The sequence below is a fragment of the Theobroma cacao genome, chromosome 10 (assembly GCF_053813885.1).
Source record: "Theobroma cacao isolate CCN51 chromosome 10, ASM5381388v1, whole genome shotgun sequence".
Taxonomy (NCBI): Eukaryota; Viridiplantae; Streptophyta; class Magnoliopsida; order Malvales; family Malvaceae; genus Theobroma; species Theobroma cacao.
Genome location: NC_142648.1, coordinates 28,345,526 through 28,406,473, shown reverse-complemented (window position 1 = coordinate 28,406,473; position 60,948 = coordinate 28,345,526). Strand labels below are relative to the sequence as shown.

The 60,948-nt window shown below is 34.6% G+C and overlaps 9 protein-coding genes across 9 annotated transcripts; 3 read left to right on the top strand and 6 right to left on the bottom strand.

Moving 5' to 3' along the window:
• Positions 1–2,718: 2,718 nt before the first annotated feature.
• LOC148760590 (phenylalanine N-monooxygenase-like) lies at positions 2,719–4,515 on the bottom strand. Its single transcript, XM_088802567.1, has 2 exons — positions 3,487–4,515; positions 2,719–3,351 (listed from the first exon to the last, which is right to left on the bottom strand). The coding sequence occupies exons 1-2, from the start codon at positions 4,513–4,515 to the stop codon at positions 2,719–2,721; spliced, it is 1,662 nt and encodes a 553-aa protein (XP_088658693.1).
• Positions 4,516–12,630: 8,115 nt separating this feature from the next.
• On the bottom strand, positions 12,631–14,427 carry LOC108663677 (phenylalanine N-monooxygenase-like). The gene is made up of 2 exons (XM_018128937.2): positions 13,399–14,427; positions 12,631–13,263 (listed from the first exon to the last, which is right to left on the bottom strand). Exons 1-2 carry the CDS (start codon positions 14,425–14,427, stop codon positions 12,631–12,633), a joined length of 1,662 nt encoding a protein of 553 aa, XP_017984426.2.
• Positions 14,428–19,432: 5,005 nt separating this feature from the next.
• Positions 19,433–24,331, bottom strand: LOC18587453 (U-box domain-containing protein 62). The gene is made up of 8 exons (XM_007011229.3): positions 23,636–24,331; positions 23,238–23,547; positions 22,659–22,740; positions 21,344–21,401; positions 20,767–20,855; positions 20,468–20,563; positions 20,296–20,366; positions 19,433–19,785 (listed from the first exon to the last, which is right to left on the bottom strand). The coding sequence occupies exons 1-8, from the start codon at positions 24,174–24,176 to the stop codon at positions 19,662–19,664; spliced, it is 1,371 nt and encodes a 456-aa protein (XP_007011291.3). The 5' UTR covers positions 24,177–24,331; the 3' UTR covers positions 19,433–19,661.
• Positions 24,332–24,384: 53 nt separating this feature from the next.
• LOC18587452 (uncharacterized) lies at positions 24,385–26,831 on the top strand. The gene is made up of 4 exons (XM_007011228.3): positions 24,385–24,908; positions 24,990–25,119; positions 25,727–25,851; positions 26,222–26,831. Exons 1-4 carry the CDS (start codon positions 24,804–24,806, stop codon positions 26,672–26,674), a joined length of 813 nt encoding a protein of 270 aa, XP_007011290.3. The 5' UTR covers positions 24,385–24,803; the 3' UTR covers positions 26,675–26,831.
• A 118-nt stretch (positions 26,832–26,949) lies between these two features.
• Positions 26,950–29,976, bottom strand: EMB2217 (Pentatricopeptide repeat (PPR) superfamily protein). The gene has a single exon (XM_018129278.2). The coding sequence runs from the start codon at positions 29,627–29,629 to the stop codon at positions 27,167–27,169; it is 2,463 nt and encodes an 820-aa protein (XP_017984767.2). The 5' UTR covers positions 29,630–29,976; the 3' UTR covers positions 26,950–27,166.
• Positions 29,977–32,643: 2,667 nt separating this feature from the next.
• LOC18587450 (Leucine-rich repeat protein kinase family protein) lies at positions 32,644–36,704 on the bottom strand. Its single transcript, XM_007011226.3, has 2 exons — positions 35,033–36,704; positions 32,644–34,314 (listed from the first exon to the last, which is right to left on the bottom strand). Exons 1-2 carry the CDS (start codon positions 36,529–36,531, stop codon positions 32,865–32,867), a joined length of 2,949 nt encoding a protein of 982 aa, XP_007011288.3. The 5' UTR covers positions 36,532–36,704; the 3' UTR covers positions 32,644–32,864.
• Positions 36,705–42,904: 6,200 nt separating this feature from the next.
• Positions 42,905–49,468, top strand: LOC18587449 (Nucleic acid-binding, OB-fold-like protein). Its single transcript, XM_007011220.3, has 12 exons — positions 42,905–43,055; positions 43,463–43,561; positions 43,831–44,001; positions 44,567–44,632; positions 45,851–45,916; positions 46,219–46,335; positions 46,766–46,917; positions 47,053–47,143; positions 47,279–47,347; positions 48,164–48,255; positions 48,704–48,767; positions 49,032–49,468. Exons 1-12 carry the CDS (start codon positions 42,975–42,977, stop codon positions 49,134–49,136), a joined length of 1,173 nt encoding a protein of 390 aa, XP_007011282.3. The 5' UTR covers positions 42,905–42,974; the 3' UTR covers positions 49,137–49,468.
• Positions 49,469–52,627: 3,159 nt separating this feature from the next.
• LOC18587448 (two-component response regulator ARR17-like) lies at positions 52,628–53,780 on the top strand. The gene is made up of 5 exons (XM_018128543.2): positions 52,628–52,965; positions 53,055–53,134; positions 53,217–53,294; positions 53,380–53,450; positions 53,599–53,780. The coding sequence occupies exons 1-5, from the start codon at positions 52,836–52,838 to the stop codon at positions 53,693–53,695; spliced, it is 456 nt and encodes a 151-aa protein (XP_017984032.1). The 5' UTR covers positions 52,628–52,835; the 3' UTR covers positions 53,696–53,780.
• Positions 53,781–58,241: 4,461 nt separating this feature from the next.
• On the bottom strand, positions 58,242–60,620 carry LOC148760589 (F-box/LRR-repeat protein At3g26922-like). The gene is made up of 3 exons (XM_088810560.1): positions 59,658–60,620; positions 58,381–58,540; positions 58,242–58,270 (listed from the first exon to the last, which is right to left on the bottom strand). The coding sequence occupies exons 1-3, from the start codon at positions 60,618–60,620 to the stop codon at positions 58,242–58,244; spliced, it is 1,152 nt and encodes a 383-aa protein (XP_088666686.1).
• Positions 60,621–60,948: the final 328 nt, after the last annotated feature.

The window sequence follows — 60,948 nt, the reverse complement described above, 5'->3', positions numbered from 1 at the left end:
ATGATTTTGTATGTAATATTAGGTTGCTGTCAAGTTATTAACTACAGGGGATATGGAATCTGTTTGATGTTATGATCTTCTTTAAATAAGGGAAACTCTGTGGGTGATTAACTCTTTTGTACCATTCTAGGTAATTGGAATGTGTGAGCTCTATTAACTCTTATTTAATGAAATCATATATTGTTTGAGCAAAATTGAAAAGTCTTAAATGATAAATAATGTTAGAACTTTAATAATTTATTATTAAATCAAAAGGAATTCATTTTTCTTGAAATTTGTCTCAATAGTTTTAGTCTCTATTTTCTCGAAAGGAAACAACTATAAAAAAATCATACCGACCACCAAGTAATTAGTCTTATATGGCATTTAATGGTGGAACTTTGACATCAACACACACACATACATATACATATATACATACATACATCCATACATATATACATATGTATGGCATAAATCTAATAAAAAATAATAGAAAAACTATTACAAAAAAATCATATATAACGGGTATTAAGTCTTAGCAATCAAGGTTAGAACTTTGAAAACTTATTTTTATATTAAAAGGAATTTCTTTTTCTCAAAATTTGTCTCAATAGTAGGTCACTTATTCCAATCCCCATTTTCTCAAAAGGAAACAGTGACAAAAAAATGTTACAAAGTAGTTAATTAGTTTTGTATTTCAATTAATGGAAGAACTCTCTTAACTTATTGTAATACTAAAAAGAATTCCATTTTCTCAGAATTTGTCTTAATAGTAGGTATTTTATTTGTCTCCAATTTCTCAGAAGGAAACAATTACAAAAAATCATCCATACCGAGTAATTAGTCTTATATGACAATTAATTGTAGAACTTTGATAACTTACTGTTATAGTAAAAGGAATTTCATTTTCTCGGAATTTGTCTCAATCATAGGTCATTAATTTAAGTTCTCATTGTCTCGGAAGGAAATAGTTACAAAAAATCAAGCAGACGACTAGGGAATAAGTCTTTTTTGGCAATTTATCGTATCACTTTCATATTCAAAACTTGTATCTCAATAGTAGGTCATTTATTCAAGTCCCCATTTCTTCGGAAAAAAAATTGTAGAAAATCACACAGACCAAATAATTAGTCTTATATAAGATTTTTTTTCAAGGCAATTCAAATGATTACTCCACACTCATTGTCCCTTTACATCTTGTCTTTTTTTTCCATTCTTTGAAATTGACTACTCTTGGGTTTCCTTTGCTCTTCTTACTCTTGAGAGTAGGATCGGCTTTGTCCTCCTCTTCGCTCATCAGAAGTTTGTTCCTCGGTTTGATCGTTGGCTCCTTCCATTTGGGGTATTCTTCCCATCATCATTGGTTGTCTTCTCCTCCAATAGGTATCTCTGTCACCAGCTTGGGTTAAATTGACTCTTAGTTTTTGGCTGATAATCCTAACTTCGTTCATCGTCAAGCAGGCCCTCCTGCACTCGAACATTTAGCTCATCTGTTACTATATGATCCCTTACCTAAAGAGTAGGATTCGAATCCCCTTCCCCCAATTAAAAAAAAAAAAAAAAACAAACCCTCCTAGCATCAACTCGATTATTAAACCTAACAAAGCTAGTGAACTTTCTCTAGTATATTGTTCCCTAAGATTGAAAATGTTTTTTTTTATTATTTTCTTGAAATAGAGAATTGCTAAAACCGCTTTAATACACTTCTTTTATTTTCTCATTATTACATTAAAGAAATTTTATTTTCTCGAAATTTGTCTCAATAGTAAGTCTTTTATTAAAATTCTCCTTATTTCTAAGGAAATAACTATAAAAAATTATAAAGACCAAGTTATTAGTTTTATATGACAATTAATGGTAAAACTTTGATAACTTATTTTTATATTAAAAGAAACACCCTTTTTTTCCAATATTTGTTTCAATAGAAGATCATTTATTTAATTGTCTATTTCTTCGAAATAAAACTATTACAAAAAATCATAGAGATTGGATCATTAATCTTATGTGCAAACTATTGAAATTTTTTTCTTTCCTATACCACTAATAGGAGGTTTGAATTTGCGATGTAAGAGAGAGTTTCTCACCTACCTATGATCCAAATCCATTCCTAATGAATTTTTATTTGTATTATATCATATTTTATATGAAAATCTATCGTGGAAGATGATCAAATTATCTTATGATAATATTTTTTATATATATTTTAAACATTTAACCCATCTTTTACATCAAATTTATTATTTTAATTATATATATATATATATATATTTCTAATTTGAATAATGATAAAATAACTATGTTTGTTTAAAGTCAAAACTCAAACTTACCAGACTATCAACAACCCAAGAAAACAAAAACAAAACAAGAGTCATTCTGCAAATCAAATAAAACCCATCCTTAAATCCCATGAATCTCTCCCCTTAAATCAAATTTCCATCCTCAAACCCAATAACCTAAAACTACATACTATTCAATATAAATTAATTACAGTACAAATTTATTTGAATTATCAAAAATAAAAAATAAAATCATTAGTAAAAAATGAAAGGGCATTTTCCAAATACTTCAGCAGCAAGTAATGGAATTCAAAAGTCACAAAGCACACATTGAGAAATTGAAATCAACATTCATAAAAAGAGCATCATAACAAGAAATATTCAAATTAATTATAGGTTTATTCATTTTCTAAAAAAGCAATGACAACTTTATTCATAATTGAAGCTTTTCCATGACTGATTAATTAGCTGGATAAAGATGAGCAGGCAATCGAGGTTGACCAAGTGCATGCAAAGGTTTGGCCATGAAGAGATCATCTTTTGCCTCAGAGAGATCGATGTTTGCCTCATTCGGCGGAACCCTCCAATTGAAACCTTGGAGAAGCCTTGCCAACAGCATCACGGTCATTGCAGTCCCAAGAGCCACGCCCATGCACCCGCGCCTCCCCGTGCTGAAAGAAATGAACCTCAGGTCTGTCTCCGTCAGACCAACGCACATGGAACCATCCTTCAAATGGCGCTCAGGGTTGAACTTCAGTGGGTCATCCCAAACCTTGGGGTTCCGGCCTAGGCCGTAACGACTGAGCAAGACGTGACTACCTTTGGGGATGAAGTAGCCAGCCACAGTGGCGTCGGCGGTTGAGACATGCGGTAGGTTAAAGGGTGCAATGGGGTGAAGACGAAAGCCTTCCCTTGCACAAGCTTTGACGTAGTTGAGTTTGGGAATGTCAGCTTCTTGAACCAGCCTCTCTTTTCCTACCACAGCATCTATTTCCTCGACAGCTTTCAGGAGAATTTCAGGCTGGTTGATCATTTCCGCCATTGCCCATTCCACAGCATTTGAAGGATTGTCTACGGTTGCAAGCATTAACTCCTACATAAACAAAATAACATTCATAGAATTATACCAAACGCAAATTTGATGATAAATAACTAATCAAATTAATTTTTGTTATAACTAGACCAAAAACACATGGCGAAAAAGCCACGTATGGTTAGATTATCTCACCGCGCATTGGGCTTTAATCTCTTCGATTGAAAGAGCCCGCTTCCCATTCGAATCCTTGGCTAAAATGAAGGCATCAAGGAGGTCTTCAGACTCCGTCCTCTTGCCTTCCCTCCACTCTTGGACCCTCTCGTCAATCAAGGGATCCTGGTAGTCATTCACAATTTTCATGGCCTTCCTTACAGTCTTCTCATGGCCCTCCAAATCAAATGATCTCAACCAGGGTATATAGTCTGATAAGATGAAAGAGTAAAGGTGCTTGAGCACTGTGAAGAGTGATTCCACATGCTCTTCTTCTTCATATCCAGGCCCTCCATCTTTTCTACCTTCCCCAAAGTATCTTCGGTTGAATATCATCTTCCTGATGACATTCCCGCTGTATTGCCTCATTGCAAGTCTTAGATTAACGACTGCTGAGGCAGTGGAATTATCACCGCCATTGCTCTTGCATTGGTTGTAGATGAACCTAACAAGGTTATCAGCTTCTTCGGTTCTGTTCTCAAGTAAAGAGTGAAGTTTGGATGCGCTGACAATCTCACAGGTTACAACCCTTCTCATTTTCTTCCATTGATCTCCCCACGGAACCACAGCTATTGTCAAGAACCTTCGGCTGGAGTACTCGGTTGCCATCGTAACAGTCCTTGATGCAAAAACTGAATCATTTTTCTTCAAGAACTCCCGAGCAATGGCAGGCGAAGTGACAGCGACGACATGAGTGCTTGCAAGGCGGACACAAAGAATATCGGTGTGGAGTTCTTTCATAAGGCCATGAATCCACCGAAAGGCTGGCCTCTTTCTCCATATCTCCGGAAGGTTTCCAATGATTGGCCAGGGGGTTGGGCCTGGAGGGAGAGGTGCTTGGTCGCTCTTTCTCTTGCTGGCTTTGCCCTTTGCTTTGACAACAGAAAGGGATATAATGAGAAGCACGAAGAGAAACGTTGAATGAAAAGAAACAAGTCTAGATGTAGCAAAATCAAGCAAGCCCCATGACAACAATGAAAAGGTAACATTTTCTGAGGAAGTATTTTCCATGGCTGAGAGCAAGGCTTCCTTCGGGTTTAAAGAAAGTTGATAGTATCTGGGGAAAGAATAGCTCTAACTGGGTGACAATGGAAGATTTTTCTCAACTTCTCCTTAGAATGTGATGTCTGGAATGAATAGAAAGCGAGGGGAACCAGGTTTATATAATCGAAAACGTCTCTTGTCCTTAATTTCTCTTTTAGGTAATCAATCATGTATAACTTTTTAGACATTAGATACTTTGAATTTGGAGTAGTATGACAAACTTTCCAACATAAGTATTTACCATTTCAAGATTTTCTTCATAAGAAGAATTGTTTCTTGCATATTTCGCATCTGTCAAAGTGGATTTTATGGGATCCTGGATTGATGAAAACAGATGCAAAATTTTCCTTAAGTATCCATTTTCACATCTCTACACACACTTAAAGTGGGTCAATTATTTATGTTTCATTTTCTTCAAAAAAAAACTATTATAAAAAAAATCACATATAAATATAATTGACATAAATCTAATAAAAAAGGAATAAAAAATCACGCAGGTTGAATTATAATTATGCACTAATGGTAATTCACGATAAAACTTTAATAATTTATTGTTTTTTTTCTCAGCAATAACTTATTGTTATACTAAAAGGAATCTCTTTTTCTTGAAATTTGTCTTAATATTAGGTCATTTGTCTAAGTTTCATTTTCTTCTTAAAAAAACTAGCACAAAAAATCATATATACCAATTATTTAGTCTTTGTAATAAATGTTAAAAATTTAATAACTTGTTGTTTTAATAAAACGAATTCGTTTTTGTCGAAATTGTCTCAATAGTAGTTCATTTATTCAAGTTCCCGTTTTCTTGAAAGAAAACGGTTAGAGAAAATCATACAGACCGGTTTATTAGTTTTGCATTGCAATCAATGGTAAAACTGTCAAACTTACTATAGTTCAAGAAAGAATTCCTTTTTCTTGAAATTCGTTTTAATAGGTCACTTATTCAAGTCCTCACATTTTAGAAAGGAAACAGTTGCAGAAAATCGTATATACCAAGTAATTAGTCTTATATGACAATGAATTGTAGAACTTTGATAACTTATTGTTATATTAAAAGAAACAGGAACTAGGTTTATATAATCAAAAAGGTCTCTTTTCATTAATTGCTCTTCTAGGTAATCAATCTTGTATACCTTATTTAGGCACTAGATACTCTGAATTTGGAGTAGTAGGACAAACTTTTCAACATAAGTATTTACCTTTTTAGGATTTTCATCATAAGGAGAATTGTTTCTTACATAATTAGCATCTATCAAAGTGGATTTTATGGGATCCTGCATTGATGAAAACAGATGCAGAATTTTTCTTAAGTATCCACTTTTGCATTACAATGAGCAAACAATGTAGACATATACAACTCAAGTCAAAGCAACTTACATTGGATGCACCAAATGTCAGTGTAATGACTAGATTCACAATACATTTGCACAAAATTAGAAAAAAATTGACATCTCTACACACACACACACTTAATAGTAGGTCAATTATTTATGTTTCATTTCTTCAAAAAAAAAAACTATTACAAAAAATTATATATTTATGTAAGGTACTTATTGACATCTCTACATGCACGTATCTATATATACATACACATATATATAATTGACCTAAATGTAATAAAAAAGGAATAAAAAATCATGTAGGCTGAATTATAATTAGTCATTAATGGTAATTGACAATAAAACTTTAATAATTTATTGTGTTTTTTCTCAAAGATAACTCATAGTTATACTGAAAGGAATCTCTTTTTATTGAAATTTGTCTTAATAGTAGGTCATTTGTCTAAGTTTCATTTTCTTCTGAAAAATACTATTACAAAAAGTCATATATACCAATTATTTAGTCTTTGTAATAAATGTTAGAACTTTAATAACTTATTGTTTTATTAAAACAAATTCTTTTTGCTTGAAATTTGTCTCAATAGTAGATCATTTACTCAAGTCCCTGTTTTCTTGGAAGGAAACAGTTACAAAAAATTCTACAAACCGGTTTTTTAGTTTTGTATTGCAATTAATGGTAAAAACTCTCAAACTTTTTGTAATATTAAAAAGAATTCTTTTTTTTCTCAAAATTCGTCTTACCAATATGTCACTTATTCAAGTCATCACTTTTTCGGGAGGAAACAGTTATAGAAAATCATATAGACTAGGTAATTAGTCTTATATGACAATGAATTGTAGAGCTTTGATAACTTATTGTTTATTAAAAGGAATTCCTTTGTCTAAAAATTTGTCTCACTCGGAAGTTGTTTATTCAAGTTTCAATTGTCTTAGAAAAATAGTTACAAAAAATCATGCAGACGAATAAAGATTAGTCTTATATGGCAATTAACCATATTGCATTGATATTCGAAATTTTTATCAACAATGGGTCATTTATTCAAGTCTCCATTTCTTCGGGAAAAAAAATAGTTGCAGAAAATTATATCTACCTAGCAATTAGTCGTATATAATATTAATAGAACTTTGACAATTCATTGTTGTATTGAAAGAAATTCCATTTTCTCAAAATTTGTCTCAGTAGCAGGTCATTTATTTAAGTCCTTAGTTTTAAAAAAAAAACAATTATAGGAAATCATTAGACCAAGTAATTAGTATTAGATTAAGAGAGATGAAACCACTTGAAAAGAAGAAGGAAAAAGAGGATCAAAGACTAAACCAAAAGTTTTTCTGAGTGATGTTTTAACTAAAATAATAATAATTTTTAAAAAAAATTTCTCAATTTAGGAATTGCCGAGAGAGTACTTAGATCAAATTCAACATGACTTGCTTAGAAGATTGTTGAGTACCATCATTAGTAGAATTATTTTGTTGTTGCCCAAAACTTGAGTTTGTGAGAAAATTTTTTGTATTTTAATATATTTTTTCATTACTTTTTTATCCAAAAATCTGTTAAAAATTACTACTCATTTCTCATTAGCAAATTATCAAGTTCAATAACAAACAATTTGAAAATTTTCTATTCATTGATCAGAAGCATCCATAAACCACATAAAATTAAATACAAAAATCAAATAATCAAACAATATATCTATAAAATAAATAAAAAAACTTATAATTTTAAAATATTATTTGACATGTAATACTATTTTTTATTAGCTAGATTCTGTTTAGGTCCCAAACTATCAAATTAAACAAAACATATTTAAAAATGAAGTATTTTTTAAAAACTTAATTTGAATTGAAAATTACTTACAATTAAAGCCTAGATGAGTTATTTTGAGAAGTAAAAAATGCAACCAAAGACCAAGAAGAAGAAGCGACACTACAAGATTTAAAAGTAAGATTTGAATTTTTAGACAAGTAGAGTAATTTGGGTTTAGCTAAATATGCAAATAAGCCCCCGAACTATACCAAGAAAGTCAATTTAACCCTTATCTTTTTATTGCATTCAAATAAACACCTAAACTTTTATTTTGAATCAAATAATCCCTTCACACTAATCATTGACTAACTTCCGTTAGTCAACAGCATAATCAGCAATTTTTTTTGCCACGTCATCTTTCATGTGGCATGTTGACATATCATCTTGATATGTGTGGAGCAAGATAAAATTCGAATCCTTCGACTGTATAATGTTGGCTCCGAACGTTGAAGAGACATCCAATCCTCAAGATAATGGGGGCAAAGCTTGTGGTTCTACAATTAAGGATCCAAACAACAAAGGATGGATTTTAGTTACTCATCGAATGAGAAGAAAGAAAAATCCTCCCAAGGACAAGCAAGCACCAATAAGATCCAAAATTGTGAAACAGCCATCTAGGAAAATGATGCCAAAGGTAATGCCCAGAAAAATAAGAACGAGCAGACGTGAAAATTTGGTGAAGCAAAGGCCTAAACGACCAAGCACCTTGAATGACTTCATGCCAATCAAATTCAGAAATCAAAATCCAATTCCCACATCATGTTTCAAAATTGATGAAGATGTTGGGAATGAAGAAAAAATTAAGTTTGATTATAATTTATCTTATGGTGTAGAAATTACATTTTTTAATGAAACCTTATCGTTAGGGTATACCCCTCACAATCGAGCTCTTTTTGTTCAAGGATACAGTCGTGAACAAAAGATCAATCGAATCCAAATAGATGATGGATCTACTGTCAACTTACTCCCACTAAAAACAATGAAAGAGCTTGGGATGCCTCTCGACGAATTATCGAAGAGTCGCTTGATGATCCAAAGTTTCAATCTTAAAGGGCAAAGAGTTGTAGGAAAAGTTAAACTTCAACTTTTCATTGATGATATGGAATCTAATCCATTGTTTCATGTAATTGATACTAACACAACATACAACATGTTATTAAGGCGACCTTAGATACGTCAAAATGATGTATTATCATCAACACATCATCAATGCTTCAAATATTGTAGAAATGGTCAAGTGAAGGCAGTCATAACGGATGCTAAACCATTTACTACAGTAGAAGCCCATTTGGCTAATGCTAAGTTCTATTTGAAAAGTACTTTTATGAAAATGGTATAACCCAAAGGTGATCAGGGAAATGATGAAGAAAAATCATCAAAGGAAAAGGGAAAGAAACCATCTTCATCTATAAAGGAAAATGGTGGTCTTATCAAAGGCTTAAAAAAATTGACTTTCCCACTTACTAGCCTAGAAGAGTCAAAACTCATTAAGTCTCCATTGAAGGAATTTGTAAGGCCAACAAAAGGACCATTGGTTGAACATGATGATCTTCTCTTTCAAAGAGTTAATGGTTTCGACCTTAATGCTTATAAGCTCCTAATAAGGGCTGGCCATAAGTAAGAATAAATTTCAAAGTTGGTACACGAGCTTAGTGAACCAACCAAAAAAACTCCACAAGATCCGTCCAAGAATCATAGAGTTTGGCAAAAAAAGATAAATGTTGTCAAAGCTACAAATCAAGGTTTGGATTTACACCCCTAAAGTTGAAGATTCACAAAAAAGCTTCAAGATATACAATGACTAAAGAAATCGATAACAAGGAAGGAACCTCAGCGGAGTCATCTACACTTTCAATTTTCAATCGCTTGGGCACAGCCACAACTCGAACTTCACTTTTTGATTGATTAAGCATGTCTTCAAATCGAGGTTCTATGTTTAATCATATCAAGGAAGATTCTACAAAAAGGACCTCAAGAAATTCTATCAGTCCAGGGCTAAAACGAAAACTTTCACAAAAGAGGAATAAAAAAAGCCTCATGATACATGAACTAAAGGATTTCCATAGAATCATCCCTTCACGAATGAAAAGAAAAAGTGAATGGATTGTAACAAATGATGAAACATTCAAGGCTAGAAAGTGCACTGTGGTTGTGACTAAACAAGCCTCATCTTTAGAAGAAGAAAAGCAAGAAAAAATGGAGATCTTCACATTTAATCACGTGTCTATAGTAGAAAGTGATGAAAAATCTGAAGAAAAAGATATCCAAGAGACTCCCCCATCATTGGAGGAGGGAAATCGACCTACAATTGATGAATTAAAAGAAGTTCACATAGGCACTACCGAAGAACCTCATCTAATCTTCATAAGTGCTAATTTAACTTCTAAAGTAGAAAAATCTTATCTTGATCTTTTGACAAGATATCGAGACGTCTTTGCAGGGACTTACAAAGAAATGCTAGGATTGGACCTTAAAGTTGTTGTGCATCATCTAGTAGTAAAGAAAGGTGTTCGACCCATTAAGCAAGCTCAACGACATCTTCACCCTAACTTGACTCCTTCACCCCAGAAGGAGAAGTATTACCTTACGCATTTACTTTCAACGAAAATTGTTTCAATAATATGGCAGAATACCAAGCCTTGATCATAGGTTTGGAGATTGCTGTAGACATGCAAATCACCAAATTTAAAGTGTTTGGAGATTCTAAACTGGTAATTACATAATAATTTATTTATTTTTAAAGATTAACATCATAGAAAATAAATTCTATATAACAGAAAAAAGAAGAACATGATAAGTAGAAAATAGAATCTACATATGACATAATAATAAAAAAAAGAAAAAGAATATGATCGATGGTTCCTAGAAATTTGAGAAAGAAAATCTATAGAGATTTAGAACATATGAGTAAATAGAATAAAAATAAATAAATAAATATAAATTAAAAGAAAAAATCAAAAAACTTTAAAAATGAGTCAAGTATATAAAATTATTTTATTATTCTTTATTTGTATTAATTATTAAATAAAAAATTATTGTGGGGGGCAATTAAGAAAATTTATAAAAAAAATTAAAAAAATTATATAGCATGTAAAAATTTTTTTAAATTTTGCATCCCATAAGGAGGCTCCGCCCCTGGTGTAGGGCGAGGAAAAAAAAGGGAGTCTAGTGTGGGAGGAAATCCTTGGTGGTAGAGTATGTTTCGGTGGTAGTAGTATCACAGGTTACCAACAAGGAGGATATTTTTTCTATAATATGGTAAGAGAAGCAATGGCTAGTGGGAGCGAGAGATGAAGGTTTACGTTGTTGGGTTAATAAAACTTACGAAGTGTATGATTTTTATTTGTTTCTAATTCTGATAGTATTTCTATTATGATTTTGTATGTAATATTAGGTTGCTGTCAAGTTATTAACTACAGGGGATATGGAATCTGTTGGATGTTGTGATCCTCTTTAACTGAGGGAAACTCTGTGGGTGATTAACTCTTTGGTACCATTCCAGGTAGTTGGAATGTGTGAGCTGAATTAACTCTTATTGAATCAAATCATATATTGGTTGAGCAAAATAAAAAAGCCTTAGATGATAACTAATGTTAGAACTTTAACAATTTATTGTTAAATCAAAAGGAATTCATTTTTCTTGAAATTTGTCTCAATAGTTTTAGTCTCTATTTTCTCGAAAGGAAACAACTATAAAAAAATCATACCGACCACCAAGTAATTAGTCTTATATGGCATTTAATGGTGGAACTTTGACATCAACACACACACATACATATACATATATACATACATACATCCATACATATATACATATGTATGGCATAAATCTAATAAAAAATAATAGAAAAACTATTACAAAAAAATCATATATAACGGGTATTAAGTCTTAGCAATCAAGGTTAGAACTTTGAAAACTTATTTTTATATTAAAAGGAATTTCTTTTTCTCAAAATTTGTCTCAATAGTAGGTCACTTATTCCAATCCCCATTTTCTCAAAAGGAAACAGTGACAAAAAAATGTTACAAAGTAGTTAATTAGTTTTATATGACAATTAATGGTAAAACTTTGATAACTTATTTTTATATTAAAAGAAACACCCTTTTTTTTCAAAATTTGTTTCAATAGAAGATCATTTATTTAATTGTCTATTTCTTCGAAATAAAACTATTACAAAAAATCATAGAGATTGGATCATTAATCTTATGTGCAAACTATTGAAATTTTTTTCTTTCATATACCACTAATAGGAGGTTTGAATTTGCGATGTAAGAGAGAGTTTCTAACCTTCATATGATCCAAATCCATGCCTAATGAATTTTTATTTGTATTATATCATATTTTATATGAAAATCTGTCGTGGAGGATGATCAAATTATCTTATGATAATATTTTTTATATATATTTTAAACATTTAACCCATCTTTTACATCAAATTTATTATTTTAATTATATATATATATATATATTTCTAATTTGAATAATGATAAAATAACTATGTTTGTTTAAAGTCAAAACTCAAAATTACCAGACTATCAACAACCCAAGAAAACAAAAACAAAACAAGAGTCATTCTGCAAATCAAATAAAACCCATCCTTAAATCCCATGAATCTCTCCCCTTAAATCAAATTTCCATCCTCAGACCCAATAACCTAAAACTACATACCATTCAATATAAATTAATTACAGTACAAATTGATTTGAATTATCAAAAATAAAAAATAAAATCATTAGTAAAAAATGAAAGGGCATTTTCCAAATACTTCAGCAGCAAGTAATGGAATTCAAAAGTCACAAAGCACACATTGAGAAATTGAAATCAACATTCATAAAAAGAGCATCATAACAAGAAATATTCAAATTAATTATAGGTTTATTCATTTTCTAAAAAAGCAATGACAACTTTATTCATGATTGAAGCTTTTCCATGACTGATTAATTAGCTGGATAAAGATGAGCAGGCAATCGAAGTTGACCAAGTGCATGCAAAGGTTTGGCCATGAAGAGATAATCTTTTGCCTCAGAGAGATCGATGTTTGCCTCATTCGGCGGAACCCTCCAATTGAAACCTTGGAGAAGCCTTGCCAACAGCATCACGGTCATTGCAGTCCCAAGAGCCACGCCCATGCACCCGCGCCTTCCCGTGCTGAAAGAAATGAACCTCAGGTCTGTCTCCGTCAGACCAACGCACATGGAACCATCCTTCAAATGGCGCTCAGGGTTGAACTTCAGTGGGTCATCCCAAACCTTGGGGTTCCGGCCTAGGCCGTAACGACTGAGCAAGACGTGACTACCTTTGGGGATGAAGTAGCCAGCGACAGTGGCGTCGGCTGTTGAGACATGCGGTAGGTTAAAGGGTGCAATGGGGTGAAGACGAAAGCCTTCCCTTGCACAAGCTTTGACGTAGTTGAGTTTGGGAATGTCAGCTTCCTGAACCAGCCTCTCTTTTCCTACCACAGCATCTATTTCCTCGACAGCTTTCAGGAGAATTTCAGGCTGGTTGATCATTTCCGCCATTGCCCATTCCACAGCATTTGAAGGATTGTCTACGGTTGCAAGCATTAACTCCTACATAAACAAAATAATATTCATAGAATTATACCAAACGCAAATTTGATGATAAATAACTAATCAAATTAATTTTTGTTATAACTAGACCAAAAACACATGGCGAAAAAGGCACGTATGGTTAGATTATCTCACCGTGCATTGGGCTTTAATCTCTTCGATTGAAAGAACCGGCTTCCCATTCGAATCCTTGGCTAAAATGAAGGCATCAAGGAGGTCTTCAGACTCCGTCCTCTTGCCTTCCCTCCACTCTTGGACCCTCTCGTCAATCAAGGGATCCTGGTACTCATTCACAATTTTCATGGCCTTCCTTACAGTCTTCTCATGGCCCTCCAAATCAAATGATCTCAACCAGGGTATATAGTCTGATAAGATGAAAGAGTAAAGGTGCTTGAGCACTGTGAAGAGTGATTCCACATGCTCTTCTTCTTCATATCCAGGCCCTCCATCTTTTCTACCTTCCCCAAAGTATCTTCGGTTTAATATCATCTTCCTGATGACATTCCCGCTGTATTGCCTCATTGCAAGTCTTAGATTAACGACTGCTGAGGCAGTGGAATTATCACCGCCATTGCTCTTGCATTGGTTGTGGATGAACCTAACAAGGTTATCAGCTTCTTCGGTTCTGTTCTCAAGTAAAGAGTGAAGTTTGGATGCGCTGACAATCTCACAGGTTACAACCCTTCTCATTTTCTTCCATTGATCTCCCCACGGAACCACAGCTATTGTCAAGAACCTTCGGCTGGAGTACTCAGTTGCCATCGTAACAGGCCTTGATGCAAAAACTGAATCATTTTTCTTCAAGAACTCCCGAGCAATGGCAGGCGAAGTGACAGCGACGACATGAGTGCTTGCAAGGCGGACACAAAGAATATCGGTGTGGAGTTCTTTCATAAGGCCATGAATCCACCGAAAGGCTGGCCTCTTTCTCCATATCTCCCGAAGGTTTCCAATGATTGGCCAGGGGGTTGGGCCTGGAGGGAGAGGTGCTTGGTCGCTCTTTCTCTTGCTGGCTTTGCCCTTTGCTTTGACAACAGAAAGGGATATAATGAGAAGCACGAAGAGAAACGTTGATTGAAAAGAAACAAGTCTAGATGTAGCAAAATCAAGCAAGCCCCATGACAACAATGAAAAGGTAACATTTTCTGAGGAAGTATTTTCCATGGCTGAGAGCAAGGCTTCCTTCGGGTTTAAAGAAAGCTGATAGTATCTGGGGAAAGAATAGCTCTAACTGGGTGACAATGGTAGATTTTTCTCAACTTCTCCTTAGAATGTGATGTCTGGAATGAATAGAAAGCGAGGGGAACCAGGTTTATATAATCGAAAACGTCTCTTGTCCTTAATTTCTCTTTTAGGTAATCAATCATGTATAACTTTTTAGACATTAGATACTTTGAATTTGGAGTAGTATGACAAACTTTCCAACATAAGTATTTACCATTTCAAGATTTTCTTCATAAGAAGAATTGTCTGTCAAAGTGGATTTTATGGGATCTTGGATTGATGAAAACAGATGTAAAATTTTCCTTAAGTATCCATTTTCACATCTCTACACACACACACTTAATAGTGGGTCAATTATTTATGTTTCATTTTCTTCAAAATAAAGTTATTACAAAAAAAACCACATATATATATAATTGACATAAATCTAATAAAAAAAGAATAAAAAATCACGCAGGTTGAATTATAATTAGGCACTAATGGTAATTCACGATAAAACTTTAATAATTTATTGTTTTTTTTCTCAGCAATAACTTATTGTTATACTAAAAGGAATCTCTTTTTCTTGAAATTTGTCTTAATATTAGGTCATTTGTCTAAGTTTCATTTTCTTCTTAAAAAAACTAGCACAAAAAATCATATATACCAATTATTTAGTCTTTGTAATAAATGTTAGAAATTTAATAACTTGTTGTTTTAATAAAACGAATTCGTTTTTGTCGAAATTGTCTCAATAGTAGTTCATTTATTCAAGTTCCCGTTTTCTTGAAAGAAAACGGTTACAGAAAATCATACAGACCGGTTTATTAGTTTTGCATTGCAATCAATGGTAAAACTGTCAAACTTACTATAGTTCAAGAAAGAATTCCTTTTTCTCGAAATTCGTTTTAATAGGTCACTTATTCAAGTCCTCACATTTTAGAAAGGAAACAGTTGCAGAAAATCGTATATACCAAGTAATTAGTCTTATATGACAATGAATTGTAGAACTTTGATAACTTATTGTTATATTAAAAGAAACAGGAACTAGGTTTATATAATCAAAAAGGTCTCTTTTCATTAATTGCTCTTCTAGGTAATCAATCTTGTATACCTTATTTAGGCACTAGATACTCTGAATTTGGAGTAGTAGGACAAACTTTTCAACATAAGTATTTACCTTTTTAGGATTTTCATCATAAGGAGAATTGTTTCTTACATAATTAGCATCTATCAAAGTGGATTTTATGGGATCCTGCATTGATGAAAACAGATGCAGAATTTTTCTTAAGTATCCATTTTTGCATTACAATGAGCAAACAATGTAGACATATACAACTCAAGTCAAAGCAACTTACATTGGATGCACCAAATGTCAGTGTAATGACTAGATTCACAATACATTTGTACAAAATTAGAAAAGAATTGACATCTCTACATATATATAATTGACCTAAATCTAATAAAAAAGGAACAAAAAATCATGTAGGCTGAATTATAATTAGTCATTAATGGTAATTGACAATAAAAGTTTAATAATTTATTGTGTTTTTTCTCAAGGATAACTCATTGTTATACTGAAAGGAATCTCTTTTTATTGAAATTTGTCTTAATAGTAGGTCATTTGTCTAAGTTTCATTTTCTTCTGAAAAATACTATTACAAAAAGTCATATATACCAATTATTTAGTCTTTGTAATAAATGTTAGAACTTTAATAACTTATTGTTTTATTAAAACGAATTCTTTTTGCTTGAAATTTGTCTCAATAGTAGATCATTTACTCAAGTCCCTGTTTTCTTGGAAGGAAACAGTTACGAAAAATTCTACAAACCGGTTTTTTAGTTTTGTATTGCAATTAATGGTAAAAACTCTCAAACTTATTGTAATATTAAAAAGAATTCCTTTTTTCTCAAAATTCGTCTTACCAATATGTCACTTATTCAAGTCATCACTTTTTCGGGAGGAAACAGTTATAGAAAATCATATAGACTAGGTAATTAGTCTTATATGACAATGAATTGTAGAGCTTTGATAACTTATTGTTATATTAAAAGGAATTCCTTTGTCTAAAAATTTGTCTCACTCGGAAGTTGTTTATTCAAGTTTCAATTGTCTTAGAAAAATAGTTACAAAAAATCATGCAGACGAATAAAGATTAGTCTTATATGGCAATTAACCATATTGCATTGATATTCGAAATTTTTATCAACAATGGGTCATTTATTCAAGTCTCCATTTCTTCGGGAAAAAAAATAGTTGCAGAAAATTATATCTACCTAGCAATTAGTCTTATATAATATTAATAGAACTTTGACAATTCATTGTTGTATTGAAAGAAATTCCATTTTCTCGAAATTTGTCTCAGTAGCAAGTCATTTACTTAAGTCCTTAGTTTTTCAAAAAAAAAACAATTATAGGAAATCATTAGACCAAGTAATTAGTATTAGATTAAGAGAGATGAAACCACTTGAAAAGAAGAAGGAAAAAGAGGATCAGAGACGAACTCAAGAATTTTTCTGAGTGATGTTATAACTAAAATAATAATAATTTTTAAAAAAAATTTCCTCAATCTAGGAATTGCCGAGAGAGTACTTAGATCAAATTCAACATGACTTGCTTAGAAGATTGTTGAGTACCATCATTAGTAGAATTATTTTGTTGTTGCCCAAAACTTGAGTTTTGTGAGACAATTTTTTGTATTTTAAAATATTTTTTCATTACTTATTTATCCAAAAATCTGTTAAAAATTACTACTCATTTCTCATTAGCAAATTATCAAGTTCAATAACAAACAATTTGAAAAATTTCTATTCATTGATCATAAGCATCCACAAACCACATAAAATTAAATACAAAAATCAAATAATCAAACAATATATCTATAAAATAAATAAAAAAACTCATATTTTTAAAATATTATTTGACATGTAATACTATTTTTTATTAACTAGATTCTGTTTAGGTCCCAAACTATCAAATTAAACAAAACATATTTAAAAACGAAGTATTTTTTAAAAACTTAATTTGAATTGAAAATTACTTACAATTAAAGCCTAGATGAGTTATTTTGAAAAGTAAAAAATGCAACCAAAGACCAAGAAGAAGAAGCAACACTACAGGTTTTAAAAGTAAGATTTGAATTTTTGGACAAGTAGAGTAATTTGGGTTTAGCTAAATATGCAGATAAGCCCTCGAACTATACCAAGAAAGTCAATTTAACCCTTATCTTTTTATTGCATTCAAATAAACACCTAAACTTTTATTTTGAATCAAATAATCCCCTCACACTAATCATTGACTAACTTCCGTTAGTCAATAGCATTGTTGACATATCATCTTGATGACGTCAATGCCTTGTGGTAAATAGCAAGACATCAAAATTTGTTGACTAGAAATTGGGTTTTTTTCTTTTTGTCTATCCAAATATCCAAATATTATTGATTAAGGATTTGAAACCAAAAATTAAAAAAAAAAACTAATTGTTTTAAACTGATTACCATCGTTTCTTAAATTATTACTATCTTCTTAATTTAACTTATGTTTTGCAGTCAAATTTATTATTCTAAATATATATATGTATTTCTAATTAAAATAATGATAAAATTATTGTTTTTATTGAAAGTCAAAAAAACCCAATATCAACTGCCCATAAAAGAAAAAAAGTGTCACCCCTTAAATCAAATTAAACCCATCATTATATCCCCTTAATTTCTCCCCTAAAATCAAAATTCTATCCTCAAACCCAATAACATAACACTCTATTGGTCCAATGTAGAAACCCAGATCCATTCATTCTTTCCCCCTTCCCCTTCAACCCAAACCTTTACTCTTTAACCAAATACATTTTTAGCCAATACATAAGCCCAACAACATAGAGCAAAACTCAACCTACCTATTTTAATCCCTTAAATCTCCACAATCAATCTAATAATACCTCAATTATGCCAAAAATTAAAGCCACTTGGCAATCGACTGGAGAGCCAATTTTTCGAAGTGTCCACAATGCTATTGATTTGGGGAGCAGGAATGAAATATGAAGGCATTTTGCAGAAAGAAAATTGACTTGGGTGAAAGCATTCCAAGCAGCTGGCTTACCAGGATTGTTGTGGCTGGTAATGTGTAAATAGATCTTAAAGCAGCTAAAAGTTGTTGCAAATTGATTCATCACCACTGAACTTACATCCTTTAGGACTAATCTATTATCTTGCATTACTCAAATTAATAATTTATATTTTTAATGATCGTACCAATATATATCACGAGACCATTACTCTCTTTTCAAAAAATTAACTTATTAGAATATGCAGCATTCACAGTTATAAGCTTTTCAAAATTTCCCTACCTGCCCAATGTGAAATTAAAACATCTTTATCTACTTTTTCTGAAACACTTGACATGACATTCTCTCTCAATTGATCCAACGACGCTCTCATCACTGTCTTCCTCTAAAATGTTTAACACGACATTCTCTCTCACCCAATGCTAGAGTCGTTGTCAACTACCCTACTTACCTCCCTCTAAAGGTACTTGACATAAAATGGATCCAAGTTAAATCAACTTTGATACCACTTTATCATAAATTCATTACTCTCCTTTCAAAAGAATAACCTTTTGAGCTGTGCAACATCCACATTTATAGATTTCTTAATATTCTCCTACTTATTGGATATAGAATTAAAACATTTTATTTACTTCCTTTAAAATGCTTGGCGTGACACTTAACACTTACCTTACTTTCCCTGTCTTGATGAAGATTCAACTATCCATCACAGCTTTGTTCAAGCTCATATATCCCAAAAACAACCTACATTACATACTCTATTCTGAAACATACAAGCACACAAGGGTGTGAAAGAAAGAGAGAGAATCAACAGTTAGCAGCAAGTTTGACAGAAGAACAATGGCATTGCATTCATATTTGTACACTGGCTATTTGTTAAATACAAAGATATCTGCTCAGATATATGGAACAAAAATGATTACATATATTCAACTCTTGCATGTAACATTAAAGGTTCCTCAAGCTACAATGTGAGACAAGGCTTTTCTATAATTTACAAGGCTCGTACCACAAATCTTGGTTTTCACGAAACACTATAATAATGATACAGAGAAATATTTCAAGTTAGATTAAATATCGAACCGTGGCACACAGGGAACAAAGTATCACTTGACCATCTTATGAACTGCGGGTCTACAACCAGTTTGGTCCCATCTTGCTTGCCATTGGCTTCGAGGATGGATCGTCTGGAACTTTGGCAAGTGACCGATACTGCAACTTAACACTCTCTGCATTGTCCAATGTCTTCACAACGTACCTGCAAATGGATATTGTAATAAGCAAGAAGGATCATTTTATTTGCCTTAACAAGATAATTCGACAGACTGGGGCTGAGATCAAATTGCTAATGTGATTCCCTGTCTGCAGTGCTGTCCATTTTCTTCATATGAACAACCCACGTATATAATACAACCTCAAGTCCCAAAAACAGGATAGCTCCCGTTATGCTCTATCCAAAGCCTACTCCCAACTACTACTGTTATGGAAATCGAGGCCAATGTCACATATGCTCTACTTTGCCAACCAATTGATAATCCCATGCAAATTGATACACTAGTATCCACATAATAGAGTTTTATCTTTGGCAGAGGTATATGCGTTGATCAAAGATTTTGCAACCATTAAGAGAAAGTGAGAGAGACTCCAGCCAAAAAAAGAAAAGAAAAGGGCAATGCAGCATTTTCAAGACATAAATGCAGAATCCTATATTAATAACATGTTTATTTAATCCATTGTTGATGGGAGCAGAAAGATGATAGTGCCTAACCATCCATTCAAGCATTGTGTTGTTACAACAGCCTCACGTCCAACAAAGCGCTGTGGTGTCCTCTTGTTCCCCTGAATCAATTTACCTCAAGTCACGGAATTCAACTATCTAAAACAGGCATTAAAAGAAACCAAAAAAAAAGAAAACATGGGATTTTCACTAGATATAATACCTTTATGATAACCCGATCTGTCACAGCAAATGGAAACTGGACACCTCTACCCCTTGGAGGATCCATCATATTTGAGTCACCATAGTTGCTCTTATCCTACAAGAACAGACAAGTAAAAGGAGGAGTCAGGGATGACAAAACAGAAGGGGCAACAGCAACATCAAGTTGCCAAGTATAAAGCAAGATAATTGAAGTGCATGCAAAACTGGAAACGGTTAACAGAATGCTACAAGCAAATTTTGAAAGATAGTTCTTTAGAAAGCTAACAACACCAAAATGAGGTATGATAAAAGAGAAACCTGGTCAAATCTGTCTCTCCTCCTTTTAGGTGAGCGGTAGAACTGTAACTCTTCTTCCCGACGAAATGCCTGCACCGCAGCTCGGAGAGCTGCGTCATGAACATCAACAAAAATAAATAAATAAGTCCATAGAATAGAAAATTTGTATACATAGCACAGCCCATGGATACTTTGTGCATTATTGAATTGTATAATAGCCCTGCCAATTATAACTTCATAATTTTCACCACGTGTTTGCCCCTTCCTCTGAATTATATCAAATAGCATCCACATCAATGTATGCAATCACTACACATCCAGAAATCCTAGGTTATCTTGACAAACCTTTTCATGTAATACATGTGAGACAGGGATGAAAATAGACGTCCAAGAAAAATAGAAGCTTGCAAAATGGCAACTGGGAAACAGTGTAAGACACACAAAGATGGGATGCCTAACACCAATAGGATACTGGTCTATGCATATCATCATTGCATAGAAATATGTGCAAATTAGAGTAAAAGTTCACAAAAATAACCAAGATTCAAAAATTAAAGGGGACAAAGATTTTCCTTTGAAACAGAAGAATATTACTTACAAAGATTTGGAGCCACCGACTCCTCTGATACTGAATGCGAACAAGTGTAGCAAACTTTCTGACAATGCATTCATGATATCACAATTAATATACAGTTACAACCATTGTTAACATATGGCTGGGCGTAGGCTGACCAAGCAGTTTCAACCCAAAAGCTAGTTAAATAATCCAGAAAAAAAGATAAATGATACGATTAAAAAATTACCATTCAACAGTTATTTAATGAAAATAATATGCTAAGGCACCTCAAAATAAAGTTCATCAAATCAGATATACAAGACCTCACTAAGAATAGTCTAATATAAAAGAGGAGAAAACTTCAGATGCCAACAATCAATCACAAAAACCAAATTGAAAGGTCATTCTTGATATTCTTCAGGCCAATGCATAATACAGCATCTACAGCACCAATATGTTTTTCAGTCCAATGCCATAGAGTGAAACCCAGCAAATAAAAGTTAAACAGAATGATTCACACCATGACTAGCAATTCACCCAAGAGACAATGCTTAAGAATGACTTCTAGGATTGCAGGGAGAAAAAAGATATGGGTACACAGGGAGGTACAATTATTATACTGGTGAAAGGACTATAAGTTCAATTTTTTCTGAAAGATAACAATCACCCTGACAACAAAATCAGACAATAAGCACAAGTTTGGCACAATGATGCACACTTATATACAGGCTCCTCATATTATTTGTTTCAAAATGGTAAAAAGCAGTGTCTCACCAAGTATATAACCACTGTAAAGAGGTAAGCAATCTCAAATTGTACCAATATGCCGAGCCAAATATTTTTCATGCTAGATTGCTTTAGAGCTGATTGTCAGACTGAGATGGCAGACTTACATATTATGGCTTGGCATGGGCGTTCAGCTAAAATGGTGGAACTCAACCAGTAAATAAAGAATACAAAGATTGAAAATTGTACAGATTAATCACACCCATGATTTATAGTGCAGCCAGGAAGCAATACTTCAAACATGGCCTGGACCAAAAGCCATAACTCATCTTATATCAGAGTATCAAATGCACCAATCTTAGCCAAATGCGCTCACGTGGAGGTACAACTAGTTCACAGAATCGGAAAGAATGTAATCAATTTCATTATATAACTAAAGCTATGTGCATCTGTGACAACATAGAACACATATATAAATAGCCAATGTTGGAGTCAAACCCATCATTTGTAATGATTCAAACCATTCCTTGGCCAATCAAAATCATTCTTCAAAGCATACCACAAACTTCATCAAGCACTAAGCATCATACTAAGGACCGAATATGATAAAAAGGTTTCACCAAGAACTCACCAGTCTAAGAACATGCTGTATTCCAGCAGCACCAAAGGAATGTCCACAAGGTAATATCATTGCATCATCCATGAGAGTTCCCCTGAATTTTTCAGAAGGCAGGCAAACAGTAAAAACATAAGTCCAACTATTCTTTTCCCCTTCTTTCTGTAAGTAAAACTATTCCTTGATAAGAAGTGACAAACATCAACAGACCAGTTAAGAGTGCGAGAATGGGATCTAATCTTTTAGCATTAAAAAATTTTTTTAAATGATCTCAGATAAAAGAAAGCATATTTCTCCACAGTCCTACTTGTTCCATAGCCTTGCACATACAACTTGCTGCACAGTAACTTATACAACTACTATCAACTTTCCCGCATCTCAAAATCTCAGTTGAAGCTCACTAGTCAAGGAACTTGAAGAATTCACTACTATATGAACTAGCTCAGCATTACATATTAATACATAAAACCGAATGGTCATTAAACAACTATAATATCACGACCGTACCCTACTGAAAATATCACCAAATTCAACATCAGGGAGTAGAAATCAAACAAAAGCACTGATTTTTCATCAACATTTAAAGATACTTACGTGACAGGATCGGACAAAATGGCCCGCAAGGACTCACCGGACTCACTCGAAAAGGAAACATCTTTCCTCCCACTAAACCCACATCCACTACCACCATTCTCCACCACAATATCCTTCTGCCCACCACCACCACCACCACTACCACCAGACCCTTCTCCACCTTGCAAATACTGTGTGTAATAAATATCCCCATCCGGATCCGCAATCGTCACCGCATTCTGATAATTATTGTTACTGTTACTCTCTCTCACCCCTTGCCCCAGACCACTCCCTCCTTCCTTCACTACCAACTCCCTGCAGCTCTCTCCCACTTTCCAATAATAATTTTTTAAAAAAATCAATAAAATTTCTAAACGTTAAAACTAAATAAAACATAACAGAAATAACAGAAAACTTACCAAAGGAATGCTTTGCTTTTCCATTTCCCATTTTTTCGGGATTTGTAGTTCCTGCATTATTTACAGTCTCATTTCCACTATTAATTTTATTTTTATGATTATTTATATTAATATCACTACTGTTATTATTATTAGCAGTTTCGTCGCCATCTCCTCCTTCATCGTCATCGACATCATCATCCTCGTCTTCCTCGTCGTCGACATCGTCTCCGTCGGATTCGTCGTCGCCGCTGTGTGTGGAACCACCTCCGGCGCTGCTCCCCCAATTTCGATGGTGATGCGTGGGCGGGTCTCGGCGGTCTGCGGAAGCGGCGGCAGCAGCGGCGGCGGCCGCGTAGATGTTGGAGGAGCGAAAATCAGGAGGTTGAGAAGGAGGGAAGGAGAACATCTTGTCGTCGATGAAGCCGGTGAGTTCTCGGGTTTTAGGGCCCGGTCGGGTGGTGGTGGTGGCGGTGGAGGTGGGTCCGCAATTGAAGGCCCGTAACGGGTCGTCTTGGAAGACGTTGAGTCCGTTCTGGAGGGAGATTTCCTCGGATGACATGGCTGGTTAAGGGTAATTTTGCATCTTTTCAGGGGTAAAATTGACAAATTGAGGAATCAAATTTCGGGGATTTACCAAAGAGCACGAGCCGTAGGGTTTTAGATTTTTCCTTCACAGTTCACATTCTTGGGGGAAGGAGAAGAAGGAACGGAATCCGAATCAGAAACCAAAACGACGTCATGTCGAGTCCACCAAAACAAAACTCAGAAAAAACCTATGAAGCAAACGACGTCGTTCCAGGAGTTCCTGTCCGGGGCCCTCGCATCTCATAGCTTGGTTGGCACGCTCTCACCGTCGTACGGGCAACATTATACATAGATTCCATGAAAAACGATGTCGTTTTACAATCTCCAATATTTCGGGAGTGGGACTGGGAATTTAGCAAAAAACAGTCTAAGATTCTGCCACGTGGCTAACAAACGAGTCTGCCCAGCGTGTAAAAGAAGACAATGGGTCAACGGAAAAGCCAGCGGAGCCATCGAAGAAGAAGAAGAAGAAGTCAAGAGAAAATTCCACCCCAAGCTTTGGATTTGACCTTAGAAGAAACGAACAAATGGAAATTCTTGTAAATGGAGACTTAAAGGGGAGAGGTTTAGGGCTCAGAGAGATCAAAGACTTGGAAGTAAAATGGATTCCAAGAAAATCCTTTCAACTTTTTTCTTCTTCTTTTTCACTCTTCTTACCCTCTCTCGTCAATCCCGTGTTCCATCTCCGGATTCTGTATCTCCGCTGGTATTTTTTTTAATTTTTCTTTTTTTTTTCTATTTTGCAAGAGCATAATGAAAATTTGGCTGCTTTTTTCCCTTTTTTAAGCCTTCTCCGTCGCCGTCTCCGTTGCCGTCGCGGTCACCGGCTCCCGGGCCAAGTGATGCGGGGTGTTGGCTTTTTTCAGAGAGTTGCCGTAACCGTAGTTTAGCGGCGTGCATTGATCCTTCGTCATCCGGTAAGTTTAGAAAATCGCCGTCGTAATTGATTAAATATGAACAAATGATTAATTCTAAGTTTGTTTTATTTTATTATTCAGGTAAAATCGTGAACGTCGTTCTTCCAACATATTACTAGTATTTGAAGCTTGAACCTTTAATTTCAATCGATTTCATCGGATTGAACTTAAAATTTCAAAAAAAAATCAAATTAATAAATTCTCGTAAATAATCAAACCGACCGATTTATATTTTAACATTGAAATAATCGAAATCAATTTATATCTGATCGGTTTAATTAAATTTATTATTGTTAATAATAATAATAATAATATTTAGATATTAAAAATTGATCGAAATAATCGAATAATTCGATTATTTTCAGTTTAATTTTCACCTCTAGTCTTGAGAAAAATGGAAAATGATAAATTTTATTTAAACTGGCCGTCAACTCTTGCCCTTGTGAGAAATAATATATGGACTGCGCTCTTGCCCTTTTGCTATGAATTGCTTACTGGGTAACTTTCCTTCTACTTGCTTGATGCTGTCATGGGGAAATTTGGAAGAATTGGCTTTCTTTATGTGAGGGAAATGCTGAAGTAATATTTCTTTGTTTTTTGCATGTAGCTTCAAAGGAATTATTACTACTTGTCAGGAATGATGGTGAGAAACCCCTAGAAGTGAAAGTCACTGTCTCACATGCTAAGCTTCTCATCAAGAACATCCCAATAGCAGCACACAAAATAAATAAGGTTTCATTTCTATGGCTTCTGTTGCTTTTCCTCGAACTCTTTTTTTGTATGACAGGGGAAAAAGAACTTCATTTTTGGTTGGAAAAGGTTTGGATGAAAGATGTTAAATTAGGAAGAAACGTGTTGAAAAATATCTGAAGTGTTCTATTTTAGAGAAAGATGGCTCAATGCTTTGAGCATATCATATATGCACTTTATCATTGAATCAAATATCCGACTCGTAACAGAAATGATTTAGAAGTGAAAGCTTCATTCAGTTGTACTGCTGCAAATATGGAACTACTCAAAAGCAAGTTCAAAACATTGGGTCATTGATTTGATTTGAACCTTTTATTTTCAATCAGTCATACTGCTGCTTTTGTTGTTGTAGGTTAATGTTTCAGCAAATCTTGGAGGAAATTCATCCATACTATTAGATGCTGGAGAGTTGAAGTGTGTAATTCGCATAAGATCACCAGCATCAAGTGGTGGCATCTTCGATTATATCCCTTTTGCCGCACACATAACCCGTATCAATGGAGCTTACTTACTGCTTCTAACAGGTCTGATCTTTGGTAGTACCTGGGCCTGCTACAAGCGGGGGAGCAGGGGACAGCAGGGCGATGGAATCCCATATCAGGAGCTTGAAATGGGGCAGCAACCTGATTCACCTTCAGCTAACAATGTGCGAACATTTGGGGGTTGGGAACAAGAATGGGATGGTGACTGGGATGAGTTAAAGTCAGACACAGCAATAGGACATCAAATGGCAAATGGATCAGGTAACATCCTTACTTCCAGGCCACCCAAAAGAGATGGTGAGACAAATACTTGGGATGATTAGGATGAGAATCAGCAACAGGGGAAAATGAAAAGTGTTGTAGAACAAAAAATTAGATATCAGTACCGCCTTTTTTCTCTCACGGGGAATGAAAAATTCAAGTGTTCCTTGTGTCTACTGTTTAAGTTAGAAGCAATGAAAACAATTTTGGTCTATAAAACTTTGTTCAACAGCAAACCAGCTCTCAATGCAAACTTGAAGATGTCTGTTGCTAACAAGTTTCTCACTCTTATCACAATTGAGGATGCAGCTTTTGATAGAAAGTTCATAAACAAGAATTTGAACTCAAACCAAAAAACCTCTTGTATTAATAAGGATATCAGGCTATGACCAAAGACTATAAACATCTTATTCCTCTTTGGACAATATGTTAAACTGAATTTATAAATTAAAAAAAAAAAGAGAAAAAGAATGAGGATGAAAATAAACCAGCACCTTACAATCAGGCTTCACACATAGGTAGCCTCTGCACTCCCAGCTAAATTTCATACATGGTTACATTGCCCTCCCTGCAATGAGAGGTTTAGGCGGGGACAATGATCTAATTTCAGGTGCAGAACTGGGAAAAAGTATATTCAGCTTGTGCATGAGGATGTCAGCTCTTGATGGAATCTCATTCAAAAGGAATTGCTGAACAATTGGCTTTTTAAACCAGTCCATCACAGAGTCCCCGGGTGCCCTTAAAACAACCTTACTTACTTCAAATGGGGATTCTACAGAGCTCAGCATCTGTGCAACCACAATCTTCAGAGTGGGTCCTGTAACCAATTTGATGCGCCTAGGGATAACTCCATAATACAACATTCGCTTCCTAAATCTGTGGAGGGTGTGCGCGACAGCTATAAGAGCAGCTCCCACTGACAAGTTTCTAACATCAAGAGACCAAGCAATATGCTGATCAAAAACTATTGCCTTTGGGAAAAGCTTATTCTCATAGGCGACTTTCCAAACACAGCGAGCTCTGTTTATCTGTCCCATGAGAACAAGGTAATTGAGGAGAACATTGACAAAGTACCTTGCAGCCCCCTCTTCCAACTCATAATCAATACCTTGAAAAAATTCTCTCACAAATGATAAGACTGGTTGTTTTCTCTGTTCGGGGCCGGTAAAGAGTCCACACATAAAAGCATGAGCCTTGTGCTTTGTAGCACCAAGGATTTCCATCAAATGTCTCTCATTGTGCTCTTCCTGGCATCGTACCAGATAGGCAAGAATTGATGTGTAAAGAACTAGATCCACCTTTGCAGCGGAGCTCACATAGGTTTCAAGGAGAGGCTTTGCTGACTCATATAAACCACTCTTCATACATGATTCAAACAACTGCCTAACTATGAAATTATTTGTTCTAATCCCTGATGAACCCATAAACCTTAACCACTTCAAGGCAAGCTCAATGGAACCATCCTTAATATAAACCATTAGAACATCACTAGCACTCACATCAACAGAAAATCCCATGGACTTCATTTCAAGTAATATTTTTGCTGCAACATCCACAAGTTTCTTATTAGCCAATAGTGTTAAAAGGGCAGTATACGTGCTCAATCCAGGCCTCAAGCCTGCATTTATCATTGAGTTATAAAGCTTCATTGCAGAATCCACCTGTCCAGAGGCTGCATGCATTTCCAAAAGACATGAGTAGGTAGATGGAGTGGGTAGAAATCCAGCTTTCTCCATGTCTTTAAAAATAGAGGTTGCTGTTTCAAGCTTTCCTGATTTTGCATGAGACTCAATGATCATGGTGTATAAGCCAAAATTTGGCCTAAAACCAGCATTCTTCATCTCATTCCAAAGCCGAAGCGAAGTATCTAGCCTCCCAGCCTTTGCATAGGACTCAATCAAAGAAACAAACATAGTAGCAGATGGCCGTAGCCCAGATCCCTGCATTTCCATGTAGATTTTCATTGATGTGTCCAGTCTCCCAGCTTTCCCCATTGAATCAACAAGTGAGGTAAAGATGCTAAAGCTTGGCTGAAACTTCCTTTCTTTCATCTCTTGGAAGAGCTTAAAAGCTGCATCAAGACGTCCTGATTTTGCTAAGCTAGGTATTATCAACTCATAGGTTGATCCATCCAACAAACATCCTGCCACTTGCATGCTCTCATATATCTCAAATGCCTTATAAGGCAAACTTTTATTCAAGAATAAGATCATAAGAGCATTGTAAGTTTGTGTATCAATTTTACAACCATACTCCTGAGCCTTCTTGAAACAACAAAATGACACCTCCAATTTCTCAGCTTTAGCTAAATACTGAATCACCCTATTATATGCAGTAAACAAGGAAACACCATTATCACTAGACTCTTGAACCATCTCCTCAAACAGTGACTGAATCGCATCAAAATCTCTACTTTGATTTAACCCATCAAACAATATGTCATAGCACTCATCACTCGGAACATACCAAGATTGTCTCTTAGCCCATCTAAACAAACTCAATGATGCATCACTATCTTTAACAACCTTCATGGCTTGAGTTACATGAATCATTTTAGGCATAAACTGTAGTTTATCCAATTGGCTCTCTAATTCTGGTCCCCATTTCCACCTCTTAACAACCTCAACAATCTTAGCAACTGCTGAGGCATTCATAATTGGCTTCTTTAACCCACCCACCATGACATGATCATCAAGCCCCGGCTCAACAGACCGAATACCTTTACCGGAGTATATAACAGTCCCCGATTCATCTAAGTACTCTATATCCTCGGTCCACTCACGAGAACAGTAACTTCTAACAAAAGTAGGGTTTGTAACAAATTTGGGGGTTTTCAATAAAGGAACAAAGGGGGAAATTTGATCGATACCCATTGACGAGCTGAAAAAACTGAAGGTAATGGAACACTTATCGATTCCATTTTTGCTAGAATTAACTTTTCTTGAAGAGCTAGGGTTTAGTGTCAGAGTGATGTAGAGATTTCTAGGGCAAAATCTACGACTTAAACGATGAAGCATTGAAATTATCAGGTGGAAAATATTGGGGTTTAGTTGATGTAGAAATTGCTTACCAGATAGTCTTCAAGTGTTCTGCTTTGTTAATCTCCTCAAGGCCTCTAAACCCTTAAACCCTACAGTTCTTACTGAGTTAGCAATGGAGGAACTTTTTTTTTTTTTTTTGAGCCCTCTGGGGTTCTGACGTGGCAATTCTAATTTCCTATTGACAAGGCTGGGAAAGAAGGAACAGTTTGTAATGGGCATCCGGCCCACAGCAGGAGCTTGTAATGGGGCAAGCCTGACTCAGCTTAGGCTAATCAAACAATCCTGAAACACTGGAACCAGCTGAAAAGTTGAGAAGAGATTGGCTGACTGGAATGAGATCAGGCCCATATGGGAAAAGCCACCACATGAAACGCCAAACTGGGGGGAAAATGGGTCACCTAATGGGTTTGCTTCTAGTTTATAGGTCTACCATGAGTGATGGATGAGAAAATGATTGGGATGATTAAAGAAAAGACTGAGAACTTGTTATATTTAGCAATAAATGGAGACGTCTTTGTTATATCTATACGTCAAGATAAAGTGTAAGGATAATGGACTTATCACGAAAATGATAACCATGAGAAGGACAACACCTACTTTGATATTTTAAGAATTAGATATAAGAAAGTGAGTATTCCTTGTGTCACACTTGTGTGTTTATTTCAGCAGGCTTTGAAGTGGACTAATGAAAACAACTTTGGTCTTTTAAATCAAAGTCTGATGCTTTTTTAAAAAAGAAGTTATTCAGTTGCTATTCAATCTTTTCCTTTGATGTATACTTTGATTAACTCTTCAAAGAAGCTGTGATATGACTTTTTTTCTTTTTTTTTTTCATTTTACTGCCTTGAATTTGATTCTAGAAAAAGTGGAAAAAGCCAAGATTTGTGGAACAAAACAATAGTCTTTTGTCCCACAATGATTATTGTCCAAGCAGATTGTTTTAACTGAACAACAAACCAGCTCCCCACAGTGATATATGCTGTTTGCTGATAACAAGATTTTAACTTTCTTGATCACATCTGAGGATGCAGCTTTTGACAGAAAGAGAACAAGATTTCAAACCAAAATTTTACCCCCCACCCTTGGTTTATGAGAATGTTGATCTTTGCTGAATCATTGAACTTGCTTTAGGCCTTTGGGCCAACTCTGCTCAAGCTCCAATATTTTCTCCTGGAAAGTAGAAAATAAAAATGCCAAGCTTGCTCAATTGCTGATATTAATAATCTGCATGACTGCATCGAGTGGGTATCTGTTGGGAGGGGTGCATTGGCCTCTCCAGGCACCAACCCAACATCATAGACTCCAAAACCATCCCCACTGCTCTATGTTCTTGGCAAAAAAGTTGAGAAGTAGTTTTCATTTTAGCCACTCAATAAAAAGCAAGGATTTTCCATATCCTAATGAGCAAACACTTTATCCTCAACTTACAACTGTTTGCCTCAGTGATAGCCCTATCCCTAAGCAGCAAAAGTTGGCAAGCAAGTTTTGGGAGAACAAAAAGAAGGAAAAAGAAGAAGTTCATTTCACTTTCAAAACAAAAAGCTACAGGACCTAGCCTAAGGGCTTAATTTGATTTTCAAATCTGATGCCTGAGACAGCAGCATTGTGCCTATGTGTTTAATCATGTAGCTATTCTAAAACTCCATGTTGCCCCACTACAAGTTGATCAAATCAATGATAAGCTGGTGGGATGATATATGGAGATTAAATATATATAAAAACATTAGCAACAAATACTATGCTTAAGCACTTTAAAGTACTACCCCAAAAAATAAAGAATAAAAGTAGGTACTTTCTTTCTGTCATTTCCAGGGATGAAGAGGATTTGGATATTCCATTTTTACAGAAAAAATTGAGATTTATGTTAAGATAAGAGCACCCATGTGGCTTAGTTGATTATGACAATTCCAATCAATTTGGCTATCTTGGGCCCAACAACCATTTTATTTTCATAACTTTTGGCTGACTGCCCTAGGTACACAACTCATTGCTTTGTATGCACATGGTTATGGGTATTTATATTCTTTGACTCCCCACCTCCAACTCCAAGAAGAAGGCGGTTTTTTTTTTTCTTCCACAAGGTGAAATGTTCTTTTTTACAGAACAAGAAACTGTGGGTAAACTACAAAAATGCTTTAACATGTCCCTCTGTCAACCCTCCACTTTCCAACTACACGAATCTTGTGAAACATAATAAGTTAAAGGGTAGCATCACATTCATTAAAGATCCTCTCATGGCAATGAACAGTGGGAAAGAGAAGAGCAATCCATGTGACAGGATGGAAATAAAGAGAGCTAACAAAGACTAAACAAAAAAGAAGAGTGGGTTTTTGAACCTATATTTACACATGGTTGGCAAAACATGAAAGGAGAACTTCTATTCCGACAGGAATCATAATATGATATTCTATTTCCACACCTTCAACATCGTTATCTTAAAGGCACTACTAACTCTTTTCCTTCTTTAATCCTACTTTTTCAACTTTTGCATTATTCTATTCAGCACTAACGATAAAATTGCCTCAGAGTGGGTGCTGAGAATCTCTGGCAGTCTTCAGACTCTTTAAGTCACTTTTGACTTGTAACATATGTGTTTTCCATGTCTTCACCATTTGCTATCATTGAAAACACATGACTTTGGTATGTGGAACTAGCATTTTTTATGAAGCCATGAAAATTCAGATTTGCCCTAGACTACAATATCAAAACCACTACCAGGCTATTCTGGGAATTATAGAAGATCATCGTTTTAAAGACCAATTATATCAAAACAATTAGCCATGGACAAGTAAACCTCCAAAAGATGTAAAGAATGCCTTCTGTTGTGCAATGGAACAGAGCTCAGTTCCCAGCTCAATTTGGTTACTGGCTATCATATAGAACCTAATGATGCTATCAGTTCATCATATGAAACAATGCCAAGGGAACAAAAATTGCAAAAGACTGCAGATTAGTAACTTGGTAACAATATCCAAAGGGGTCCCAAAATGGAACCCGGTGAAAAAGAATCCGGCAACCTAACTATAACATAGAGAAGAAATCACAAAGGTGAACTGGAAAATCAAAAAGTGAAGAAACAATACAACAAAAGGGAAAAAAACGATTCCAACAAACAAATATTTCTTCTCTTTGATCGAATGAACAAACCGGATTCTTCTTCGCCGGATAACCCCTTATAAATCTTTCAATTCCTTAAAGTATTAGTTAAAACTCATCCCATATCCTCTTGGCCTTCTGAGGGGCATCTGATCAATTCCAATATATTAACTACCTCTCCCATATCTGGCCGATTTGATGGTACTTGTGACGTGCAGATCAAGCCTAGTTTCATCACTGGAATTGCCTCCTCGGCTGGGAATTTTCCTTGCAGCCTTCCATCAACACATTCGTCCACCCTGCCTTCTTCCAGTGCTCCTCGGACCATGTCACAAAGCACCACCACATCATCTTCCATGTACTCAACAGGCCTCTTCCCAGTAACCACTTCCAAAATCAAAATGCCAAATCCATACACATCACATTTCTCAGTAATTTTCACTGTTCGGCAGGCAAACTCAGGTGCCATGTAGCCGAGTGCACTCTGAATCTTGCTGCTTAAAACATAGCGGTCTAGCATAGGCAACAACCTTGCTAGGCCAAAATCTCCCACTTTAGGTTCACCTGAGCCATCAATAAGGACATTGCTTGACTTTATATTGTAATGAATAATGTTTGATTGGTGCAAGTGAGCCAAACTTTTCGCTGTCCCTAGAATGATACTGAACCTGTCATTCCACGAAAGATAATTTCCACCTGATCCTTCATGGAGATGTTTGTACAAACTTCCACCAGACACAAATTCATAAATGAGAAGCTGCAGCGAGGGAGTCCAGTAATAGCCTTCAAGAGCCACAAGATTAGGGTGCCTTATTTTCCCTAGTTTTTTAACTTCCCTTTCAAATTCTTCTTGTGACTTGACAAGACTTGAGACAGTGAGCTTCTTGATTGCCACCGAGCGCCCATCTCGCAAAACTGTTCGATACACTGCTCCAAACCCACCACGCCCAAGCTCACAATCCTTGTTAAGCAGAGCATGTGCTCCTGTACTAAAGTCAGGCTCACCAGAAAACATGACAAGTTTGCCAGAATTGGCATCTGTAGTCGGGGAACGGCTAAAGTCGTCCCCAGCATATAAAGTGAGGGCTGCAGCAGACCGGGATGTTGATGACCTGACACGTAGATTAAGGACAGTGATGGCAATGACTCCAACAACAATGACCGCAGCTGCACCAATAGCAATCAGGGCAGAGATACTGAGAATTATCCTTTTGTGACCAACATTTGGAGGTAAATCACCAGAAATGGAGTCAGAAGAGGAGTTAGGATTTAGGACAATGGGTTTAGGGAGAACAGCAGGGCAAGATTTGTTAACCGCAGATCCACAAAGTGAGGGATTGCCAGAGACAGCTGTGGGTGATATGGTGTTAAAAAATCCACCAGCAGGCAGTTCTCCTTGTAAATTGTTGTGAGAAATGTTGAAGGACAAGAGGTTGGGAAGATTGGCCAATTGCTTGGGTAAGGTTCCTACAAGGCCGTTGACAGACAAATCCACATTTTGTAGGTTGCTCAGTTTTCCAATTGCTGCAGGTATCGTGCCACTCAGGTTGTTTTGAGATATGATCCTACACAATTCAACAACAAAAGAAAATGGAAAAGAAAGTTAGAATGATGTACCACCTCCTTTCAGCAATATTGAATCTGATGTAAAATTGACAGCTGAATACTAAAGCATTCAACGACAACAAATTTGGACATTCTCCTGTTTCTAGATTTAGAGGTAAATATGTTTCTGAAGCCCTGATGTCAACAAATTCAAACTTAATTAGTTCTTAAGTAGCATATAACTCTACAATCACATATATGAACAGTCCAAAAGGAAAGAAGACCCAACAGACACGTGCAGCAACCAAATTTTCCACACAGATGTGCGATCGAAAGAATGTATGACACATCAACGTATCATTGCAGGAAAAGCTTTCCACATGTTTTTTATATCAAACACCAATAAAATACCAGTGCAACAGAAAACCAGACCACAAAAATGGAGATTTCAAATTTAAATTAATTATGTCGAAGAAACATAATCCAGAACTCATAAAACCTTTGAGCAAATAGATCAAAGCTTACCCACCAAAACTCATCTTCGCTTTGAAGGTAACTCTATGACTATAAATTAAGTTATCAAAATATCAAGGAACTAATTGAGTATAATAACACACTCTGAGCATTAAAAAAACTACAAATTGACCTAACTACATGTAGATCAATGCAGACAGCCTACCTAAAATTGAAAGAGAAGTTAAAAAGCACAAATCATATTAAAGACAAGGAGAAACTTACAAAGACATTAGCAAAGTACAATTCTCGATTGACATAGGAATTTTCCCTTCTAGAAAATTCTCATTGAGCCTCAGATCCTTCAAGGAGTAAGCTCCTCCAATTTCCATAGGAATGCTTCCATTAAGCTGATTTTGACTCAAATCAAGAACAGCCAACGCCTTCAACTCTCCAACAGTTCCTGGAATACGCCCAATGATGGAGTTCCTTGACAGATTCAAGAGCTGCAAGCCGCTTAAAGCCCCAACATCAGATGTTATTTCCCCAGAAAACGAATTGTGAGATAAATCCAAGACTTGAATCTTTTGAAGGGAGGTTCCTGGTGAAGTTGAAATGGGATTATCCACATTTGCACCAAGCTTTTTCTCCGAAAGTGAAACTTGATTCAAACCTGATTTGAAAATCCACGCAGGAAGGTCACCAGTCATCAAATTTTGGCTAAAATCCAATGCCAAAAGATTCACATTGTTTCCCATAGATGCAGGCAAGCTTCCACTTAAACCGTTAGCAGAGAAATTTAACACCTTCAAAAACTTAAGATTTCCTATAGAATTAGGAACCTGACCAGAAAACTTATTCATAGAGAAATCCAAAGTCTCAAGACTTTTCATTTCTCCTATCCATTCAGGAACCTCACCAACAAACGAATTCATACTCAAATTCAAATAACTACACAAGCTAAGCTTCCGCATTGTCTGTGGAACTGACCCAGAAAGCAAATTCATGCTAAGATCAATCGATCTCAACAACAAACAACTTCCAACCCCATCAGGAACCTGCCCAGAGAACCTATTCTTACCCAAATTAATGGATCTCAAATTATTCAAAGCCTCAATCCCTTTTGGAATCTCTCCTTCTAACAAGTTTTCAGACAAATCCAATGACCTTAAACCACTCAAAGCCCAAATCCCACCAGGCAATGACCCTGAAAACTGATTCCTGGACAAGTTAATAGCAGCGAGAGTAGCACAAGAGCCTAAACTCCCAGGAATCTTACCCGAAAACCGGTTGTTAGCTAAAGAAATGGACCTCACAGACCCACATTGTTTAAAAAAATCATCAGGAATAGAACCTGAAAGAGAATTCTCACTCAAGTCAATGATTCTGAGACTTTCAAGCTTTGCCAAGTTGGGGCTTATACTTCCAGTGAGATTGTTCTTTGCTAAAGAAAGTTTCCTTAAGAACTCCAACTGCAAAAGGCCACGGCCGATCCGACCCGAAAGAGAGAACCCGTCAAGGTTGAGCTCAGTAACCCGGTTCAACCTTGGGTTACATTTGACACCAAACCAGTTACAAGGAGTGTCATCATCTTCATTCCAAGATGAAAGCTTTTGGTTTGGATCTAGAATGTCTGCTTTGAAGACTATTAGCCCCAAAACGTCATCGTTCAAAGATGGGCTCAAAGATCTCACTGGAAAAGAAGCAGCAACCAAAAGAACCAGCCAAAATAGAAGTAAAGTTAAAAGACTTTTCACCTTCATCTTCTTCTTCCTATTCAGCATTTCAAAAACTCCATTTTCATTTAGCTTCACAGAACAAAAGGTTGACAGTTGCAAAGAAAGAAAGTTGGAGAAGCCAAAAATGTGGCTTAAAACAAGGAGATTCTTTTGGCAAAGTAAAGCAGTAGGGAAAAAAAAGGAACCCAGAAGAGAAATATGGGAGGGGAACAAGAAACACTCTTCAAAAAGCTAAGATTTTTGAGGTTTAAGAACAAGAGAGAATGGAGTTTTTTGAAAACTAAATCTGAGAACTATTAACTGAAAGGTAGAGGGAAAAATGTTTGGTTTCTTTCAAGTTTCAAACATTTCAAGGAAAACCCATTACTGAGAGCTCCACCGGTGGTGCAGTTCCGGTTAGAGTCTCCGGAAAAACGGAAGAGTCGTGGAGAGAGAGGAGAGAGTAAGAGTAAGAAAGGCTTTGGCTTTGTTCTGTTTTTTGGTAAGAGAGAGAGAGAGAGAGAGAGAGAGGAAGAGAAGTGAGGAACAGAAGAAGAATGGCTTTGTTCGTAATTAATAAAAAGAAATTTATTTATTTATTTTTTAGTTTTTTTAATTAAATAACGGGAAAGAGAGGGTAGTGGGCCCCTGTAGTGGGTGGGGGCAATTTAATGAAAGGAAGATGAGGCAACGTGGAGAAATCTAACAGGTGGATGAAAATCCTACGTGGCAGACACGTAGTCATTGTCAGTGATGCTTTTGAGGTGGTACATGGCATGGGTGGGGAAGCTTGGTCTTGTAACGAGGAAAAGTAGTACAGCAATCGACCCTATATTTCGTGGGGAATTACGGATACGCCATTTGTAACGGACCAAACCAAACCAAACCAAAATCTGAAGGTTGCCCTAAACCGGTAGTTGTAGGAATTTTTAGAGGGAAAGGACCGATCATATGTTTTGTTTTTCCGGTATTTAACTGCCAACATCAATGTGTGTTTCTTCCCAATCAAGTAATGCTAGATCAATTTATTATTTGGAAAATTTTCCGATACTTGATTGGGGTCGTTTTAAACTTCATCGACGAGATTAGAGAGTTGTCACATATTTTATTAGATGATATTTTAAAAAAAAGTTAATATTTTAATTTCATTTATAAAACTCTATCGATGATATATAAAATAATGGTCAAGAAATTTTATGTCTCTTAAATTGTAAAAATAAGGAAAATGTTAGAATGCTAAATAAATCTCATAATTATTTCAAAAAAAATTTAAAAAATTTTTATCTTTTTATTATATCTAAAAACAAATTTATATTTTATGACTTTTATTCTTCTATTATGCTTGAGAAGTCATTACCTTGACATTAAAAAAGAGTTCGACCCAATGCTTTGTATTACAAAACAATGTCACACAACACATGTGACCTTCACAATCATAAGTAAGCTCATGATCGACTCACATTTTTCGCAATTATAAAAGATGGTACGGTTTTTTTAATATGACAAAATTGATTAATTGAAATGATCATACTTAAAAGATAAAACACCTCATTTAACTAATTTTGTTATGTAAAAAAAATTCACATCAATATCCATGTGTACAGAAAATGCCAGTTGGTCAAGAACCAAACAACCGTTAAAGTCATGTAACAAACATATCATTATTTCGTCAATACCATAAGTTATCTAGCTACAAATAATAAGATAGGGATATTTAAATAAATAAGAAAAGATCAAGAGCTTATATAGTATTGCAATATAAATAAAATTAATGGCAAACAAATGGAGCTATTTAACCTCATGTAGTCTCAACTACCTAAATAAAACTCAAAAAACATGAAGGCATATTGGGCTACTAAATTAGCCTTTTCTATTTGAATCCATCCCATTCTACACTATAACAAGACAAAAAAAAAGAGAAATCCATTATTAAAGGTCCCCCCACATGCATTAAGTATTCATCATTACAAAAAAACTGAAATCAGGTATTACCATGTTAAATGTGAAAAATTCAATTGAAAAGTTTGGGACAATGATTAAACTTTATTCATGATTTCCCACCATGCTCTCCTTATCATTAAAATTAATTGCACCCAATTAAATCAAAACATTTTGCATCTTATACATGAAAAAGGTGATGCCATATAGTTATTATTAATTAGTATCAAGCAAACATTATGATTTATGTCTACTAGTTAGATTAATAAACTTTGGATTTCCCTAACGACTATCTCAAACACTCTTTAATGCAGTAGTTGACAAATAATATGATGATTTATGATTCATTGAAATAAGATGTAACTTTAGTACTCTTTAACTATATAAGATTATATAATAAGAGACCGTCATCTCTCGTCTTATAAATCATACAAAAAATCGAAATCGAGACTTAAATAAAATGATCCTTTACAACTAGTATGACCATTATGATTATTACATCCTTTTCCAATTCAAGTTTTTTGAAAAAAAATTTTGATGATTAAAAGTTGGCCGCTGTCCTCTAAATGGGACCAGAAAAAGGGGTAGTGATGGCAGTAGAGGTGAATTGAAGGAAAGGAAAGGGCAGCATGGGATAATGGGGAAACAAAAAATGTAAGGATGCTGGAAAAAGGAGGAATGAGAAAGCAAAAGGCAATAAAAGCAGACAGGTGGCTTGGTGGGTAGTGCAATAAAGGGGAAGGTGTTGTGAGCAGCTGCTGCTGGGGGGTTACAGACTGCAGCAGCAGCAGGAGGAGGGGCTGTTTGGAGAGGGACTCAACTTTTGCTTTTAAGCTTTTCTTAAGTTCCATTCAACAAAAAACAGAGAAAAACAACAAAATAAATAAAGGGTCCTCTCCTCTTCTCCTGCCCCCATCCTTCCTCCTCGGTTCCTCAATTCCATAATCATAACTGTTCTGCTTTGGCTTTGCTTTAAATGCACCTTCACATGCCCTATCTAGGCTCACTTTTTAACCTTGATTGAGGAAACTTCTCTTCTGTTTTTGTGTGGGTAAATTCATTGTCACCCCCCATTTGTCAAAAGAGAATTCTTTTTTTTATCAAAATACGAACCCTAATGATTTCATATGGTGGATGGAGAATTCACTGTTTTTTTTTTTTTTTTTTACTTTGATTTAGTTAAGTGTGGGAGTTGGGTTGGTAACATTGATTTATGTGTTTCTTTTTAAGACAAATGGATGATCAATTATTTTTGTTATATATGAATTTTAAGTATAATTTGAATAAATGATCAATGAATATAATTAGAGATCATCGATGAACATTTTTAGTAACTACAAAGGAAAAGTAAAAAAAATATTTTTAATATTTAAATATGAAACTTATGTTCACATATTGTGTTAAAGATATTGAATATGACATGATAATTTCGTGTCTTAAATAGGCTAAATCTGATTAACTCTCATATAACATGTTTAACATGTTTCGTTAATCGTGTTATCTTGTCAATTAGTATAATATGATCTATTTAACTTTGTTTATGAAGTCCATTTAAACAAGTTAATTGTATTTTAAAAATGAGTTTATAGCGTCATAATCGTGTCGTATAAAATTTAATTCGACTTATTTAATAAATGTGTTAATTATATCATATATGTGTAATAAAAGTATCTATATATCGTGTCATATTTATATTTACTTGTATAATTTTTCATTCTCAACTTAAATGTCATGGGTTGAAACTTAAACTCCAACCTTGTGTAACCTTAAACTTTAAAAATAAAGTTTAACTAAGCCTATAAAATCACGAGCTTATGTTCTCAACCCAAAAGATATATATAATAGGTGGTGAAAAGACTCATGTTTATATACCCAAGACTTACCCTATCTCTTATTGATATGAGATCTGTGACATACTACCTTACCCAATTGTACAATGCTTCAATTGCACTGGTTGAAAACAAAATTTAAATAAGTTTATAAATCACGAGTCCATATTCTCAACCAAAAAGATATGCTTGCCTCTCGATACACTGGCTTTTTATTTGTAAAGGAAAAGAACTCTTACACTAATTGAGTCTATCTTATCTTTGTGTTTCTTATGGGGACTTATATCGGTGAAGATCTGGGTCTATTCTAATACCACTTATCATGAGTTAGAGTTTAAGTAAATTTATAAATTATGAGCTCACATTTTTAACTCAAAAATATATACTTAATAAGTGATGAAAAACACATATTTATATATCCAAAACATATCACATTTTTTATTAATGTGAGATTTATGACATTAAACACACGCTATTATAATCCGAAAACACGAATTACCAATCTAACTTGATCATACATAGATTAGAGAGAAAGCTTGGAGCGAGGGCCAAGATGGCGTGGAGGTGGGTTTGTTCATATCTTCTCTAGCTAGCATACTTTTGTCTTGAAGCATGTATATATTTAGTATAACTTCCAGATATGTGGTCGACTCTGGTAACAAGTTTGGAATTTATGCTAAAGCAGAGGAATCTACTCTTCTGCTCTTCTGCATTACACATTTCAATCCATAGAATTTCTTTCTTGACCTGTTACTGTCATCTGCACATCCTCCTACAAATGGGTTTTCTTTCTTTTAGAATTATCAATAAAAAGGACAAATTTTTAAAATTTATACTTACTATTTATGTATATTTTCTTACACAATGAGAAGTACTAATTACAACTCAAATCGAAACTCTATCAAAACCCGAAAACCTAATTCTTTATCATTTGAATTAAGTTCGAGTTGCTTATATGCAAATTACATCTATAAACGCTCGTTAATTGAATCCAAATTTTATTAATAGACGTTGACGGGTGCCGTTAACATGTGTTTATTCACATTCGTTAAAGTGATATTTATTAAAAAAAAGTAAAAAATAAAAAAAATATATGGAGAGGAGGAGAGTGACAAGAGTCAAAGTCAGAGAGTGAAAGTGGATTTCCATGTGAGGCAAGGGGGCAAAATTCTAACAATCTGTCAATGGTGTTTTAGGGTTTCTGTTCCTTCAAGGTTTAATAAGTGAGAAATCCAAGTACTTTAATTTTGGCTATCCCCAGGGGAAAATAAAGACAGGCAGCAAAAGGACACACCTTCTTCCATGCTTGTTTTGTTTTCTTCCTTTTGTTTTTACCTCTTTTTAATTTGCATTGGTCAATCCATGGTGGTCGGCGGGAATTTTTGGCCCAAATAAACCCTACTTTCATATATTTTCTTTTGTTTTTTTCTACATTCATTATTTGGTTCTCCTTATCCCAAATTTAATGCTAATCAATATATCATATCACAGAAGACATAAACCCTAAAAAATGTTCTTGTACTATGCTCATTTATTCAGTTAAACTTTTCACTTTTTATTACATTTAAACGGATGTGATTTAGGTCCGATAAACCTTTAACTCTAATAAAGTTTAATTGTCTTTAGATTTATTACTGATAAATTTTTTTTATCTATATGGCATATGATTTGATAAGTTGACGTGATAAAAAACAAAATTAAAGTATTTAGTCACATCAATTGTCACGTGACTTTGATAGCTCGTTAAGTTACATGTTAGGTGAAAAAAAAAAGATTGGATGGTGTTGAATCTTACAGTGGTTAAGAGTTTATTTGGATCTAAATTCGAGTTTGAAGGTTTATTTGAATGGTAGAAATTTACTCTCAAATGGTACTAACTTTCTTTTTTGTTACATAATGGTACAACATAAGTACATAGAGATAAAAGCTTGCTCCCAAATAATTTTTGGGATCCACGAATGAATGAATCTGGCCTATCAATATCATATGTGGTATGTCTACACTCTACATGTGCATGTAAGATGGTACTTTTTGTCACTCTCTTCCTCCCTCTAATTTTTTAATCTTGTCAAACAAAAGGTAATTTTATTTTATAACTTTGAAATTCTCTTTCCGAAATGAAATTTTTGTTCTTGAAATTCCTCGTTCAAAGGCACCCTTGTTGTTTGGTATTATGTTCGAGTAGATATAATGTCAATGTTATGACTCGTAAAACAAATCAAATGTCGGGATAGTTTATTTTTCTCTTTGATTAATGATATGGTCTTGATATTTTATATTTATAATTACACCTACATAAACAGGATAATCATATCCTTTTCTTTTATTTTCTTACTTTAATGTTATCTAAACATTCCTATTTGATCAATCTTGTCAACTTCCTTTGCAAAAAGATTACAAATGAATCTTCTTGTAAACAATAATTTAAGGAACATATTGCAAGGAAAGAATTTCAAAGCAAAGTCCATGTCCACTAAGGTGATATATGGGCTCAAAATGCTCTAATATATCTTTCACAAGTTTAAAGTTGATTAGGCTAAGCCTAGTCAACTCAAAACCCAACAGCATGTTCACTCAGACCCAGCTGTCATCAAAGCAGGCTGAGTCCAACTATGCCATCAGGCTTTCAAGCACAAAAACCCTATAAATCTTGGTATAGAGTAGCCGTCCCTTAAACTGCTGAGTGCAGGAAGAGAAATTAGACTTCAAAGTTCAAAGGGAAAGGAAGAAAAAGTAAAACCCATGGCAACCAGTGGAAACAATGATCCCAAAAGGAAGCAGTTGATAGTATCATCTATTTGCAAACACTTCTCTTTGAATCCTGTAAGCAAAATAAGCATCACCCCATTTTTTATTTTCATCCATTTTCATGTTTGCATGTCATTTTCTATCTGTATACCTCTGTGTGGTTTATGACAAATCTCTTTCATTTTTGCTTAAAAAAGTTGTTTTTATTGTGTTTGACTTGTTTTTATGTGATGGGTTCTACTTCAATTCAGTTATTCTTATGTTAGCTTTGGTTGTTGAGTGCTGCTTAGGAAGCTGTTAATGGGCTTTTATTAAATGTAAAGGAGGGAAAAGGTTTTTCTGTATTCGAATTTGTAAATAACTAAGCAATTTTGAAAAATTCTTCTTACATTTGCAATCTTGTGAGCTATACTTAATTTATCTGGTTTTTTGATTATGTGGCAATTTTGCTGGCTATATTATGTTCCTGCTAAATTTTGCAGAAGGCTTTTTCAAGTGAAGTGCCAGGGAATGATATTAAGAACTTGTACTTAAACATTTTGAAGTCATCTGGGAAGGAATCACCAAAAAACAATGATGAGGTAATGTGTAATTAGCCTTTTTGCATGAAAGAATTCATCTTTATGTAACTTAACACCTAGAGCAGTGTTACTGAGGTCATTGAGAAAACAGTACCTGTATAAATCACTTGTGAAATGATTTGCCACTTGCTATAAATTACTGAGGTCATTGATGAAATGATTTGCCACTTACATGAGTTGGAAATTTTCTCGGCTAAGCTTTCTCTTGCGGAACAGGTTCTCTTTTAATTCTTAATCGGAAAAGTCAAATTTTGAATTTTTGATTGCAGGTGATGAAATGGATAGCTTTCGCAGAGAGCTTTCCTAAAGATTCTAAGGCATGCCATGGTGTTTTAAATGAATTGAATGCTGACTTGGCTCAAAAGTCTGTACTTTTGGGCAATGGATTTACACCCTCAGAAGCTGATGTTATTGTCTTTTCAGCGGTTCATAATTCAGTGGTATCATTTGATATATATATTTCAAACTTTCAGTGTGTTTCACAGAGTGAGGATCTTAGTGCATGTTTGGCCTAGCTTTTTTTCAGCTTATCTACCTCTTAAAAGTAAAAGTCAGACCAAATATGATCTTTTGAGAAGCTCTTTAAAAAAAAACAGTTTTTTTTAAGAACAAAATTTTTAAAAAAAGAGTTAAAAAAAAGCTCCAAGGAGGAGCTTTTTCTTCTCTTCTTTTAAAAATACAAAAAAATTTTTATTTTTGTTTCAAAAATATCCTCATTTGTTAAAAATAATTACAATATTACTCTCTTAAAAAAAAGAAATACCTTCTATGATAATTTTAACAAAAATTATAACTTATAAAAAAAAATTTATCAAACAACTTTAACTTAATTTTAAAAGTTATTATTTTTCATAAGAGCTTTATAATAGCTTTTAAGTTAGAAAAAAGCCAGGCCAAACAGGCTATTAGTTCCAAATTGCTGTTATACTTGATGAGGAAAATTTGGTGTGATTCCTTAGTGGGATATTGAAAGCCTAATTGCTTGGTATACTTGTTTGCTGTCAGATTGGCCTTTCAAATTCCGAGAAGGATAAATTGCCACATGTGATGCGATGGATGGATTACATCCAGGTAGAGACATTTTCTGTTTTTTTGAATTTAAAATATGTTGGGTTTTTTCAATTGCTTTTGGGAAAGCAAAGTATTTATAGTTACAATAGCTTTGTTTAGATGCAAAAGGAATGAATGTTTTCACCCAAAATAAATGTTAAGGGGTGTGGCTCTTTTGAACCTGTGTGGATCTGCTGGCCATGTTCTGGCTGCAACCTGCTAGCAGACTAAATTGTATGAATAGAGGTATCAGGAGGTGCATTTTAAGGTAGGATTTCACTGTATGCTTTACACTATAATGGTTATCCTCTGGCTGCTTTCCAACTGCAATAGCAAACTCACCAACACCTAGTCCAAGAAGATTTATCTACTTGAATGCCTGGTATCTCATATTTCAGAAGATTGAAAAAAACAAACATTCGAATTGTGGAAATAAAGAAATTAGATAAAATTGTTCTAATGAGGTCTTAGTTATCAGATGTCAAATTTACAGTGCTGCATCTATCCATGGCTTGTAAGTAGAGACATAAGTCCCCGGTTGTCAGGCGAACTCAGTTATATGCAAGAAAATGGGAAGAAAATGGTGGATTCTGGCTACCTAATGGATACTTGTAGTAGCTTGTTTCTGGGCATCATTTCGTTTTTCCTGCATTTGTTTGCATTCTTTTTTTTTGGAGAAACATAGAAAAAACTATTTGCAGCTTAATGCAGGAATCTGAAATCTGGCTTTAGTAATTGAACACAGCTTGGTATCACTTGGGACAGCCTCAGCTATTTACTTTCTTGAGGTTTAATCCATCCTATAGTTTAGCTTAAGCTTTTAATATTTCATCAACAATATTTTTAGCCACTGAGAATTATATGATGTTATAATTTTGATGCCAAGTCGACACTACACTCTTAGCCACATTTATATCATGAATATGTATCTTCAATTTATCCTCTGACTTTTAGTGGCCTGTTTTATAATCAAGTTGGGGAGTGGGGATTGAAACTTGAAACCTCATTTTTGGAGTTAGGTTGTGGCTATCATTTGGTATGGCCTCAACATTGACTTTTTTAGTGCTCTTGGTTAAAAGTTATCAATTATTTTAGAAAAATTTATCAAAACATATTGCAAGTTTTATAAGATGATATTTAGGGCCTGAGAGGGGTGTTCCCAATTTGTGGTCTCTTCAGAAATTTTAATTCGTACCCTTGTTACCTTTGCTTAGAAACCCTTTTTAATCATTCTTGCAGAGCAAAGAGGATCTTGGTGCACTTTTTCAGAAAATATTGCTGGAGAAGCCTGGTTTTGAGCCTCAGGTAAGTTATCTGTAAATTATTTGCTTTGTATCCATGATATTTTTTTCTAATTGTTTCTAATTTTGTGCTGGAACATAATAGATGATTTTGAAGTGAATAGGAATGAAAAATTTCAGTTCAAGTGAAATGTGATGTTATGTTTGTTGAAAAGAGGGGTCTTGACCTCTTCACCTTCCTAACCACTCCTCCATTCCCCCAACCCCTCAACCTGCCATTTATTTTTACTATAGAAGGTTGTTAATTACTTTTAAAATTTGGCAAGCATTTGAGTCCTTATTATTCTTTTGTTGATTCGGTTGCAGAGAGCAAAAGCTGCAGCTAAGCCAGAGATAGATTTAAACGCTAAAAAGAATGTTCAAAGCACGAAAATTGCTGACAAGTCAGTAGCAGAAGTAAATGCAAAGAAAAGTGATTCTGGGGTACCATTTTCCCCCTTCTTGTCTATTCCAGTGTATATTCTTGATGTTATCCACTGGGCAATTGCTTCAGCATTTGAACAAACTTATTTGAGTCATTTCTTGCTTAAATAACACTCATAATGACAAGTCCTTATGTTTGATTATTAAGTTTTTATGCAATAAGAAAATTTGTATAAGAGAATTGTTTTGCTGCCTTTTTATGATTAATTGATTATCAAACATCCTATATAAATAGAAGGAGGTACTAGTTTCTTTCGAGGTTTAGATGTAGGAAAGTTACAAATTCATACATTAATGGTGCTTTTTTGCGGGTAGGGGTTTCCATTGCCATACACTGGAATTGTGATCAATGCCTAGACTTTATCTAGATTCTCATGCTGGTAAAATTCTTTGACAACTCCTCTTTGCTTTGCTATTTGGGAATTTGAAGAAAAAGGCTAAGGGAGATAAGGAAGCTGTTCAAGAGAAGAAGAAAGCACCTGAAACAGAAGCATCTGATAAAGACAAAGAACTCAGTGTCAGTTTACTAAATATACAGGTTGGTCTTATTTGCAAAGCATGGAAGCATCCATCTGCTGATAGGTATGTTGACAGACTTGTCTAGTTTTTTACTTTCAAGGACCTTAGTATCATAATGGTTGAGTTTATCTAATTTTTCTGCACGGCTGTCTAGAAGCAAAATTGGTGGAATGATGTTTTTGTTTATTAACAATGCAGTCTACTGGTTGAGGAGATTGATGTTGGAGAGGCTAAATTGCGACAGGTGGTTAGTGGATTGGCAAAGTATTGCAGTCCAGAACAGTTAACGGTATTTCTTTTAGTTAGCTCTTATGTAGATTTTCATTTTTTTGATTTTTAGCTTTTATCTTCATATTTTTTGGTTCATTGAGTTTTGGACCTTACATTTTGATGTTCTCTATGGTTTTTGCTTGTGCCTGTGAAGAATCGTCGTGTTGTGCTGATTACAAATGTAAAACCTGGAAAGCTACGAGATGTGATGTCAGAGGGACTGGTAATTTTTTTTCCTAACATTTGTATATTTGACAAATATAGATTTTTCTTACCTTTTGTGAAGCTTTAGTGCAGTAATTGGGTCTTATGAGTTTAACATTTATTTATTTTTTTAATATGCTTTCATGGCCTGGGGTAAGGTAAAGTGAGAAGCAATTGACCGAGGAGTGTGTCTTGGTAAAGTGATGATGATGCTTTCATTGAAGGTGTCAAGGTTCTTGCCATCACTTTGATTTCTTCCACAGTCTCAATTGGATGCTTATTCCAATTTACAAATTTGCAGCTAATAAAAGGGTCACATTTAATGCTCTTGTTGTTTTATGTTTCAAAAATTTGGCAGTCGTTTACCTATTTTCTGGTCTCCATAGATGATAAATTTGGTGTCCATTGGATTTCGTATACAATATAATTCTGGGCTGGAATCTGGATGTCAATTCCTGGGATAAAACATATCTCTTACAAAAACAAATGAGTCCCCTGGGCCCCCTCCCCCATTGCCAAAGCCAAAAGAAAGAAGGGAAAAAGAAATCAACAACAGGACTTGTGTATAAAACTTGATGTGATTTCTTGAATTCTGTTTGCTTTTCTTTGTAACAATTCCCTTAAAGTCAGTCCATTGAATTCCTAAATGAGCTTACACTCGTCACAAGATAAATCAAGTGTGTGTACATTTGTAGATACTATTTTTGTTTTTCTTTCAGCAGAAACTATGGTAGTTTGCAATCTCTGAAACTAGAGCTAGTTTGTGACTTGTGTTCTGATATATTTGAAGCCTTAATGTTGATCTATTTTCATGTTTGTAATCTCCCCCTTTCAGGTGCTTTGTGCTTCTAATGAAGACCACACTGCCGTAGAGCCTTTACTTCCCCCAGAAGGGGCTAAACCTGGCGAGCACGTTTCATTTTCAGGGTAAGCATGTTGTGAGTTGCATAGAAATTAAAATTTTTATTGCACAAACATTTCATAGCCTTGCTTTTGTGTGAGATTATTTGAAAGAGCATGAAAGTTATTTATTGCCATTAATAGACATTGTTGCTTAAGCTTGCTTAATGTTTGGTCAGTCCTTGTTCAGCTTATTCTCAGGTCATCAGGACACTGTTGGGTCTACTTAAGGACCACTGATTCAGCATCTCATGCACACATTATGACATAAGGGGTGCTAGTTTAGTTCACTCGTATTTTAGAGACCTGCAGATGGCTCTGTTCCCATTATGGTGCTTGTGTCTTGCATCTTCCCCATTTCCCGTTTGCGCATATTTTGGCTTTGAGATAGGTTTCTGTTGTTTGAGATGAAGTTTTTTCTCCTGGTATCATCACTTGTATCTCACATGCAAAAAATTGTTATTCTTTCATTCAGGATTGATGGAAAGCCAGAAGATGTCCTAAATCCAAAGAAGAAGCAGTTGGAGAAAATAACACCAGTATGTTTTCCATGTTTTGGCTTGCGGATTCTTTTTACCTCATCGTTTGGATTCTCGGTGATACTTTTTCACGGGTTGTGAAAATGGCTAATGATTTTAACTATGGTTTATCTCTATTCATGTTCTTCATTATTGCACTTTTCTGAATCTGGGGATTCGATCTGTGTGTCTGGTTTCTGTCATCACTTTCGGTTTTGTTATTGGCCTGCTATACGTTTGCTTCCGGTTCTGCATGTATGACTGTGGGATTTGTCTGTGCTGCAGCATCTTTTCACAGATGAGAAGGGTGTGGCCACATTTAAGGGCATTCCGTTCATGACCTCAGCTGGGCCATGCACATCCTCCATTCCTAAAGCAAGCATCAAATGAAGACAATAAAAGATTACTGTACCTACAACAAAACAATATAGGTTACTGTTCGGAGGTTCTGATTGCAAAGTTCTCAGGGGGTCAGTACTACTTGCTGCTGGAACAAGATGAGACCGTGCGAAATGCAGTTATTGTTTTTTTATGTCTTTGAATGGTCTAAATCAGTGTATGTTGCTGTCACAATCTATATGAAAAGATTTGGTTGCTACTACATTTAATTTGAATCTGGTAGTACAGAAAGTTTAGGAAGAAAAGTTGCAGTCTAAACCAGCTCCAATCCTGATTGTTAAACTTGTTTATGAATGCATCAGAAACTTCTGATTCCTGGTCCATCATGCTTGTGGAATTTATGTGAAGTTGTGAACATTACATGATGGATGGTTCATGGGTTATCAGTAACTATTGGAAGTACGTAGCAACACTACTTCAACATCTTAATCACTTATATTTAGTATCCAAATTAAAGTTAAATTTTCGATTTGGTATTTAAATTTAAAAATGCATAACTAAGTACTGGAATTTATATGATCTGTTCAAAAAAAAAAAAAAAAAATTCAAGAAAAACATGTCGGGTGTCTCAAAAAATGTAATGTTGACATATCAAGTGTGGTAATTTTATTGAATGTTTTGAGTACGTCATTTATTTGATTTACGGTGTTAGAAAAATATGTCACTTGTCTCAAAAAATGAATGTCGACATGTCAAATGTGGCAATTTTATTGAATGTATTGAGTACGTCATTCATTTGATTTACGGTGTTAATTTTGTATGTAAATTGATGGATGGAAGCAAACTTCAAATATATAATTACAATTTTTTAAACTTTAAGTATTAAATCGAGAATTTCATTTTAAGTCAGATACTAAATATATAATTAATCCAAAATACATTTTCAAAGGTTTACTTTTCTGGCTAGACATTGCATGGGATCCTTGCACATGTATGACGTTAATGTCATGAGACATTGCTGTTATGGGGTTTATGACAAACACCTTGCATTTCTGCTTAGGGGAAAGTCATCAGGTAATCTAGCAATAGAATTTAATAGAAATGCATATCCTATAGAAACAGAAGGCTACCCTGTCCCTATGAGGGGGCCCTTCATCTCTTTTAAGGATCTGTATGGAGTAAAATCTAATTAGATTTTGTTTGCAGAATTCAACTGCATTATTTTTCCAAAGGCCCACAGCAGCAGCAGAGGAAAGAGTCTTCCCAGGGATTTCATCAGAGACTTTAATGTCAAGATGTTGCCCGGGTATTGAATGGGAGTGAGTAGGACTGTAAGTTGAGTTGGGTCAACATGGTAAATTAGCTCAACTTTTTTTTTTTTTTTTGGATTCGAGTAAGGGTTCGAATTTAACTCTTTCAACAGAGAGATGATGTATCAATTAATAAGTCAAATGCTAAAAAAAAAAAAGTTCAACTTGTTTAAACAAAGACAATAAATCAAATGGTCCAGTCGAAATGGTGAAAACTGCATGGTGATTAGAGGAAAAGTCCTCACATAACAGCAAATTTTGGTAGGAATTGCATGGAAGAGTATAAGCAGGCACAGGTAAAGATCAGATTGCTCCCCCAAAGAGACAAAGCAAAATGGGAACCACCTTCAAGTGACAAAGTGGGAGGTTCGGATGTTGTTTATGTGATATGTTGATGGCTATGGTCTGGCTGCAGCTCATTCTGCCAAAGTGAAATGTGTGACAGACCCTTAAGGCTCTTGCAGTTGTAAAAGCTTTGGAGTAGTGTGCATTGGGAAATAGGATTGATCACAAGAATTATCCTTGAAGCAGATGCATTGAGGGTAGTGAAGACATTAACAAGCTTTGATCCTCACTCTTCTCCAATTGGTTGCTGATGGAGGAAATGAAGCTGCTCATGCACTACCTAAGTATGGGATGAATGTGGAAGGAATATGCTTACTTAGGTAGAAGACTGCCATGATTAATTGGTTTCTCCCCCATTATTATTGCTAATTGTAATCCAATTTCTTGAGTTGATCAAGTTACAAAATTAAATTAGATTTTTTAAGTTACTCGAGTTTGAGTGTTTTCATATTCAAATTAGAGTTGCTAACCTAAACTCGAATCCGAAATGTTTAAGTCTCTATGGATTATTAATTAATCAACAAAAGTATTAAATCATTTTTCAAAAAAATCTTGTGTATTGATAAAAAAAACTATCCCCGTTTATGTAAAAAAAACTCTAATAATTAAAACTTGAATTATATATATATATATATATAAAATAATTACTCATCGAATCTTTTTTCGTAAACGATATTTTCATATTCTTTCCCGTTTCAAAATTATAAATACAAAAAAAAAAAAAAAGGAACAACTTCAATTAATATTCCTTTTCTATATCATCTCATTTAACAAATGATGATTAATCTATCAATTACACCAATTCAAAGTTGTGGAACCCACTCATAGCATAGGTTACAAGTTGACATATATAATAAAAATATGGTTATAACCATTAAGTATTAACATATTAAAAAAATCCACAATCATATAAGTTTATATTCGATACATTATCAATATATATAAGTAATTCTATCATATCTATAGCACATCATATATACCATATGATAAATAAATTTTTAAAGCTGAAAATCTCTGCATGAATGGGCAATCCCAGTTTGTCTTGATTGTAATGGAATGGACCATGATTGATGGTAAGAAATCAAATAAGTAAAAAAAAAATAAAATAAATAATAAAGAGAAAAAAGAAAAGGAAAATCAATCACTTTGGATATTGTTTGTTTCTGACCCATGATTCTAATTGATCCGTACAACTACATCATCAACTTACAATGGTTCTGTTCTTTCCCCCCTACCAAGAAAACATGTTCCCAACCCTTTACATGAAGAATTTCTTTTATGTTATTTTTATTCTGCATATCTGTGTAGAGGCAGACCCAGATTCTTTGGTGATCAGATTGGATCTTTTCCCCATTGCTCTGATCTGGTAAACCAAACCCTCTTCGAATCCTATAAAATCAATATGATTTCAGAAATTCGTGTAATATATTTTTTTACCATACCATGCCATAAATGAAAAAAAAAACTGCGGTGGGAAATCTTTAAGAAAAGTGAATATGCATTTAAGTTAGTTCTTAAATGTGATGTGGTCCAATTCAGCCCAGGAAAGGATCCTGCAGAAAAGGATTGAAGATACTGATACTGATTATGATTCTGTAGTGAAATTAATAAAGAAAAAAAGCAAATTGGCAGTGTTTGTTTTGAGAGAAAGACAAAGAAAAACAGGCAATGAAGGGGGACTGAATCAAATCCAAGAGAACCCCAAGAAGGATCACGAAATATCTGTGATTTACTTTGGTTTTAATGATTTTTTGGTTCTATGAATTTGTTTTCTTCTGATACCCTTTCTAAATTCCTCAAAGGGCTCCACCTTCCTCCTCCCCACCAACCTTCAGTTTTCCTGTTGTTTTCTCTATAAATACAGTCTCTCATTACATTCATACATCTCTTGTGAGCTTGTTTATTGGTCTCTTGTATTAATGACCAACTCCTATTTAGTGCACTAGCTTTTTTGTTTTCTGTTACATTATGTAACACAGGCCAACTGCCTGCCTGCCTGCTTGGTTTTTATATCATTAATGTTGATGTTTGTGAGTAGCCTGGAATACTGCCTTGTTCATCATCAGACTACTGCTTAGCAAGAAGATTTCAAAGGATGGCTGGAGGCGGCTGTTCTAAGGACACGGCGGTGGATTTTGGGGATCAACCCCATGTCTTAGCCGTGGATGATAACCTCATTGACAGAAAACTGGTGGAGAAGTTGCTCAAGAACTCCTCTTGCAAAGGTACATTCACTCTCTCTTCTTCTTGCTTTCCATTCTGTAACTAAGAATGTGTTAAGACTTCTTAACATATTTCCTGTGTCTTGCTGCAGTAACTACCGCAGAGAATGGGCTGAGGGCATTGGAATATTTGGGGTTGGGAAATGATCAGAGGAGTGCCATGGAGGGCACTGTAAGTAACATAACATTCCCTTTGCAATCCCATACTTTGACAAAAGATTTTCCTAACATTGTGTTTCCATGTCCATCTGCAGGTCTCAAAGGTCAATCTAATAATAACAGATTATTGCATGCCTGGAATGACAGGGTATGAGCTGCTAAAGAAAATTAAGGTACTGAAACATTTTTCCAAGTACCCTTTTCAGGAATAATTGACTTCGCACCATTTGCAATGATGGTTTATGGTATCAAAAACAGGAATCATCAGTTCTGAAGGAGGTTCCTGTTGTAATCATGTCCTCTGAAAATAGCCCAACTCGCATTAGCCAGTAAGTTTCCCTGAAAGTCTTTTTATTCCGAACATTTGGCTTAATGATACATGCATGTATCTCTCCATTCTCAATCGAGTTGGGTTCAAATTCTTTTTCCCATTTTAAAAAAAAAAAGAATAATGAAAGTTTCACTGTATGTGAACAGGTGCTTAGAGGAAGGTGCTCAGATGTTCATGCTGAAGCCCCTCAAACAGTCAGATGTGAAGCAATTGAAATGCCATTTGATGAAATGCAGAAGCTGAAAATAGATTTTTGTTTAATCTTTAATTAGCCATGACCAAGATTAATGTATGGGAAAGATTTGTAATGAGAATCACTTCACACTCACATTTTCCAGTCTTTCACATCCAAATTGGTCCTGCTTCCTCCATCTCCACATTTTGTATGAGAATAACATTTTCAATTAATTTCTATTCATAGAGAAGGGTTCTTTTAATGGAAACAAAGATCACCATGGTTGGGTTTTTTTGTTTTACCTTGTTCTTGAATGCAAACATCATAAAATGAGAAGTCAATAATGAAATTCGGGATCTCAGGGATCTCTGTAAAACGATTAAGGTAATAAATATGACTAACCTCTATTTATAGTTTAATAATATAATTTACTTATCATTTGTCACGTACCATAGTCACCAATGAATATAAATTTTTTATCTATTTTAATGAGTCAAATTTTCAAATTTTCGAAGCAATGGGGAAAAAAAAAATCATTGGATTCCTTTTCACCTGATTGATGAACACAAAGTCTCATCCAAGTTCCAAATGTTACCATTAAATCTTTTCAATTGCTAATTAGCCCTGTTTTGCTCAAGTTTAAACAATATAATATTCATTTAATCAAAACAAAAACCATCATAGGATTCTCTTTTATTAATGGAAAACAAATCAATAGTGAAAGTTAAGAGTTTCGGAAAAACGAACAAATTAATAAATTTGGATCGTCTTGACACATTGCATAATTCAGTTTGCTTATCATTTTATGACGAAATTGTTATAAATTCACCCGTGAACATGTATAGATTTATATCATCTCCAATTAAGTCATGTGCTCCAAATCATGGCACATGGCTGCTATCAATCAAAATGATTTTTGATTATACAGATAATCAGAAATTGATTTTGTAATTGTTGTCTGCTTTGACCCTAATCATCCTTTTCCATTATTGGAGGGGAAAAAAAGTCCTAATCAGTGGAGCAATTCCCTCCTCTAATTTTGCTGAATTCTGGGTATTATGAACCATTGTGGGTTAGTGAAAGTTCTATCCAAAGTTTCTTTGTTTCTTTTACTTGGGGATAAAACTCTTAACCAGTGGAGCTACCATTTAATCACAAGACCGTAAATTTTTTAACTGTTAAATTTATTTATTAACGAGGTAGTAATATTTGAGTTTACTTATAACTCTGACAGGACATCAAATATAAATCGGTAAGAATTGTATTTTCTTATCATAATTTAAGTAGTTATTTTTTTTTACCTGATGCAAGGTTATCTGAAAAATGATTCAGCTTGCATCATAGGGCATCTTTGTCTAATGTTGTCTTACATAAAACAAGCATCTCTCAATGTCTTTCATGTCATCTTGTCAAACAGCAGGATGAATTCAATTTAATAGTAGTAGTAAATAGACAGCTTTTAAATCAATGGAAAAAGTAGCAGATAATGATAAGATAACACATCAGCCAAATGCAGATTCCTATACTAAGCATTGAAGAAACCTTCAAATTTTTTGGATTCATTCAAACCCAAGTGATTGGATTTCTTTTGTTCTTTTCCTCCTTTTTTTTTTCTCCCTTAGGAAAAAGGAGCACAAAAGAACCCCCCAAAAAAGAAAGAAAATTGTATATGTTCATCTTAAAACCTGACAAAACTAGGCTATTTTTGATCCTGTGGAAGCACCATAAAAGTTATTTTTCTTCTGCTGAGACAGGACCAAATCACAATTCTGATCCTTGCATACAATTCAAAGAAAAGAAGAAAAGAGTGGGGAATCAATGGAAATGCCTGTGGTGATGGTGGTGGTGTCTACAGTCATCCCAGCCAAAACATTGCATGACAGGGTAACAACTCACAAACAAGCATCTCCCTAGGCCTCTGAATGCTGAGGCTGTCACTCTAACACAGGGGCAGTGGCAACATGCTTTGAATGAACCCCTTTTTCTGCTCTTTCTTCCTTGAACACCACCACCAGGGCCATCACTGCTACACATGCTTCCCCTTGATTGCCTGAAACACCATAGACCCAAGACAAAGAATATGAAGAAAGAAAGGGCTGTAAAGAAAGGTTACCCACACACCTACCTTGTATCATTAAAATTCATCAAGAACAATGGAAATAGAAAGAATATTCCCTTGGTGGGAATTTTTTTTTTCTTGAATTGAAGAGAGAAGTGAAAGATTTGAGGAAGAAAGATGGGGCAGATCAGCCAATTGGGATTGCGTAGACAACGTGTGGTTTGCGTGTTAGGTTGTCTTATTATGGTAAGTATGGTGGGTTTGCAATGAAAGTTAGAGAGAGTTAGCTGCTTTGTCCACCAAATTTGGATTTGAAAGCTTCTAATGAATAATTGAAAATTTCAGAGCATCCTGAGGTAGGTGTTCCACAAAGAAATTCCCAATTTTTTTTTTTTGTGCGCAATCGTTACCTTTTCATTATGTGAAAGGACATATTTATTTTTATATAAAACCATTGTTTTACCTTTTACATATTCTCTTATCTTTTCAGTTCAAAGTGGCCAAGTCTCAACCTCCACTGGTAGGTTGCAAATGAACTAGTCAAGTATCTTTTAGGTTCCTTCTTGACTGTTGAAAAATAAATAAATCAAAGTTCAAGTTGGACTTCAGCTTGGAATTTCGTATGATAGAAAATATATGTATGTATATTTTAGGCTGGGCTAAGTATGTGCTGATAAAGGCTTGTGTTGTTAGCCTGACAGAAAGTCTAGGCCTGGCTAGGATTGGGCTTGTTAACAGTACAGCCTTATACCAAGATGCCGTGGTACATGTCTTACACATGGTGAATGAGATACACAAACAAACTTGCAGGTCTAGAACAATGAATTGACTAAGCATAAAATGTTCATATGGATTGAATGGGCAGCATACTGCTCAAATCTGCAGAAAACACAATGAGCAAAAAGGAAAATAAATAGTATATGATTCTAATGTTTTCTAACTCTATAAATCAAATGTTTTTGCTTAAAACTCGCTGTACTTTTAATTACTGAAGAATTTTTGATTGAGATAGAATAGAAATGAAAATTTGATAGTGAAATTCATCCATTTATACAGTCAAAGTTTCTCTCAACTTTAGAAGCAACTCCATACATAAACAAAACAACAAAGATCAAAATAAAAGACTAACAATCAGTTTTAGAAAGAGTTTACAAATCTCAAGTCACTCGGTATCCTCATAACTGTCCATGCCTGAGAAATCAATTGCAAAGCAAAGCTCGTAAGATAATCAATTTTCACATTTTAAGTTAAATATACATTAATTATTAACAAAAAATTAAAGATAAAGTAAAAATACTTACATATTTTCAATACAGTAGAGTTGTTGAGAAAGTAGTTTAGGATACATGCAGGCATTTCAAACCTCTTGCTTTCCCACTTCTTAGCTTTTATCTTTAGATGCTTTAAATTAGCAAATGGTAATGGATTTTGATCCAACAAGGATGGAAATTTGGTGAGAACCTTACCACAAAGAAATGGTTATAAGAGATTAGAAAAGGAAATCTTTGAGAAAATCACATATTAAGATGCATTCGTTTGTATCTAAATCACAATAACTGTCATTGTCCGTTGTAAGAATGAATAAGATAACAAAAGAGAACTATAACTGATTTGCTCTACTGTCTTCCAAATGTAAAATAGAAGAAAACCAAAGCCAAATATGTCAATGATGCTCCAAGTGAGTCTAGCAATATATGTCCACCTTTTGTGTTTATTAAGGAGTTCAAAAGAATAAATGGATGGCTGTTAGTGAAATATAGATCGGTAGGTATGCTACAATAAAACAAATTAAAAGCCAACCCTTATTAAATATAATTAGAGAAGCAACGACCAGATCAATGCATTAAGGAAGAATTACTTTTTCTCTTAAATTCTATTTATTCAACATTCAGATTTCCTTAAAATTTCTTTTCATTAAAATTTTCATGAACCAAATAATGTCAAAACGAATATGCTGGGGATTTGAAATGGAAACAGATTGTTAAATCTAAGGCATAATGTATCTCATGCTTAAACATGCTCTTTTACAATTGAAAGAGAAAGCTAAAATGATCTTTCAGGCTTCGGTAAATTCTATACAACTTGTCAATATAAGACAACAAATAACCTTGACATGGAAAATTTCTTACCACCCTATGCAATGATCCATTTCCTTTTGTGCAAGTGAATTTCTATCCTTAAATTCTTTGACACGATAGTTTAAAAGTACAAGACACATTTATATAGTGGTGATGAGAAACGTAAATTTAGTATGGAATCTATTTGAACAAGTTGAGTTAACATGAGTTATGTTATTCTTTTTGAATGATGAAACAGTCTCCTTCTAGATGCCGTAACATTTAGTTTTTCTTTTTGCTTAAAAATTGCCGTACTTTTAATTGCTTAAGAATTTTTGATTGAGATAGAATATAAATGAAAATCTGATAGTGAAATTCATCCATTTATACAGCCAAAGTTTCTCTCAACTTTAGAAGTAGCTCCATACATAAACGAAACAACAAAGACCAAAATAAAAGACTGATAATCAGTTTTAGAAAGAGTTTACAAATCTTAAGTCACTCGTTATCCTCAGAACTGTCCATGCCTGAGAAATCAATTGCAAAGCAAAGCTCATAAGATAATCAATTTTCACATTTCAATTCAAATATACATTAATTATTAACAAAAAATTAAAGATAAAGTAAAAATACTTACATATTTTCAATACAGTAGAGTTGTTGAGAAAGTAGTTTAGGATACATGCAGGCATTTCAAACCTCTTGCTTTCCCACTTCTTAGCTTTTATCTTTAGATGCTTTAAATTAGCAAATGGTAACAGATTTTGATCCAACAAGGATTGAAATTTGGTGAGAACCTTACCACAAAGAAATGGTTATAAGAGATTAGAAAAGGAAATCTTTGAGAAAATCACATATTAAGATGCATTCGTTTGTATCTAAATCACAATAACTGTCATTGTCCATTGTAAGAATGAATAAGATAACAAAAGAGAACTATAACCGATTTGATCTATTGTCTTCCAAATGTAAGATAGAAGAAAACCAAAGCCAAATATGTTAATGATGCACCAAGTGAGTCTAGCAATAAATATCCACCTTTTGTGTTGAATAAGGAGTTCAAAAGAATAAATGGATGGCTGTTAATAAAATATAGATAGGTAGGTATGCTACAATAAAACAAACTAAAAGCCAATCCTTATTAAATATAATTAGAGAAGCAACAGCCGGATCAATGCATTTAGGAAGAATTACTTTTTCTCTTAAATTCTATATATTCAACATTTAGATTTCCTTAAAATTTCTTTTCATTAAAATTTTTATGAACCAAATAATGTCAAAACGAACATGCTGGGGATCAGAAACGGAAACAGATTGTTAAATCTAAGGCACAATGTATCTCATGCTGAAACATGCTCTTTTACAATTGAAAGAGAAAGCTAAAATGATCTTTCAAGCTTCGGTAAATTTTACACAACTAATTAAGATAAGACAAGAGATGACCTTGTCATGGAATATTTCTTACTACCTTATTCAATGATCCATTTCCTTTTGTGTAGGCGAATTCCTATCTTTGAATTCTTTGACACGATAATTTAAAAGTATAAGACACATTTATAAAGTGGTGATGAGAAACGAAAATTTAGTATGGAATCTATTTGAACAAGACGAGTTAACATGAGTTATGTTATTCTTTTTGAATGATGAAACAGTCTCCTTCTAGATGCCGTAACATTTAGTTTTTCTTTTCAGTTTGTCTCCTCTTTTGTATCAATTCCCAAGCAAGAGTTGAAGAGAAAATGAACAATATGCTGCTCTGTACGACAATATATAAAACTAACAACACATTACACACATGTGTGATGGATAGAAAGCGTTGCAAATCACTTTAAGCAACAAGATCAATACACCATAATATATCATAAATTCAAAGGTTCAATAATATGAAATGGAAAATGAGTAAACGCAATTTACCTGCACTGTTGATGATGATAATGTTAAAGATTTTGCATGACGAAACTCGTTAATGGTTTTGATCAAAAGAAGAACAGACTCTTCTTCGTTGCGTTTAAATCCGGGTGTCTTCATATCAAAATATACATCATCGACAGATGCAAGGTGATCCGTTAAGCACACTATGGGAGGAATACCAGAATACTTAAAAGTTGTGAGTTGGGGAGCATAAATCTCAACCTTGCTGTGACGAAGAGATGCAAATGAAAATACCAAGCTCGTCAGCTTAAGAGCATCAATACATAAACCTTCACTACCCACCGCTAAAATATCAAAAAGTTGCATAGTTTCAAGATTTGGGCATCCTGAGAAAGCCGTTGGTTCAAAGTTTGGTCCAGCCGCAAAGAAATGAGAAAGATGCAAAGACTTAAGAGCTGGACAAGCCAGCAATGTGGGTAGTTTCATGGGCATCCAATCACTACCTTTCAACTCGAGTGATGTCAATGATTGACAAGTCCAGAAGCTCTCGGGCAAGATATATTGGCAATCAGAGCGGGAATGGAAGGTGAGTTGTTGGACATTGTGTTTAGCAGCATAACAAATCAATCCGTCTACGAGAAAACAGTGCGGGTCATAGATATGGGATTGGACACAAACCTTGACAAGGTCAGTGGGGCAACGCCGGAAAAGGACCTGGCTGATGAAATTGCTGAAAGAACACATCTTCATCTCTACCTCCTCTTTGTCTTCGTCATCTATTTCCTGTTGGAAAGGGAAAGTATCGAAATCGAAGTCAAGGTTTGGAAGGGATTGCCAGAGGGGCTTCCATCTCTTGGACAAAACACAGGTTTGAACCGCCTGCTTGGTGTTTAAGAGAGACATGATTTTAAGGAGAAGATCATCAGGTAACTTGCTGATCCTGTCTTCAACAGTCATGTTCCTCCTCCCAAGTGTAAACAATAACATATCGCTGAAATCTTCCATCTAAACTTTTCCAAGACCACCCAAACTTGCAAGAGAGAGAGGGGATTTTGGGTTTTCTAAAGGAGAGGAGACTGTTTGAGCGAGAGGTAACGGCTTGAGGGGTTTACAGAGAGAAAATGGTAAGGAAAATGAAAATTCGGATTCTTACCTTATACTTATGTTTTAACCATCAATGTCCACTCTATTTTTTTTGGACAATGTGGTATTTATCATTAAATAGTTTTCTTATGTAAAATGTCAAATAGTCGAATGAAAGTTAAAATGCATATATATGCTACATATTTTGTTTGACTTATTGCTATCATATGTAATGCTATTGATGATTCAC

Coding starts and splice junctions, on each gene's coding strand:
- LOC18587453 (XM_007011229.3), bottom strand. CDS start 24,176: ATGTCATCCGAGGAAATCTCCCTCCAGAACGGACTCAACGTCTTCCAA. Junction 20,564..20,766: donor GGAGAGACAGATTTGACCAG/GTTTCTCTTTTA, acceptor CTGTTCTTGTAG/GATAAGAGCAACTATGGTGA. Junction 20,367..20,467: donor CAGATCGGGTTATCATAAAG/GTATTATATCTA, acceptor AAATTGATTCAG/GGGAACAAGAGGACACCACA.
- LOC108663677 (XM_018128937.2), bottom strand. CDS start 14,427: ATGGAAAATACTTCCTCAGAAAATGTTACCTTTTCATTGTTGTCATGG. Junction 13,264..13,398: donor AGATTAAAGCCCAATGCACG/GTGAGATAATCT, acceptor TTGTTTATGTAG/GAGTTAATGCTTGCAACCGT.
- LOC148760590 (XM_088802567.1), bottom strand. CDS start 4,515: ATGGAAAATACTTCCTCAGAAAATGTTACCTTTTCATTGTTGTCATGG. Junction 3,352..3,486: donor AGATTAAAGCCCAATGCGCG/GTGAGATAATCT, acceptor TTGTTTATGTAG/GAGTTAATGCTTGCAACCGT.
- LOC18587452 (XM_007011228.3), top strand. CDS start 24,804: ATGGATTCCAAGAAAATCCTTTCAACTTTTTTCTTCTTCTTTTTCACT. Junction 24,909..24,989: donor CGGATTCTGTATCTCCGCTG/GTATTTTTTTTA, acceptor CCCTTTTTTAAG/CCTTCTCCGTCGCCGTCTCC. Junction 25,120..25,726: donor CATTGATCCTTCGTCATCCG/GTAAGTTTAGAA, acceptor TTTTGCATGTAG/CTTCAAAGGAATTATTACTA.
- LOC18587449 (XM_007011220.3), top strand. CDS start 42,975: ATGGCAACCAGTGGAAACAATGATCCCAAAAGGAAGCAGTTGATAGTA. Junction 45,917..46,218: donor AGCCTGGTTTTGAGCCTCAG/GTAAGTTATCTG, acceptor ATTCGGTTGCAG/AGAGCAAAAGCTGCAGCTAA. Junction 48,768..49,031: donor AGTTGGAGAAAATAACACCA/GTATGTTTTCCA, acceptor TCTGTGCTGCAG/CATCTTTTCACAGATGAGAA.
- EMB2217 (XM_018129278.2), bottom strand. CDS start 29,629: ATGCTTCATCGTTTAAGTCGTAGATTTTGCCCTAGAAATCTCTACATC.
- LOC148760589 (XM_088810560.1), bottom strand. CDS start 60,620: ATGGAAGATTTCAGCGATATGTTATTGTTTACACTTGGGAGGAGGAAC. Junction 58,541..59,657: donor TATCATCATCAACAGTGCAG/GTAAATTGCGTT, acceptor CTTTGTGGTAAG/GTTCTCACCAAATTTCAATC. Junction 58,271..58,380: donor CTCTACTGTATTGAAAATAT/GTAAGTATTTTT, acceptor TTGATTTCTCAG/GCATGGACAGTTCTGAGGAT.
- LOC18587448 (XM_018128543.2), top strand. CDS start 52,836: ATGGCTGGAGGCGGCTGTTCTAAGGACACGGCGGTGGATTTTGGGGAT. Junction 52,966..53,054: donor CAAGAACTCCTCTTGCAAAG/GTACATTCACTC, acceptor GTCTTGCTGCAG/TAACTACCGCAGAGAATGGG. Junction 53,135..53,216: donor GGAGTGCCATGGAGGGCACT/GTAAGTAACATA, acceptor GTCCATCTGCAG/GTCTCAAAGGTCAATCTAAT.
- LOC18587450 (XM_007011226.3), bottom strand. CDS start 36,531: ATGCTGAATAGGAAGAAGAAGATGAAGGTGAAAAGTCTTTTAACTTTA. Junction 34,315..35,032: donor TGTACTTTGCTAATGTCTTT/GTAAGTTTCTCC, acceptor TGAATTGTGTAG/GATCATATCTCAAAACAACC.